This window comes from Tasmannia lanceolata, unplaced genomic scaffold (genome assembly GCF_043159265.1).
Source record: "Tasmannia lanceolata isolate RefF3 unplaced genomic scaffold, GAP_Taslan_0.1 ptg000003l, whole genome shotgun sequence".
Lineage (NCBI taxonomy): Eukaryota > Viridiplantae > Streptophyta > Magnoliopsida > Canellales > Winteraceae > Tasmannia > Tasmannia lanceolata.
This window is the reverse complement of record NW_027518680.1, coordinates 57,993,951-58,066,039: the sequence shown is the minus strand read 5'-3', so window position 1 is coordinate 58,066,039 and position 72,089 is coordinate 57,993,951. Positions and strand designations below refer to the sequence as shown.

At 39.6% G+C, this 72,089-nt stretch overlaps 1 protein-coding gene across 2 annotated transcripts; it reads left to right on the top strand.

Annotated features, from left to right (window-relative positions):
* Positions 1 to 21,754: 21,754 nt before the first annotated feature.
* On the top strand, positions 21,755 to 67,458 carry LOC143856726 (uncharacterized). 2 transcript variants are annotated; one of them, XM_077367012.1, is made up of 10 exons: positions 21,755 to 21,996; positions 24,216 to 24,282; positions 30,427 to 30,805; positions 31,317 to 34,036; positions 34,148 to 34,293; positions 34,639 to 36,843; positions 36,997 to 37,045; positions 37,158 to 37,408; positions 37,580 to 37,687; positions 66,638 to 67,458. In XM_077367012.1, the coding sequence occupies exons 3-10, from the start codon at positions 30,616 to 30,618 to the stop codon at positions 66,849 to 66,851; spliced, it is 5,883 nt and encodes a 1,960-aa protein (XP_077223127.1). In that variant the 5' UTR covers positions 21,755 to 21,996; positions 24,216 to 24,282; positions 30,427 to 30,615; the 3' UTR covers positions 66,852 to 67,458. The 2 variants fall into 2 exon arrangements, with proteins under 2 accessions (XP_077223127.1, XP_077223123.1); XM_077367008.1 differs by having other exon boundaries at positions 30,375 to 30,805.
* The last annotated feature ends 4,631 nt before the right edge of the window (positions 67,459 to 72,089 follow it).

Here is a 72,089-nt window from a genome sequence, read left to right as displayed (position 1 = left end):
GTTCGTTTGTGACGATTCAGGGAGTAGATCAAGCAGACGATTTTCTTCGTGGTAACTTCTCTAAAGGTATGATTTTATCTATTTATTTTATCACCAAAATATAATCGAGTTCCTAGAAATCCTGGGCTAAGGGCAAAATTGAAGAATTATGTTAAACTATGCGATTTTATTCCGCTGCACATAGCGATTTTGCCCGGGAGTTATACGACTCATCTAACAAGTGGTATCAGAGCGAACTAGGTAATAGATTAGGAGGCTAATGAACCAAAGATAGATCATGCGGTTACTCGCTATGAGCCCGGACGTTTATCCTTGTTATCCGAGGTTCCTAGTCTTTGTATGATTTTAATAGACATAGGACTGTTTTTAGAAAACAACGGATCTGATCTACTTGCTAGATTTTTTCGAAAGATCGCTTTACATGGTTGGATAGAAGAATGTCAGCACCAGTGGCAGCTGTTTTCAAGATTGAGAAGTCATTGTTATTGTGGAACTGAGCTTCACAGAGCGTTCAGTGTCGACGAGGGCGTCGACGTTATCAGGTGGGGGAGTGTCACGGGGAAACAGTTCAGGACACAACCGGTATTAAAATCCATCTCGTCTCATCTCGTTGCGTCTTGGAAATGCGTTGTTTATAGCACCTTTGGTCGTCACTCGCCGCTAAGCTGGTTGGTTGGCCAAACTCTATAGGAGGAGTTGACCCCGTGACTTGCTGACTCCTCCCCCGTTAGGCCCAGCAGGTGTGGGCAGGAGCCTTGGTGGCTTGCTCATGAGTTGCAAGAGGACTTACTTGTGCATCTGTTGCACACAGTAGGAAATCATACTTCAACTCGTAGGCGTGCCCTAAGGGAGCATTGGGTGCGGACTGCGAGCTATCCATAGGGATGCTCCAGTTTCTTTGGTTGAGGATGGGGGCCAAAGACAGTGCATGTGGGTTGGGTTCCCACATGCATTGCGCGGCGGACCGGTGCAGGGGGCTACTTATACTGTTTGCCCTTCTGCACCGCGGTACGTCTCGTGGGTAGGCCATTCTCTAGGCCTTCCATGGGTTCGTGCCGGGGCGACTTCGGTTGCCCTCGCGAGGTGTACACCTTGCGGATCAGTCCATGGGGTATCTTGCTCCTTGGATGACCAAGCCCTAGTGCTTGGCGGGTGGTGCGTGGCATCGTCATGCCTCGTACTCAATGGACTTTGCATTAGGCCCCAAGGCCTTATGTTCGATGTACTCGTGATGCATGCTGATCATGAGTGTGGGTATCTAGAAGCGCATGTCAAGATCTGAGCCAAGTAGCCTGTTGAACAGCTTAGAGTTTGTGTGCACATTTGAAGCATCAAGGGGTGTTGGCGTGTAGGGCCTTTAAAGGCTTGAACGATTGAAGGCTGGCCCTAGCATTCGTGCATGTTGGGGCGCCGCACGGGTTATTCCGTTGCTCAAATTTTTTGAAGTTGTATGAATTTGCTGGAATTGCTGAAATTTTGGTGCAAAAATTGAAACGGGTTTTTTATTTTCATCGCAAACAAGTTTTAAAAACCTGCATGGATTTTTCAAACAATGTCTTGGGGAGTTTGTAGCATGATCAGAACCATGATAGGTCTTTCGGATAATCGATTCCCACTCAGAAATATCCGAAAGGTCAAGCTATCCGGATTATGTCCCCGCCACAGGACGAATTTTTGTTTTTCCTATCAAACAATCTTGTTTTCGCGCAAAATTTTTTATGGTGATTTCTTAGATCATATAAAATTGTTTTATGATGATTCTAATGAAAATCAGATTCGTTGTATATTAATTAAAAGTTAATCAACCTATTAAAAATGCGAAATAATCGCTTAAGGTGAATATTGGGCAGAAAGGGAGTTTGTACCTCAACTTGTGCGCTACAAGCATAAGTTATTTTATGGTTTTATGTGTTGATGTGCAAGTGATTTATCTTCTCATTCGTGGTTTGTTCCACATATTATCCGCAGTGTATTAATTTTAATTTTATTTAATTGTTATACTCCCTCTGGGTAGTTGTGCGGACAACTGGTTTCACATGGAGATTTGATCATGATGTATAGATTACCTAGGCTTGTGTGGGACACTAGGGTAGTTTATTTCATCTTCAAATAAGCTCAGTTGATGATCGGATCGTTGACAAAGAGGCCGGCGGACGGATCAAATCAACTGTGGCATGGAGATGCTTCAGATGGTCTGACAGATGATGGCGGCTCTTGATTCGACCAAGGATGAAATTATACATCAATGTTGCTGATGCACATGGCCTTATATGGTAAGGCATACATATGAGTTTTGCCCCTTTGGATGATTCGCCTTGAGGTCGGCGAATATTCCTAGTGCGAAAGCACTAAGTTGCCCAAAATTCACCCTGAGTTTGGTACCGTTGAGTTGCGGGGATACCCTTATTTAAATAAGGTTAGGGGAGTTCCCTACAACCCAAATACCAAATTGAGTTTATGGTTTGATGGTTGTATTCATGTGATGAATGGTTTGTGGATGGTTTGTTTTTCTGATGTATGTTATTGTTTCCATTGGATGGTTACTTATGTTGAAACATGCATGACATGTTGTTATCACTCTCCCACTATAAGAATTCCTTCTTAAATATATTAAGTTGATGATGGAATCCAAATTGAAAGAATTAGATTCCATGGCCTTCCATAGCCATCTGATGGTTGGCTAGTTAAGAGGATAGAATGCTCACATGCCAAAGCAGAAGCCGATTCTATTCCCTTAGCTAGAGTAACCATTAGATTCTCATGGGGATAAAGGGAATGTGTGAAGATACAAAGGTCACATGCCAAACCAGAAGCATTTGTAGATTTGCATGGTTTTCTGAGGCAGTGGGTCTAACTTAACTAAGCAAAGGGTATTGATGCCCAAAGGATAAACATACCGCGATGCTTGGAGGCCAAAACGTAAATCAGATGTTATGTGAGACATAATGGATTAGAAGAATCCACTTATTCAAAGATTTGGATAAGTTTCCGATACCCATTGGAGATATCACCGATTTCTCTTGATTCACGGTGTTGAGGGACCCGTGAATGAGACGTACAATGAGTGGTACCATCGTAGATCGAAAACCCAAATCCGATGGAAATATGTCATGAAATTAATGAACTTAAATTTGGTAGTCTTGCTAATGTGTTCTCTCTTTTTCATTGAATGTAGATCAATGGCTTCCTTCAACCCACTAGCTAGAATCCTAGAAGATAATAAGTTAACCACCCATAATTACATTGACTGGAAAAAAATTGATGCTGGTTTTAACAACTGCGAAAGTTTACTGGGTTCCTACCACTGCTGAACCTGAAGAGCCTACTGTCGTTGCCCCACAGGCTGAAAGGGACAGGAGGCAGAAATGGACTGATGATAATGAAATGGCTAAGTATTATATCATTGGCTCCATGTCCAATGTGCTGCAACAACAACATGTTGGAATGGCTACAACCATAGAAATAATGCTTAATCTAAAAGAATTATTTGGAGAGCATAATTGCACAGCCATGCTGATTGCGATAAAGGGCCTTGTAACCACTAAGATGGTAGAGGGAACCCTGGTCAGGGACCATATGTTAAAGATGATGGGTTTTCTTAATGAACTGACATCTTGGGGGCCATCATGGATGCAGAAATGCAGATAGACATTGTTCTTGCTTCCCTACCAGGGTCATTCAACGAGTTTGTGATGACCTATCATATGAACAAGTTAACAATGACATTGACTGAGCAGTTAAACCAAACATTGACTGAGCTGTTAGACCAACTTCAGTTAACTGAAGATCTGAAGAAGGTAAATAAGAAGAGTGTCTTCTTAGCTGAAGATAATGTACCTTCAGTCTCCAAACCGAAAGGTAAGGGAAAAAGAAGGGGAAAAGGTCAAGCCTCCAAGAAAAAGGCTCAAGTGGTTAAGAATAAGAAAGCTTTCAAGAAAAAGTCAACCAAAAGCAACAATGCATGCTTCCATTGTGGCAAGCCTGGACATTGGAAGCGTAACTGCAGGAGATATTTAGCTAGCAAGTAGGGCGACAAGCCTTCTCAAGGTAAGTAAGGTATGTTGTAAGTTTTTGTTGCTGAAACCAATATGATTGGTCCTGCTTTTTCCTAGTGTGTAGATACTTGTGCGACCTCACACATCTGCAATGTTTTGTAGAGGCTAAGGATAAGCAGAAGGCTGACTGATGGCGAACTCAACCTACATGTTGGAATTGATGCAATTGTTGCAGTTCAAGTTGTGGGTGATTACTATTTGGCGTTTTCTAGGTGATACTTACTATTAAAAGATTGTCTTTATGTGCCCTCTATAAGAAGGAATTTGATTTATGTTTCTGAACTTATTTCAAATGGAGATTTAGTAGATTTTAATAAAAGTTCAGTTTTTATTAAAAAGGAAAACTCTATTATAGTTGAAAGTACATGTTCAAATGGTTTATATCTAATTAACGCCAAAGAGGTTGTGAGTAACATTGAGAGTGTTCCAAGAGTTGATGTTCCAAACCTCAAAAGGGCAAGGAACACAGTAATTCCTACTCAACTTTGGCATCTTCGATTAGGTCATATTGGCGTAGAGCGGATCACAAAGTTAGTGAAAGATGATCCATTGGATTCTATTCAAGTGGAACCCTTTCCAACTTGTGAATCGTGTCTACAGGACAAAATGACTAAAATTCCAATTAAAGGCAAGAGTGGAAGAAGCGAAAGTGTGTTGGAGTTAATACATACTGATGTTTGTGGATCTCTTTCTCATCCTGCGAGATGAGAGTTTGTCTACTTTGTGACTTTCATGGATGACCATTCAAGATACGGATATATGTACCTAATGCGACGTAAGTCTGAGACCCTTGAAAAGTTTAAGGAGTTCAAGAATGAAGTAGAAAACCAGTTAAATAACAAAATCAAGACTCTTCGCTCTGATAGGGGAGGAGAGTATCTCTCGGATGAGTTTAAGGACTACTTAAACGAACATGGAATAACATCTCAATGAACTCCACCTGCCACACCCGAGTTGAACGGTGTGTCAGAAAGAAGGAATCGAACTTTGTTAGACATGGTTCGATCCATGATGAGTTTTGCCAAGGCACCACTGTTTCTTTGGGGGTATGCCTTAGAAACAACCCTCTATATCCTTAATCGAGTCCCAACTAAGTCAGTACCAATGACTCCATATGAATTGTGGACGGTAGAAAATCCTCATTGAATCACATGAGGTTATGGGGTTGTCCTGCCCATGTTAAAAAGATAAGTTCTGACAAGTTAGAGACTCGAACGAAAGGTGTCTCTTTATTGGATATCCTAAGGAAAGAAAGGGTTATTGGTTTTATAACCCTGGCGAACAAACTTGTGTTGTAAGCCGGAATGCCGCATTCTTGGAAGAAGAGTTCATCCAAGATGCAAGTGAGATGGAGAGCATTGCTTTGGAAGAGCAATATGATAATCCAATAGAGAGATATGAGGAAATTGAGCAAGAATCTAATGAGCCTACTCCGACACTTCGATATAATATTAGAGAGATTAGAAGACCCCGTAGATATCTCTATCTGGGTGAGGAAATTAATCCAAACATGGAAGAAACGGATCCCCTTAGCTATAGAGAAGTGATGTTAGACATCGATGCGAGCAAATGGTTAGATGTTATGAGATACGAAATGGACTCCATGTATTCCAACAAGGTCTGGACTCTAGTTGATCCACTAGAGGGTATTAAGCCCATTGGATGCAAATGGATCTTCAAGATGAAGAAAGACCCTGACGGAAAGGTGGAGACTTACAAGGCACGGCTTGTGGCAAAGGGTTATACTCAAAATGCTATTGATTATGAGGAAACCTTTTCGCCTGTAGCTATGGTAAAGTCCATTAGGATTTTGTTGGCTATCACTGCACATTATGATTATGAGATCTATCAAATGGACGTCAAAACCGCCTTTTTGAATGGAAACATTTAGGAAGATATTTATATGGTCCATCCATAGAGTTTTGAGGCTGCTGGAGAGGATAATCAGAAAGTGTGCAAGTTGCAGAGATCCATTTATGGATTAGCAAGCATCTCGCAGTTGGAATCATCGTTTTGATCAAGCGGTCAAAGAGTTTGGCTTCTCTCAAATATTGATGAGGCTTGTGTATATAAGAAGGTCAATGTGACTGCAGTAACCTTTTTGGTTCTATACGTGGATGACATTCTACTCATTTGGAATGATGTAGGAATATTATCTAACACAAAGTTATGGCTTTCCAGTACATTTGCAATGAAAGATCTGGGTGAAGCTTCTTATATATTAGGACTTAAATTGTTTACGAACTGAAAAATGTAGGAAGCTTAGGCTATCACAGGAGGCTTACGTTGACAAGAATTTGCAAGGTTTAATATGACAGATTCCAAGAAGGGATTAATCCCTTTCAGGCATGGAATCAGGCTATCCAAGAAGATGTCTCCAAAGACATCTAAGGACAAGCAAATGATGAATAAAGTTCCCTATGCTTTGGCTGTGGGAAGTCTTATGTATGCTATGTTATGTACAAGGCCAGATATCTCTCATTCTGTAAGTGTGGTTAGCAAATATCAGTTAGACCCAGGTCCTGAGCATTGGACGACAGTTAAACATATTTTTAAATATCTTAGGAGAACCAAACATTATTGTTTGGTTTATGGGGCAGACGAGTTAGTCGTTTCTGGCTTTACCGACGCGGACTTTCAGTCTGATGTTGATGACATGAAGTCTTCTTTAGGCTTTGTTTTTACTTTGGCTAGTGGAGCTATATCTTGGAGGAGTTGTAAATAAGACACCACAACATATTCTACCACTGAAGCAGAATATATCGCTGCTAGTGAAGCGGCAAAAGATGCAGTATGGCTATGGAAGTTTTTGGATGACCTTGGCATCGTTCCCTCTGTTGAGAGACCAATTACGATGTATTGTGATAACAACGGGGCTATTGCTCAAGCAAAGGAACCAAGGTCTCATCAGAAATCTAAGTACGTCCTTCGAAAGTATCATGTGATATGGGAGATCATAGACAGAGGAGATGTTGCCATAGTGGCTTCAACGGATACCGTGGCAGACCCTTTCACAAAGTCCCTTAGTCAAAAAGTGTTTGACAAGAATGTAGAGGGAATGGATCTTAGGTATATGCACGACTGGATCTAAAGTCAGTGGGAGATTACTTTAAATTCCAGTGTACCTTGCATTTATCATTAATAAAGGATTATTTCATGACAACTTTGGGTGCTATTTTGTTAATATGTAAGATGTGCTTGTTTTTACACATATTAGTCCTTATGGAGCAAAGTAAGAATACCATGCTCAAGATTCAAAGATCCTAGGGAGCAGGGAGATATGAAATTCTGGTTCTTTGCAAACCTTAAAAGTTCCTGGTTGGGGTGGAGATTAGGCATCTCCTCCTGTACACAACTAGCAACAGTCTTGTTGACATGCACTTGTCGTGGAGTGACTTATCTCAGTTACTTGGGTAGTGGACCCTAAGCAAGAAGAGTGGGTACGACGATTGGGATCACGCTTTGAACTGGATCTCATTGGAATAGCCTGTGGACAGGAGATAGTAAGGCTATTCCACCAGACAGGATCCTTTACATGTCCTTTGACCCGAGGGATCTTATTGGTCTGTAGGCCCGTCCCATTATCATGGTCCATCTTGTAATGGTTCTCTTAGGAATCATTTGAGGGTGGTACTGAAATCGTTGACAAACCTATGAGACTAATAGTGATACCTGACAAGGAATTCTCCGCCTCATATACATGAGGGTACCATCTACAATTTTGGTCAAAGTAGTAAGCCTATAAAATACCTGGCCAGGTGTAGACACCCCATTTTGACTGTGGTCTAGCAGTTTAAAGACCTACCTCCGATTGATTGACTATAACTCACTCAATTAAATTTGAAATGGATTCAAATTCATGCCATTTCGAAGATGTCGAAGTGTAGTTGAAAACAGAAGAAACGGAGATGAAAAACTAAGTATTTTAAGAGTTATGATGGAAATAGTTAGACTCGCGCTTTCGCCTAGCAGTTTACAGACCTACCTCGAGTGAATCGGTGCAATTTTCATCCGAATGGGACATGATTCCGCGGTGCACTCATCAAAATTCGCGCAACCCCGCGCCCATCCAATAGTAGTGCCAATATCCGCACCCTATTTTTTATATAAATATTTTGTTTAAGCTCATTTTCTGAAGAAAAAAAAGAAGAAAAATTCATTTTCTAGAGAGAGAAGCTCTCGGTTTTCTAGTGAGAGAAAACAGATCTTGCTCAAGCCCTATTCCGATCATCTTCTTCTCCGATTACCTCCGGCCAACCTTCCTCTTCTCTCATCAACAACCTGTCTTTGTTGTTACTTTGTTTCTTCACACAAGATCTTAGATCTACCTTATTAGAAACCCTAGATTTGAGGAAGAAAACCTAGATCTAAGAACCAAACCCTAACTATCGTCTTCATCTTCTCCGACGGAAATCATCGGAATTTCAGCCGGAGTTCTTGCAAGATTATTTTTATCTGAAGCTTTTAGTTTGATCCTTCTCATTTTTACACATAAAAACTTTGATCTCGGTCTTATTTCGTTTGATCTGTCCTTAACCCCTAAAATTCTAGATCTAAACCTTTGCTCTGTTATCTTTTGTTTTAAATCCGAGTATTCTATGCTCTAATTCAAGCAATCATCATTTTGATTTGCTGCATTTCTTACTATTCTCTGTTTTCTGAATATTTTTTGTGAGACTTGTACAATTATTATGCACGATCTTCGATTCAAAGAATACTACATTTGAAGGTGGATGGAACAAGGTAAGGAGGAACATAAATCTTGGAAGAGTGATTTTACGATGAAATTAAGGTATTTAATTCTCTGATCTTCTCTTTTGTTGTTGATGGTATGATTATTCATGTTCTTATTCTTTTAATTTTAAGACATAAAAATGAATTAGTTTTGAATCAAGTAGCAGTTATGGTTGTGTTATAAAAAAAAATATGATGAGATGAAATTCCTTTTTGTATATTGTTTGTATTTGATCTGTTATGATTTGGAGTCCAGTTAATGCTCTGGTTTAGATAAGTGCAAGAACATTGTTTTAAATGTGATTTTTTTAGGAGTTGTGATTTTTAAGCATTAGTAGGGGCGTGAATCAATCGATTTTAATTAGGTTATATACTTTATAATTGTGTAATTTTTTCCACTGCGAAGATTTGTCTCTCTGTTATTATTTTTTATATTATTATTATGAGGATTCATACTTGCTTCTTTTGAAATTAATAGATTTCTATAGAGGCTCAAAATCTGTTTTGTTCCCTTTTTGGTTCATATATTTTATGCGCTTGTGTTCAAAAGACATGCAGGTTTGGGAATATATACCATTTGTAGTATAGATTTTTAAAAAAAAATGTGTGTAGATAAGCAAATAAATGTTAAGTGCGTGGGGTTCAAGTTGGAAATGTGTTAACATAATTATGCTTGCATATGTAATTTCTTCGTAGTGGAATTGCATTTTGAAAATTGAATATTATTACTCTGTATGTTTCCTGGATAAGTTGATACTATCCAAGTGATGTTCAAATAGGGAGAAATGATTTCTGAACATGTCTATAAAGTGTAGAAAGGGGTTCCTGTACACCTTTTCCTTTGATTCTTGATCTTATCAATATTTGTCTCAATTAGGATAAGGCCATGTGTATTTTAGCTCATTGAGTGGTGAGATGCTCAGTATATTTGTTGCTGCTGTGAGGACAAATTAGATATAAGCAAGGCCTGTTCATTGTTTGTATTTTGCATATTGAGTGCCCAAACATGACATGGAATACCACATTCTCATATTTGTATCCCTTGCTTTAATTGTTAAGAAAGTTTTTCCCTTCACTCCAGTCTTTACATGTATGTGTGGGTAAATTATCCCTTCTATTCATATTGATGTTTGAATTTTCCTTTTAATAATTTTTGGTACTTGTTAATAGTGAGGGAATATAATGAAGTCAGTGAATATGTTAGAGAAAAGAGAAAATGCATTTTGTCTTCATGTGAAAAATCAATTTGTTTGAGTTACTAACCTGGACTATACCTCACTTTAGTGAACCTTTTCAACGTCATTCTAATATTACCTGGGTCCCTTCCTCATGGATGTTACCACGAGTTTGCTTCTTCCAAGGTGTTCTTTTTAAGTAAGATATGAGGTTTTTAGTGAGCCGAATGGATTATGTAATATCCTTATTGCAAATGCAAGTTTATCTTCTACTCATTGCCCTTGTCTGGTCCTCTGTTCCCTTTTCAAAGAGTATTGTTTGAAACGTATTAATCTTGTGGGAATATATATATATATATATATATATATATAATACGTATCTAAAATTCTATTAGTCCCGAATGGAAATTTGTTTCTCAAGCAATTACAGAGTCATGTTTTGTTTTTTAGTACTTACAAAGGTAAGTTGGGTTGGGTGAATGTATATTTTTTCTAAAACCCTGTTCATTGCAAGGGCGATGAAGGTGTTAGCCCAAGCCCATCTTTAGAGGGACATACCAGATTATGGTAGTACCCTCTGTCTTCTTTCTTCTTCTTTAGAAGAAAGTATTTAGCCTTCTAGATACCCCTTTAAAAGATTCTCTTATTCATTGCAAGGGCAATGAAAGAGCTATCTGGAGCCCTTCTTAGGAGAAGGGCTGTGTCTCATTTATCCTACTGGTCATCCTTTTTAAGACAGGCTTTGTCTCATTGGTCATAATGTTCTTTGTGTTTAGGAGACTTGCCTAGTCTCGATGGCACCCTTATTTGTTCTCCCAGAGTTTATGAGACAGGTCGTGTCTCATAAGCATCAGCTGTCAGTTTTTCTTTTAGGAGACTAACCTATTTTCATTAGTACTCCCCTCTTAGGGTTATGCACTAGGAGTCAGTCCTTTCGTATTTGAGTCTGTCCTTAGCTCAAGAGTCCATTTTTAGTTAGAGAGTCAGTTTTTCAGGAGTCAGTCCTATCATCATAGGGATTAGGATTCTTTCCAACCTCTCTCGTCAAGTCATGCGATTTTATCCAGTCTTGCAAGGTATAGGATGCTGTCCAACCCTTGCAGAGTCGTGATTCTGTCATTTTCTCCCGCAAAGCATAGGATGTTGTCCAACCTTTGCGGGATATCAGGAGTCTGTCCTACCCTTATAATGATAGGATGCTGTCCTCTTGTGTCAAAAACTCAAAAATATTCAAAAATTTCAAAAAATCAAAACATCTGAAAAATCCAAATATTCTAAATGTCATAAGTCTTTGTAAGTGTAGTTAGGAAATTCTATTCCGAACTACGTTGGCTTGATCCCTCTCCGCAGGGTACGTAGTGGAGGTTGGGATCCATATCCCAAGTCCAGCCAAAGCTTTAAAAATAAATATTTCAAACCTTTCAAAATTATAAAAATCTTCAAAACCTTTTCAAAAGATCTTCCCCTAGAGTTAGGAGTCTGTCCTAGTTGTTTGGGGTGTTTTAGAGTTAGGAGACTGTCCTGATTTGTATTGATATGGTGTGTCATGTCGTGTGAGTGTCCCTAGAGTTAGAGGCATCGAGTCGATCGGTTAGACATTTTGTCGAACCGATGGATAGACTAGGAAGCATATAGTCAGCCTGTGATTTTCTTTAGAATGCACAACCTAGATACACATAGGATGTAGGGCCTACCTGCATTAGCTTAAGGCTAATCAACTTGCATTAGTTAGGGCATATAGAGAGTCCTAAAAATTACAATTCACATGAACTTAAGCAATTGTACAAAAAGCTTTAAAAACCAGTCAAGTCTAGTGGATCGAGTCTAGGATAGCGGTTCTAGATGGTTAGGCATCGTAGTTTAGAATAGGTCATCGAACTACGTTGACTCCGATTCTTCTCGAGGCCGGGATACGTAGAGCAGCTGGGATGGACGGCCATCTTGGTCTGAGTCAAGTCTTGCATTAGAGTTTTAGGATTCGTCTTGTCCAGTCATGTATAGAATTGATTTGTGTTGTGTGTTTTGCTGTGTTTTCTTACTTTCATGTACAGATCCTATACCTTTAGCTGTAGCATGCATGTGTTTGCACACCAGAACTTAGACACCAATCAGGTATGACACTCATAACCTAGATATTCTCAGGCGACACTTCTTTCATTTATTTTGTGTGTGTTTATTATTCATCTCTGAGACATGCATGATTAGGTAGACGTCTTCTCGGAGATATATGTTCTCATTTCACATGACTTTCGCTCAAAACTCTTCAAAATCAATAATAAATGGCATAAGAGACCAGGTGCTTGCACTTGGGCGGACGAGGTGCTCTTCGGACCTTCCAAATTCGTAACCAGGCACGAACCTTCTTTTTATATCTCTGGTTATCCGTTGCAACAGAGCATAGTATGAGATCCAGGGCCCACTTCCTTGGATGGCGACTCTTCTTTGTTTAAGGTACGCCTCGAATCTGGGCTAGTCCCCGAATCGAGAGGTATCTCCCTTTGTATCGCCACTCATGCTGTGAGAGGTACATTCTTTCTAGAGTTCCTTAGTAGAGCTCTCCATTCACGTGGATGATCCAGAGAGACTTCGTGTGGGGCTCGTCCCTCGCCTCTCTCGGATCGGAGTCCACACCAGGTGGATTTGATAGATGTTTTATCAAATGTTTTTATGAAAATATTTTGAATGGTTTTAACAAATGCATTTGCGGGCCTAAGCTGCTTGGCTGAAAGGTATACCAAGAGTGGGCCCAAGGGATAATGTATGTCCACCCCCATAGGACTTAACTCAGTAGATGGAGAATGGAGAAAGGACTTGCACATATTGGATGTGATTAGGGGTAAGATGATTTGACGGTCATCTTCAGGGTTACGTCTCGATGGAGGCCACTGAGTCAATACGATTGTGGTTTTCGAACTACAGAAAAGGATCGCAGTGTGACTCTTCATTGGGTTCTGCAGGATCGACCATTAAATCCCTGCAACGATCCCACTCACAATTCGAATGACCAAGTGTATCTATTAGATATGGTCCCGCATTTATTTGATTGCACAAACGAACTTGTTTCGTTGCATTTGATGCAAAGGGAAACGATATCATAGTGTATATACACTATGTGATAGATTAGGAATACCAAATTGGTTAAGTGTTAACTAAAAAGGTATTAAAGATGTTATATAATGTCTAGATGGAGCTTTATCCCCATTGGATGGGAATCATTTATTTAATTAGAAGAATTAAATAAGTATTTGAATTTAACCCTATTGGACAAAATTCCATGTTGAAGGCAAGTGGAAGATTGTTAGTCAAAGTGTCCTAAAAATTTAGAATTTCGTCCAACTATTAAGGGTTAGATAGAAAAGATATTATTATAAAAAACAAAATAAAAAGGAATACTAGTTGTATGAGGAAACTTCTTTCCTTGGAGATAAAGATGGGAGATCTTATAGGAGATATTTTAGGAGTTTTATTTGTAAACGAATTTTATGGGAAAAAGCTACACGCCTATATTGGGCATGCCAAAATCGTTAAAAACGTTGGGGGTTTTAAGTTCTTACAAGTTTTAAAAACTTGCTACTTTTGTTGAATAATATCTAAGTAAGATATTATAGGTTTTAAAAAAGGCAAAACAAACAAAAATTCTAAATTTATTTAAAGAGTTGGACGTTTGTTTTTGGAGAGAAGTATTATTTTTGGAAACTTTCCCATAAGTGAAAAACCTCTCTCTTTCTCCCTCTCCATTACTTCTAGTTAATCACCTTTAAAGCTCCATCCTCTACTATTGGATTTCCCATCCAAAGAACTGATTTGGATTAGTTTACAAAAAGTAGAACAAAGGTTGTTCTATTTCTTGTGCAAAATCAACGGATCAAGTTGCGGCGTTCGCGAAGAAGAGTTCGTTCGTGACGATTCGGGGAGTAGATCAAGCAGACGATTTTCTTCGTGGTAACTTCTCTAAAGGTATGATTTTATCTATTTATTTTATCACCAAAATATAATCTAGTTCCTAGAAATCCTGGGCTAAGGGCAAAATTGAAGAATAATGTTAAACTTTACGATTTTATTCCGCTGCGCATAACGATTTTGCCCTGGGGGTTATACGACCCCTCTAATAGAGAAGGTGTTCATTAGGTGGGCTAGGCTGTGGTAGGCTTGGCCTCTTTCTTGATCTCGCATTGATTCGTGATGGGCCTAAGCCCTTTCTTCTTTGGAGACAAGTTTTCGAGTTGATGGGCCTCCATTCTTGCGGGGCTTTGCTTCTTTTGGTTTCTCTTTTTTTGGGCAAGCATTTGAGGAGTGGCTAATGTTTTTGCCTATATTACAGGATTTGGGTCACCATTCGTATTCAAATTATTGGTAGTGGATGCCATTAGGGGCGTGGATGTTTATTTCTTCAGAGTATTTCCTTTCCTGCTTCTATTTCCACACAATGGATAGTGAAATTCAGCCCTGACACCTCCTAGGTTGGTGAGTCCATGTATCGGCTGTTTGCATTTTTCTGATGCCTTTCACACTCCAAAAGTGGAGAGGGATACCTGAGAAACTGATCCACTATCCATTGTGGATCACTTTATTATATCTATTTATTTTATCACTAAAATATAATCTAGTTCCTAGAAATCCTGGGCTAAGGGCAAAATTGGAGAATAATGTTAAACTATGCGATTTTATTCCGCTGCGCATAACGAGTTTACCCGGGGGTTATACGACCCATCTAATAGAGAAGATGTTCGTTAGGTGGGCTGGGCTGTGGTAGGCTTGGCCTCTTTCTTGATCTCGCATTGATTCGTGATGGGCATAAGCCTTTTCTTCTTTGGAGACATGTTTTCGAGTTGATGGGCCTCCATTCTTGCGGGGGCTTTGCTTCTTTTGGTTTCTCATTTTTTTTGGGCAAGCATTTGAGGAGTGGCTAATGTTTTTGCATGTATTACAGGATTTGGGTCGCCATTCGTATTCAAATTTTTGGTAGTGGATGCCATTTGGGGTGTGGATGTTTATTTCTTCAGAGTATTTCCTTTCCAGCTTCTATTTCTACACAATGGATAGTGAAATTCAGCCTTGACACCTCCTAGGTTGGTGAGTCCATGTATCGGCTGTTTGCATTTTTGATGATGCCTTTCACACTCCAAAAGTGGAGAGGGAGACCTGGGAAACTGATCCATACGGGAACCGTTGAGAGATCCAGTTTCTACATGGGAGTTCTCGGCGTCCATTTTCATAATATAAGTGGCCAGACACTATATGAATGATCTGTTGCTTCGAGGATGTTGAGAAAATTCGCCGGGCAATCCAATCCGATCATGCACAAATTAAACGGAAAGATAAAATAAACAAACAAGCAAGCCACAAGATGAACACCAAGATTTTACGTGGTTCAGCCAAGCCTACTCCACGGGCGAGAAACACGATCTTCCACTATGAGAAAACAATATACAAAGATTACAATGGATTAATCTCAAACCCACAAACCTGCAACCATTTCCTTGCTTCTTAAACCCAAGATCGTACCCAAGAGAACCCCGAGAAATAACCCAAGAGAATACCCGAGAAAAAACCCACGTGAGATAACCCAAGAAACCCATGAGAAAAACCCTCTTCTTCTTCTTCTTCTTCTTCTTCTTCTCCTCTCTCTCTCTCTCTCTCTCTCTCTCTCTCTCTCTCTCTCACCGAGAGGCAGCCGACACACCTCTATCTCCTCTTGCCGTTCTCCCACTCAAGTGAAAACCCACTCTCGTTATCTTTATTTTAAGGGTTTTCCAAAACCCACAAAGGCTATTTCTATTTTGCCTTTCATTTTTGCCTTCCCACATGCCGTGGAAATAAGGCAACTTTCCCAACAATCTCCACCTTGGCTTATTTCCCAGCCACCCAAAGATTTTTTTCTTTGATGTCGCCACAGGTTCGCCGTCGCCGCGAACCCACCATTGGCCTTCTAAAGTACCAGCTACACATCCTCGAATCACCTTGGTTCTGACTCCTCCCGATTCGATCAACACGACCAATGCACATGTGTAGCTGCCAACTCGTTGGCTCACCTAGTCAACCTTGGAGAGTGATCTCAATCCATCCTCCCTAATGCAGGTACTGTCATCATCTCACCATCTTCTGCAACCTAAAAACCCGTCTCTGCACCAACTGCGAAAGAGACCTTACGTGTGCGCACACAATTACCCTGTTTCCAACAACCCATTGAGATCTTAGGAACACTAGTCACCGTGTCTCCGACCAGACGATACACTCTACCACACTTCTCGCCTTTCATCAGAACCATACATGCACATGTGATTTTCATGGCTCCACCTGCAGCTGAAAACCTGCAGCCCCTGGAGTCCAACTGGCCAAGAGATATTAGATTCCTCCTTATCTTTGGGACAAACGCCACACCACCTAAAGTACGAACTACTCCATCAAACATTTTGATCTTCATTGTTCCAACTCCCGTGATGTCTCAAGTGGACCCATCACCCAAGGACACTATACCCGCCCTTGTCTCCTGGAACGTATCAAAATATTCCCTCCTGGAGCATACATGAATAGAGCAATATGAATTTAGAATCCAGAACCCACTCATCATGAGAAGTGTGATTACGTCTCCAAACACTTCACTATATTCACTCGTTACCGCCACCACAGCATTCGTAGTACCATTGTCCAACCGGTCAGCTCGCTTTGGACAATCCCGCTTGATGTGGCCATATTCCTTGCAACGGTAACATTGCACACCCTTTCTGCCGGCCCTGGATCTTGACCTGCCATTACTAGATCCCCTGTCAGACGACCTTCCTCTTTGATTCCCACCATGAACAACCAACCCATGCTCTTCACTTGCGCCAAGAACATGTTTCTTCCGCATCTCATTCGATAAGAGCGACACCGTGACTTCCTCAAGCTTTTATCGTATCCTTGCCATACAATAAAGTCGTCACCAGGTTGTTATACGAATCAGTAAGCGAAGTAAGAAGAAAAAGGGCATTGTCTTCTTCCTTCAACTTTTCGTCAACCTTGTGGAGTTGAACCACAAGCCCGTTGAACACCGTAACGTGTTCTAGAAGATCCCCGCCTTCCTACATCTTCAGCCCGTACAATTGCCGCTTCAGATACAACCGGTTGGCCAAGCTTTTTGACATATAAAGCTTTTCCAACTTATCCCACAGCTTAGGCACATATCTTCCATAACTTTAAACATAACGCTATCAGCTAGACATAGTCGAATCGTGCTGACCACCTTCGACTCTATGTCTTCCCACTCGGCATCCATCATCTTCTCCGACTTCCCATCCTTTCCCTTCAACGCCTTAGCCAAGCCCTGTTGAACTAGGATGTCCTTCACCCTCATCTGCTATAGGGTGAAACTTCCCTTTCCGTCAAATTTGTCGATGTTGAACTGGGTAGAACTCGATTTTACAACCATCTCAGATTACTCCGCACTTCATGGTGTAGCGCTCCACCTCAAACAAGAATCTTTCTTGGACAATCTTTCTACTCCCAAAAATCGCACTAACCGCGATCCAACCACAACCGCGATCCAACCACAACACCCATGATCACTCCACCTGGCCTCGACAATCGCTCCAACCACAACTCTGATACCACTTGTTGAGAAAATCCGTTAGGCAATCCGATCCGATCGTGCACAAATTAAACGGAAAGATAAAATAAATAAACAAGCAAGCCACAAGATGAACATCAAGATTTTACGTGGTTCGGCCAAGCCTACTCCACGGGCGAGAAACACGATCTTCCATTATGAGAAAACAATATACAAGGATTACAATGGATTAATCGCAAACCCACAAACCCGCAACCCTTTCCTTTCTGCTCAAACCCAAGACCGTACCCAAGAGAACCCCGAGAAATAACCCAAGAGAATACCAGAGAAAAAACCCACGAGAGATAACCCAAGAGAAAAACCCTCTTCTCTCTCTCTCTCACCAAGAGGCAGCAGACACACCTCTATCTCCTCTTGCCGTTCTCCCACCCAAGAGAAAACCCACCCTCGTTATCTTTATTTTAGGGGTTTTCCAAAACCCACAAAGGTTATTTCCATTTTGCCTTTAGTTTTTGCCTTCCCACATGCCGTGGAAATAAGGCAACTTTCCCAACAAAGGACTTGTGTGCAATCTTCTGAGCAGGTAAATTTGAATAAGAAGAAGTCATTGCTAAGAGGGGATAGTTGGAATTCTCCATGCAATTTCCACTTCTTGGAGAGATTCTCTTTGAGGACCTAAGGCCGTTTGCAAGGAAGTACCCTATATTATATCTCATCGTCATATGTTTGTTTCTAGATTTTTTCATTTTTTTTTTTACATTTAACCTGATCGAGTGCATAGTAAATAGTTTAGTATAGTGTTTATTTCACACAAAATACAATTTATACTGCCATTAAAAAAACAATATTATACCCCCATGGGAAATTATCGTGTTGTGCATCTTTGAGGTGATAAAATATCTCACGAATTGCCGAACATTGTACTTAGATGGATTTATCATTTACTAGAAAATTTCGCAGAAAGCCATCTCAGGGCTCTCTTTTACAAGAGAGAAGAACCACCTCAAATGAATTCAAATAAATAAGACAAAGTCTTCTAAAAAGTGACCCTCTATGGCTACATTTCTACCCTCTAAAAGAGATCCGTATCTACTACCGTATAGCGGGAGGAAAAAGAAATTTCTTTTCTTTTTATCTGGGATTTACACTGCAGCATTACTCTTTTACCATTAACCCCTTTGTTGATATCTAACATCTATCTCTAAGAGAAATTCTTTGAGGGTAAAATTGTAATCTACATACGAAAAATACCGACACGGGTACTGTCTATGACAATTACGGGAAAAAACTACTAAGAAGAGGTAAAGACATATGACAATGACGAAAGAACTACTTTATATTACTCATACATGACACTTGCAAAATATTGACGGATTCCGAGCACCTGAGGAGGAACAACAATGATGGAAACCTCTATCGATTGGAGGGCTATGATCAGCCTATATCTATCGATTGAAGGGCTAGGATCAACCTATGGAAATGATTTTACGGGCACAACTGATTGATGTTGTGTTCTATCACATGGACGGTTTGGATCAACCTATAACCCTATATAGATTGGAGAGTTCGGATCAACCTATGAAAATTATTTTTGGGGCACAACTTATGGTACGGGCCATACCGTACATTTTAATAAAGTGAGGAGTACGATCGTCAAAATACGGTGAGTAGTGCCATTATAAAATATGGTAGTGAGGATATTAACACTATATATAATTTCAAACCATCGTTGTTACTTGGATGTTCTCACGTGGGTCGGGTTCAACCCGAATTCAGGTTGGGTTGGGTTGGGAAAAATCAACCCGAAATGGAAATCGGGTTGGGCTGTCGGGCAACCCGACCCGACCCGAAACCTGAAATTGGGTTCCATCTGAAGAAGTTTTGTATATGTGTTTTTATTTTTCAACATTGAAATAGTCTCCACAGTCCACAATGGACGGTTTGGATAATCCTATGGTGCGGGCCATACCTTACTTTAATAAAGTGACGAGTGTGATCATCAAAATATAGTAGTGCGGATAACATTTCCCTTTGTTAATTGTTAGTCCCTATTTGGTTTGGATTTTGAGAACCGATTGTGAGTCAAAAACTGATTATTGGTCACTCACTATTGGTTCTCAAAATTCAAAACAACCCGGCTTGAGTTAAGGTGGTCAACAATTGGTACCATATCAAATCGGGTCAACCCGACCCAACCCAACCCGAATTGGAAATCGGGTTGGGTCGCTTTGAGGAAATTGCAAATCGGGTTCGGTCGAGTTGAACCCAATCGGGTTAGAAATCGGGAACTACTTTTCCTTATTCACTATGTGCGGGTCAAATTACGGACAGTTTAACATTACGAATGCAGGACACCTGTAAAAATATTGACGAATTCTTTGCACCTTAAGAGGAACAACAATTATCCAAACGTCTATAGATTGGAGGGCTAGGATCAGCCTATGGAAATTATTTTACGGGCACAACCTATTTATGTTGTGTTGACGGTTTGGATCAACTTATAATGTAGTTTGTACAATTCTTTGTCGGTCCGTGCATCGCACGGGGTTTTTTTGCTAGTGTGCATAATAACAAATGAAAAGGTACATATATTTAAAATGAGAAGTCTAGACTGAAGGGAGCCCTTGCAAAAAAGAGGTGAAAGGGCTCCCCCATTGGCTGCACATCACCATCATATTTAACTTTTCAGCGGTTATTAATGCATGATGGTGATGTGTAGCCAATAGGAGAGCCTTTTCATCTCTTTTTTGCAAGGGCTCCCTTAAGTCTAGAATTCCTCATTTAAAATTAGGCATTTGCCAAACCTCTGAGTTTTCGTATCTGATTTACTTTGTTTTATTTGACACAAAGGGCAAAATTGAGAGTGACAAAACAATTCTTTTTTAGGGAAATTTTATTTCTAACCCTCTCCACTCCTTTTGTTCGTCTTTTTCTTTAAAAAATGACTACATTTCTACGCCTTTTGCTCCACTTTTCGTAGAAAAGACAAACAAAAGGGAGTGTAAAATGCTTGAAGAGGGGGTGGAAATATCATTTCCGTTCTTTTAATCATTTATTTTGTAATTCATCTGAGGCCATCTACAAGATGCCAAAAATGATCTAAACCCTTCATCTCAAAGATCCCAATGCATAGATGTCCAATCCTAACCGTTGAGTTATCATACTTGAATATGAATTGATGCTAAATTTGTTCTTAAGTTTCTGTTGGTAGGCCGGTGATCGAATGGTTGTGATCGTCCGATCAAGCAATCTTATATTTTTAAGGCCATAGATGCTTCCTCTCCTCAGATAAAACGTTTAAATCATGCCAATTACACGTAGATGGGCCCACATAAAGTTTTTGCCATGCTTCTCACATGAGGAACTTACCTTTACTTTATGGGCCCACATATCAATCCAGATCACCGGATGTGGACCCACCTTACTTTGTGGGCCCACTTAATTGGGCAAGGAGAATAGCCCACATAAAATTGCTTACGTGGTTATCACCTGATACACTTACCCTTATTTTATGGACCCATATAAAAGTCCAGATCACAAGATGTGGGCCTACAAAACAATCCAGATCACCAGATGTGGACCCACTTACTTTGTGGGCCCACATAACAATCCAGATCACGGTATGTGAGCCCACTTACTTTGTGGGTCCACATAACGATCCAGATCACCGAATGTGAGCCCACTTACTTTGTGGGGCCACTTTAGTGCCAAAGAGAATGGCCCACAAAGTTGCTGATATCCTTCTCACATTAGGAATTGCCCATAGTTTGTGGGCCCACATAAGATCCAGATCACCTGATGTGGGCCCACCTTACTCTGTGGGCTCACTTAAATGGGCAAAACGAGGTAGAGAGAGTCCAATCTATAAATCTAACGGCGTTTCATAAACCACTAACGGCCGTTATAAAAATCACCCAAAAATAGAAAAAAGAAATAAAAGATAAGAGATCCCCAAATAGGAAAAAAGAAAAGCCTTGCTGTATAGCCCGGCCCTTTTTAATTCTCTTTTACTAAGCTTTACTTTATGCAATGGTAAATGCGCATGCCCTTTACGATGATCCGCTCTCCTTTAACGCTATTGACGTGTACAAGGGTGCGAATCATCCTACAGTGGGAGCGAATTTGTCAGCTCCCACTTTTAACTACGCCTTTTAGGCTCGAATCCGAACCGCCCTGCTTCGTTATTCCGAACCTCAGGTTCGGTATGAACCGAGCCTTTTGTCTTTGAGTTTGTTGAAATTTTCGCACTATTTCGATCACTTTATCTCTTGCTCTGGTCTGAAAAACATCACCCCCTTCATTACACAGCTCAAAAAAAAAAAAAAAAACACAACAGAAGAAAAACAAGGAAAAAAAGAGAGAGAAAGGAAGGGCATTTTTTCTCTCTTCTTCCTTAAAAACCCTAACCCTAACTAGGGCATAAAAAATCGAGACGAAAATAAGGAAAATCAGTTTCGATCTCCATTACACGACCTTCGGCATCCAAGTAAGTTCTTCTCTCTCCTTTTGAAAACCCTAATTTTCGTAATCACATGTCTAATTTTGCCCTAGGGTTTTGTTTCGTGTTTATTTCTTCTCTTGTTTGGATTTTGCCCTGTTTTCTTGACCTAATTTGGATGTTTCAGTCGAAATTAGGTTGTTTGTGATCTTAGAGGGATTTTTATGGTAATGGAGGGTTTTGATTGTCTGTGATCTGTTGTGGTAGAGCTAGGGTTTGGGTTTGGGTTTTTTTTTTTTTTTTTTTTTCATATTTAACAGAATCTTTTTGTCTTTTCTTTGTAGTTTTAGTCTCTCCTTTTTGCTTGCTTTGGCATGCATTTCAAAATTCACACAATTTCTTTAACTGTTCTGCTGATACTGAAGTGTTGGTTCTTTTTTCAAACAGTTCATTAGTTCTCCCCTTTATATTTGATGAGAAACTGCTGAATAAATTCACTAGTTTTACTTGAATTTCTATTTCATGTTGATTTTCTTCTGTTTCCTTTGTAGTTTTACTCCCTTTTTGTTCATCGTGTCATGCATTTCAAAATTCAAACAATTATTTCAACTGTTCTGTTGATTTTGAACTGTTGATGCTTTTTTAAAACATTTCACTAGTCCTCCCCTTTATATTTGATGAGAAAATGCTTGCTAAATTCACTACTTTTTCTTGAATTTCTGTTTCATGTTGATTTTCGTCTGTTTCCTCTGTAGTTTTACTCCCTTTTTGTTCATCTTGTCATGCATTTCGAAATTCACACAATCATTTCAACTGTTCTGTTGATGCTGAACTGTTGATGTGTTGATACTGAACTGTTGATGCTCTTTTTTAAAAACATTTCACTAGTCCTCCTCCCCTATATATTTGATGAGAAAATGCTTGCTAAATTCACTACTTTTTCTTGAATTTCTATTTCATGTTGAATTTCTTCCTCGCTTACAGAATCATCTTTTTGTGTTGCCTTCCTAGTTTTAGTCCCGCCTTGACATGCATTTCAAAATTCACACAATTTCTTCAACTTTTCTGTTGATATTGAACTGCTGATGCTTTTTTAAAACATTTCACTAATGGTCCCCTTTATATCTGATGACAAAATGCTTAACAAGTTCATTAGTGTCTGTTTGGTTGCACAATTTATGGGGTTTACTAGGTGTTATCACCAGTTTTGGAGTGTCACTGTGTTTGGTTGGATGTTTTGATTCCAACTACTAGAAGACTACTTGTTGTGTCTCTCCCTTGTCTCCCCATGTGGCATGACTTTGGTCCCCTACCAATGTACTTGAAAAAAGGTGTTTTTTACTAGTAGAGTCTTGGGATTTAGCACTCTTATCTCTTTCTCTCCTTGCCCTCTATAGTGGTAATGACACCCATACTGCCCCTTTATTTTGGTAATGGCACCTCTACACGAGAAAACTACTTCAGTTGACAACCAACCACTAATCACCACTACTCAACGAGGAGACTACTTCACGGTTATTACATCTATTGACTACTTAAGTTCTAATTCACCACACTCTACTAGGCAACTACGTGCAACCAAGCTGACCCTTAGTGAAAACGAGATAATTCAGTAGAAAGCAAGGGAAAGTTCAAAAGTTAAGATCAGCATAAGAATGAGGTGCTCAACTGATAAATTTGGCTTGCAAACTTGTAGCGGCGTCTCTTTGTTCTTTGGGATGGAATATGCTTCCTGATGTTGTTGTTTTTTCTTTCTAGCGTTGCATTTTCTTTCTTCTGACAAGCCTGTCCAGGATCCAAATCATATTCAGATATTGTTATTCAAGCATTTTATCTTGCTTGGAAGCATGTAAATGATAAATAATTGTATTCTACAAAATTTACTCGCTAAATCCCTATCTTTGCATGCGTGTGAGTCTATCACTTTGTTACTTCAATCATATCTTTAGATTGCATAGACACGGCTATGTAGATATAGATAATGATTCATGAGAGAGGGAAAGAAGGAGAGCGAGTTCTACAAAAACCATTCATTCTGCATTTTTTTTTTCTTTTTTATCTTCTTTGCTTTTTTCCGCTACAAATTATTGTTGTTTAGTTTTTATAAGTACTCTTAAGATTCTCTTATCTGCACTCTTTTCATTTTCCTTGCCAACCTATTGCTACCCCACAAACTATTGTTTGTTTATATTTTCTAATTACTCTTAAGGTTTTCTTGTCTGCATGCTTTTCATTTTCCCTTGCTAATGTATTGCCACTCCACGCAGGATTATTGTGGGAGCTTTTGAAGGGACACCGTCTCATGCGTAAGAAACATGCGGACAACTTCTAAAGGTCACACTCTACCTTATCCCTTTACCTGTCATCTATATTCTGGGCAGGTAGTTGCATCATATATTTTATAGATAGTACTTTGTATACATAATTGCAATGCTACATCATACATATATACCAATGTGGCATGGGCACACACAGATCTGTTGTGTCAGATTGTGTCTAGAGTACGACATGGATCCATTATTTTTGTGTGATGCTTTGACATTCAAGAATATTCTGCTACAAAAATTAGTTCTCCAATAAACATAAATAAGCACACATGTGTAAACTAATAAGCACACACATATTATTCGATAAACTAATAACCTTCAATATTAAATATAATTTTTATGCACCAACTTGGGCATTGTTATGACTAATAAACTCTAATATCTTCTAACTAATAGTTTTTCCCTTTTTTGCGTGGTATAGTTTTTCCCTTTTGTGTATTTGATTATATTATTGCATATTATAATGCATTTTTGCCTATGTGAATATGTATAAATATATCATGATTTGAGAGTCTGAGCCTATGTAGGTTAAAGGCTGGGCCAGAAAATGCTTGAAATGCAACTTAAGAAAACCTCACCCTGGCCAATCGAAAAAAGAAAGAACGAAAAAGAAACCCCACCGCACCACCCTCTTTGCCAGTCTTCATCTTCCTTTTCCCATCCATTATTAGTTTAGGAGGATAACACGAACTCATCTTTATGCTTACCTATATTGTGCACACATTATACATATTTCTTTGGTTGTTGGTGCATACACATAAATATACTTGAAAAGAAATATTATATATTTGGAATTATCATCACCATCCTCTAGTTTTGTTCCTTTCTATCAGCTTTCTTGGACTTCGTTCATTGCCTTATACAACTCATTGTGATTTGTATGAAAGTAAATTGATAAATGGAAAGGACCATAGTTATGAATTTAGTTTCGTTCGCCGTTTCGTTTTGGATTCTGGAACAGAACGTTTCGGTATTTCGGTCGTTTCGTCCCACTCTTTCTACCTCTTTCCCATCACTCAGGGCCTCAGGCAAACTTATATTCCCCGAAAAAAAATTTCATGGTAGTCAAACATGACCATAGTGTAAAGATCCAGCATGTACTTAAATGAAAATCACTATCAGCTAAAATGCCTGTGTTGAATGGTGCTTGACTAGATGAAAAAAATTTTAGAGACCAATTATGAGATTTTTTAACTAGACTTTTGAGATTTAATAATGTTTGTACATGATAGAATATATGAATTTTTAAAATTGGCAAAACACCTCATGGTTGGAAGTTAAGTTTTTGACCCGGCCAGCAAAAACCGAAAAATGTTAGATTTTGTACTAGAACTGGAAAGTTGACTTTTTATCCTTTTATTTGGTCTTGAAACTATTTTTTTATTAGTCCAAATGGGGGTATTTCTGTATTTACATGTAAGTCTTAAGTAAATGGATCTTAAATGCTTTGCATGTATATACCATGTTCCCTGTATTTCTGTAAATGATACAGAGCAAATATTGGGGAATCATGCTTCACAAATTGGGGAAGCATGCTTCCCGGATTTCGGCAATGTGCTTCCCCAAATTTGGGAAGCGCGACGTTTCCCGCTTCCGAATTGCGCTTCTCTAACTTTCCGGGGTCGTTTCCAGTAACTATGGTATAGACTCCCCCATGTTATTTGTGTATGGTCCTACGTCTTATTAGGCTTGGATTCCTATCTGGATTACTTGCCACGTGTTAGTGCATTTGCGACCCTATGAATAGATGGCCTCCCACCATGGAAGGCTCACAATCGAAACTTATCAATGCAATCTTAGTCATTCGAGTAATGGCTTACAATGTTAATCTTTGATATGCATGCCCTTGATCGAACTTGTTGCATCTCACCTGTTGATGAGATTTTTGGGGTCAGAGACTATCCTTGGGGAGCCCCCATCTAGTGATGAGGGCTCACCTGCTAACCATGTGTTATGGTGGAGGCAATTCCAATTGGATTTGAAGCGAGTCTCTTCACCCATGAATTGAGTGTGTTCAGGATTTTTTTTTGAATAGACATTGTTTTTTTGTTTTTTGTTTTGAAATGTTTTGAATGGACATTGTTTTCTTATAACAAAAGCAATATTGCATGAATGCGCAATTACATGTACGGTGATCGATGATATTTAACAGAATTAGGCATTTTTTAGAATGGTAAAGTCTTTTTTACTAAAAAATGCACAAAAAAAGCTACAACTCATGGTTTAGAGCGCAGTATACGAAAGGCAGGAAAAAGAACTACACGACCAGCTTCATTGGAAAGACCATTGAAGAAACCATGGAACTATGATTGATACCATCTTTTGCCAATGATTTTGTCTTCCTTTTGCTAATCTATGAACATGTCAGAAAGAAACATCGAAACTTGAAACCAATCAAATGGTTAATGATACTCTTCAAGCTAGTTTGCAAACCGCCATGACTTAGGGCTTCATTTGGACGAGACAATGACAGTATTTAGGGCCCTCTACGACAGGATGGGCTTTGGCAAGAGCGTTGGTGCCTCCATCACACTGATTGAGAAGAAGGATGGTGCCAATTAGGGATTTTCATCCTATTAGCCTTGTGGGGAGTATCTACATGATTGTAGTTAATGTTTTGTCATCTTGGCTATGAAAGGTACTTGATAGGCTTATCTCACCTTTATAGCCAATTTCCCGATCCTAGATGGGCCTTGACCAATGTTACCTGGAATGTGGTTCATCCCCGTACGCGTTATGGGAATGAGTACGGGGTAAGATGGTAGCTCGATATGCGGTACTATGAGGGCAGACTAAGTAGGTTCGCTATTTGGGGTCGCAAACCGGTTTGGAGTTCTAATTCGGGTCGCTCTGGTACACTCTCTCTCTCTCTCTCTCTAAACAAGGGTGTAAATATCAACTCTCTTGATATCAATGGCAATTGGCGAGCAAGAAAAGGGGCCTAGTAAGTGTGAGTATAAATGTAACTTTCTCTTATGATTTTTAAATTTTATAGTATTAAGATTTGGGTAGGCTATTCTTGTCATCTTAGAAAATCTATTGAATAGGGGGACCTAATGACTAGAAGTATCTTTAGTGCCAGGCGTTCTTCTTCAACTGGTCTTTGTACTTGAGTCATTTCACGTTTTGTGCCTTCCTTCCATGTTCTATGCCTTCCCCATTACAAATTGAACTATTTTCCAAAAAAAAAAAAGAAAAAAGAAAAAAGAAATAAAAGATGGTGTACCATTCAGAGAGAGAGAGAGAGAGAGAGAGAGAGAAGAAAGGGAAGTTGCCATTAAAAAAACTCATACCCAGTGAAAATCAACTCTGTCTTCCACGTTTGAGCCTTACCTCCATTCTTTTCAATAAAAGTAAAGAAAAGAAAGGGAAGCTGTCTGAAAAAAAGCCTAGGTTATTTTTATGCCTATAGAAACCTCCATATATGTAGTAAAAAATTCATATGACTAAATGAGGAAGAGAAAGTTGCCAATAAAAAACACGTACAAAAATGAGGATGAGAAGATTAAGAAAACCTACTAGTATCAAAAAGTGCAGCAAGCAATGAAATCAACAATGCAAAGAACATTAAGAGAAGGGAAAATCTGTCCTCACCGGTGACATTTTGGCCATCGTAAACCACCTTTCCCTCCAAGAACAATACTGAAGTTATGTCCATACAAACTGATGCTCTCTCTCTCTCTCTCTCTCTGTTTTGGACCTTTTGGTTTCACTCGGTTCTCACAACAACAACAAATTAACAAAAGCATTTGTTTTGGCTCCAGAAAATCAGAAAGGGTTTTGGTTTGGTTCCCTTCCTGCCTTCTTCCCTCTCCCTCTCTCAACATATGCGTATCTCTCTCTTTCTCTCCTGCAGGTCGCCATTTTTTGGCGATCCGATTCCGGGTCGCAACGGTGTTTGGGGTTGTGCTTCCGTGGGACGGAAGGCAGGATAGTGACCCCGGTAACAGTGGCCTTGACTCCTCATGAGTGTATCGACTACTATTGGAAGAGTGGGGACCAAAGTTCAATTTAAGAAAGCCAGGAGGAGGTGGTGACCATCTGGGGGTCATCTTGTTCTGCGGAATTTTGCTTAACCGTACGTCAAAGCCAGGAGGAGATGGTGACAATCCGGTCATCTTGCTCTGCAGAATTTTGCTTAACGGTACCTCATCCCACGATCTTCTTAAAGTGTTTTCTGAAACACCCCTGAAATCCAATAACACACATGCCCATGCCCACCACACTATCAGCGAGAATATATGTTGTTGGTGGCTGCAAACTCCTTTGAAAACTCCTTTAAACAGACGAGTATTCATCTCTTTCCATAAGCACCAAATCACGGCCAATAGTACCAAGCTCCAAAGCACTCGACCCCTTCTAGGCCACGGGGCAAATGACCGGCGCCCGAAATGCTCCTCAGTGTATGCTGATAGAGTCCAAGCAACATCAAACAAATAGAACACAAATGACCAATTGCCCATGAAAACTTGCAATGTTTAAACATATGATCAACTGTCTCAACCGCCTCAGGGCAGAGAGCACAATGGTCGACGATGATCATCCGTCAGCTTCTCAAATAATCCACTGTAAGAATTTTATCGAGGCGCGTAGTCCAGGCGAATGCACATACTCTAGGGGAGCATGGGATCTCCAAGCTCAGCATGCTAGCGAGGCAGAAGCTAGCGTTAGACACTGATAGAGCGAGCGAACCAAGAAGAACTTATTACTTGGGTTACTAGGGTAGGGGGAATGCACCATCAATTTCCACTATTTTTTTCTCTCCTAACTCCTAAGCCAGTCTGAATTTTATGAAGAATTTTAGCCAGAATTGAAATTTCCTGGGCTTAGTGGTAGCAAGTGGTTGGACTACGCGAATGCACATACTCTAGGGGAGCATGGGATCTCCAAGCTCAGCATGCTAGAGAGGCAGAAGCTAGCATTAGACACTGATAGAACGAGTGAACCGAGAAGAACGTAGTCACTTATTGCTTGCGAGACATGTTCTTTTTTTTTACTTGATCAATTTCCACTATTTTTTCTCTCCTAACTCCTAAGCCAGTCTGAATTTTATGAAGAATTTTAGCCAGAATTGCAATTTCCGGGCTTAGTGGTAGCAAGTAGTTTCTATTTGTAGTTACTGCTTTCATCAATGTAAAGTGGTATTTAAATAAAGAGGGATTTAGGGCTTGTTGGTAATGGATTTTGACACCATGGAGATCAAGCTTGATTAGAATTTTGGGGGGATACATAATAATTTGAGTTAATATATGCTATGATCTGGGGTTGGAAATCTGTTTTAGGATGGTTGAATTCTGATCTAGTATGATTATATTAGATTATAGGTGAGATTAGGGTATGGTTTTAGTCTACAATAATGGCTATGGGCAGCCCGTAAAGGACAGATTTTATTATTGTAGTTTGCTGCTGCCTTCTGCACAAATTTCGGAGGTTTCTTTGGGAGATGATAAATGAGGCACTTATTTTACACAGGACACCCCATAATTAGGACTGAAATGTTGGAAACCACTAAAAGGGAGACCTACTGGTGAATATAGGGGCAGATTTATCATGACCGTATTTATTTTTAATCTTTGGGGGTGAGTTTTGATCTCTAGTTTGCTGAGATTTTTTCTCCTCTCTTACTCGATCAGCGTCCTCTATTTTATTCAAACTCGAGAATTGAAATTTCTTATTCTTAGGGTATGTTGGCAATCATGAAAAACTTTTCCTGAAACTCTTTCCATGAAAAATGATTTTTCCGTGGTTGGGTAATGCCTTTTTATGTAAAAATTATTTCAGGTCAAACTTTTCCAGTAAAAGTCCTCATAAAGTTTTACCTGAAATACTTTTTACTTAAAAAGGGGGCTATTAAACCTTGGAAAAATAATTTTCCAACAAAAAAGTTAAGGAAATTTTTTTTCATGGTCAATAGAAATATGAGATGGAACTCCCAGACGCAAAGGACCACATGTAACACATAAGACTATAAACACACCTTGGTGATTAACTTGGCATGGTACGACTTCACACCCACGATGCAATTATACATGGATGTTCTTTATATTTATCATCCGTTCAAGATGATTTATTTTTGTTTAATGGGCATATCTTCTGCAGGATTCTGAATGAGAAGAACATAGCATTCACATGATTTTGTTGATATATACAGAACAGGAGTAAGCTGAGGAGTACTTTTGTAGAGTGAACCTGAGTTATACAATATGTACAGGGTGGAGCATCGCTCTCCCTTTTCACTAGGAACGATATTTTGATCTTTAGGTACCCCCTTACTTTTAAGGTAGGCTTCTTTTCCTACAAAAGGCATCTAGTCTGGAAAAATTTACCGGCAGGCTTATCTATGCCTGGCAACGAAGTTGCAGACAAGGTCCACAATTTCTTTGAGCAAGACGAGTCCCAGGGTCATCATCAACTCCAAGTTGCTAGAGGAAATTGGCCAGTTTTAAATAACAACCCGTGGGTCGGCAACCAGAGACAGAATGGAGCACCCCTGAACTCCAATCTAAAGAACTACAATCTACAGTCATCCGGTATGTATGTATGTATGTTGATTACTTTGTAGCTGTTTTCTTGAGCTTCATTAGAATCATTTGCACATGCTATCTCTTCTTTCTAACCATGAGTTTGAGAGGCTTGGTAGTCAGGGTGCATCTTATGATGGTTAAGGATTGCCTGTGTACCAAACTGTAAATCTCTTTTTTCATTGTGTATACTTTCCATGGAACTTTTGTATATCTGATAGAAACTTGTTTGATTTTTTATCTTCAAAATATGCACATACCTCATTGGATTTGAAGCTCATCTGTCTTGTTTTCTTGCAGTAACATCGTCGTCTTTTATCTGATAATGGTTTTAAGAATTGCTTGTCTTTATCTAACTCTCCAATTGTGTACTCCTTGTACCAATTTTTAATATTTTCCTTTATCTGATACAAAATAATTCGAGGTTTACCTTTAATATATGCATGTACCTCATTGATTTTAAGGCCCACCTGTTTCATGTTCTCGCAAGAATTTTTATGTTTTGTGTTGGCATTATTAGAGTCTGAGAGAGGAAATGGCTGGCAGTCTTCACGAATGCCATATGGCACAGACCTTTCACACTTAACTCTGAGACCCGAGTTCTCAAAAAGCCAACCGAGAACCCAGCAACTGAGTTTCAATGGCTTTATGCACAGTCCTCAGGGTTCCCAAACAAGGCCAAACCAGATGGAGCTTCTGGGGGAAGATCCAGTACCTGAAAGACATAATTTGACGTCTAGAGGTTTAGCTGTTATTGAATCACAGCAAGGGAATGCTCCTGAATGTAGCCCTGTCTTGACGAGAAATTCTGAAGGATTTGAAGCTGCCGAGTCTCCGGTCAATTTTGACTTTCTTGGTGGCCAGCAGCCGCTCATGCGGAACCAACAACAGGGTGGGCCACCACCTCGTCCGAGGCAGCAATCGGGGCTTAATGTTAGTGATATGCAACTATGGCAACAGCATTTCGTGTACAAGCAACTGCAAGAGCTTCAGAGACAGCAGCAACTACAGCAACAAAGTTCTCTAGGTCAGCTGTCTGCCATTACAAAGCAACCATCTGGTGATCAGTTACCTGCTTTGGTCAATGGGGCGCCTATTCATGATTCGTCTAACTATATATGGCCAGGTGATTTTATGGGAGGAGACAATAAGATACCAAGTAGCTCCCAAATGTTCACGGTTGGTAACATGAACCGGGTACATCGGGTTGGGTCTCCTGCCATGCAAGGATATCCGAATGGGCTTATGTTGTCACAGGATCAAAGTCAGGCGTTTCGTTCAATGGGGTTTGTTCCTCAACAGCCCGATCAGACTTTATATGGTGCTCCTGTTGCTAGTACAAGAGGTACTTTGAATCTGTATTCTCAGTTTCAAGGAATTCCTCAAGATGGTAGTGATATGTTGACCAAGGCAGGTGGGAACGAAGCAGAGAAACTAATAATGCAATCAACTGCCTTTAATTCTTTTCAAAATGATCAATCTGCTGTGTTTCCCAATCAAGGGAAAAATTTGTTCGGTCATGTTCCCATTCAAACTTTAAATAATGGTGCATTATCGGGCAATTTTCAACAATTGAATCCCCTACCAAGGAATGTGCCGCCGACACAAGAATTTCATGGGGGGCAAGAGGAGGCTGGTTGGGGTGGATCCTTACAGGAAAAAGCAGCGACACAGGTTGGCTCTTCCCATGGCATGGTTAACCTAGATCCAACTGAAGAGAAGATCTTGTTCAATGATGACGGCATGTGGGATTCTTCTTTTGGTCGGAGTGGTGGCATGAGTACAATGGAAGGTACCGATTATTTAAATGTCTTTCCATCTGTTCAGAGTGGGAGCTGGAGCGCTCTTATGCAATCAGCTGTTGCAGAAGCTTCTAGCAGCGACAACGGGTTACAGGATGAGTGGAGTGGGTTGAGTTTTCAGAAACCTACTGCCGATGATGGCAAGCAGACAACTTGTGTTGATAACAGTTTGCAGATCACCTCTTCTTTAACTTCAAGACCCTTTCCTTTGTTTGATGATGCCAACATGAGTCCGAGTGGTCATAGTATCCCTGGTTTTCAGCAGCCAACTAAATTTTCATATGAACAGAGTGAGAGAGAAAGCCTTGGTCCCTCCCATGATGCACTCCATCAATCACCTAAAGAAACTTGCAAGTGGTTAGATCAGAATTCCCAGCAAAACCCAGTTCTTGAGGGGACCCTTCAAGTTCAAGCACCTTTCCATTTGGGAAATGCTTCTGCGGGCCCTTGGGGAAATCAGATGTATGAGCAGTCACGTAGTGCCACACATTCAGACATTGAGTTAAATCTGCAGAACATGCAGGGGTCTTGGGCTCCTCAGCAAAGCTTGCCTTCGTATAATATTAGTGACCAATCTTGCAATAAACTGAATGGTTGGAATATGAATGAGTCACTTCCGCCAATTGGAGATGCTACTTTAAAAATCTCTGATAATGAAACCACTGTTCAACATGCTCAGAGCATGCACATGGAAAGGGATCGTGATGGTGGCATTACAGGTATGTGGAAGGCTACTGATAATCGGGTGTCTGTTTCCTTCCCGAATTCAACTGGAGGAATAGAAAGAGTAAAATCTGGTGTGGGTAGCCCACAGGTGAATACAGAAGAGTCATATATGAGTAACTTTGCTGCGCTACAAAATTCAAGCAATTCAAAGAATAACCAGGAAATTAATCAACAGTTCCTAAATAATCATCAGATTGATTATGGGAAGCGTGCTATTATCGATTCTTCTATGAAATATAGTGGAAGTGAGAATGTGGGAAATTATCAGAATCATCTGGGCAAGGGCCAAGCTCAGGAGTCATCCATGAATAACTATGACAGGGTATCAGGTGAAACATATGATAAAAAATGGGAGAGTTCCTTTCGGAAAGAGATATCTAATGACAGTAACATTTCTGGTCAGCGTACTGGAGGTAGCACGAGAGAGAATGCCTGGTCTGGTGCAAATGATTCTCATACTTCGATCAGTGGCAACCAAAAGTCTGCTGGTCAGGCTGGTCGAAAATCTTCTGGAGCTCGCAGATTTCAGTATCATCCAATGGGAAATTTGGTGGTTAATGCGGAAGCCTCTGATACCACAAAACACTTTACACATTCACAGGGCTTATCTCAACCAGTCACTCGAGTTCCAAAAGGTCAAGAACAAGGATATTTCGGTCAATCAAAGTTATTTGGTCATTCTGTTTCGAACAATGCTATGGATATGGAAAAGGTGAATGCTGCCTTTTTTTTGTTTATTGCGAAAAATATTGGTGGTTTTTGTTTTTTTCTGGAGTGTCTTTAGTTACCTAGCAAATGTTTATGGTGGATCCTCCCTTTACAGGGTTGCTTACCTGATTCAAAAAGAAATGGAAAAGGAGCCGAGGATGCTCCTTCTAGAAGCATTCATTCGGGCCATGAGCCCACTGTATCTGCTTCCTTTGATGGATCAGCTGCCTTTTATGCACCGAAAAGGACTGGTCAGGCAAGGTTGGTAATAACTTGAGAGTTTGATATTTTACTTTATTGAGTTTTGTTGTTTCACAACCATTTGCTGTAGGAACCAGAGTATCGTTATAGGTTTTTAAGTAAGGATTTTACTAACGAGTGCCCTAAGAGCACCCGTTAAGTTGCATTGGGAAAGAAATTTTACACATGTTTTGATAAATAAATCTCAAAATCAGTGTAAAAGTCTGAAAGTATGTGTAAAATGATTGTAAAATTTATTTTCCAATGCACCTTAGCGGGCGCCCTTAGGGCTCATTAGCAAAACCCTATAAGTAACCCTTCATTTATTCTTTTCTTTTGGATTTTTAACTAAATTGACATTTGCAGTCAAAATATGCTTGAGCTTCTTCACAAGGTGGACCAGTCAAGGGAGAACAACACCGTGGCCCACATTGGCTCATCTGAGCAGACTTTGTCAGAGATTCCCATAGGAGCAACATCTGATGCATCTGTTGCTCATGTACATCGCAGTTATTCTTCGGCCTCCCAAGGCTTTGGTTTACGGTTGGCCCCACCTTCTGAACGGCTTTCAATTTCAAACCACGCTCTGTCCTCTCAGACCACATCACAGACAGTTGACGATCTTAATTCAAGGCATATTGATCCAGAAGTAGGAGATAGGGGCCAAGCATGGTTGACTACGGCTTCTCTGCAGTCTCTACCTCCTGATCGTGAAGTTTCTCAAAGTGAATACTGGGACAATAAATCCAGTATTTCAGGGCAAATAGGCAATGAAAACCCACCCTTGAATGTGGCGGGAAACTTCTTGGCATCAGTTACTTCCCGAGTGCCTCACCAAAGAGATCAACGGCCTGAGCATCTATCCAGTGCAAGTGGACAAGTAGCAAATGATCACTCTACCAATCTTTCCTTTGCAAATCGGGCTGATTTAAATACACATAGTAAATTTGCTTCCCATTTTATACAGTCACATGAATCTCATGATGGAGCGCCAGCAGATCAATCTTCCCATGCATCATTGTCTAGTAGGATTATGCCTTTCAACCTTCGTCCTCATGCAGAGAGTTGTGTGGGTATTGCATCTCCACATTCTTACTCGAGTGAACCTGCCCGCTCCCAGCCGATAAATGTGACCTCTTCCTATCAAAGGGTTTCAGGTCAACAACAGTCTTCCATGGAACCTGTTCCAGTCCCACAATCTCCCATTACTTCAGGTGTGTCTCAACAGGGTGCCTTCTCAACAATGTTGCATAATGTGTGGACCAACATATCAGCTAAGCAACGTGTTTCTGGTGGCCCACCTCATCAAGTTCCTCCCAATATGTTTCCGTCCATGGGGCCATCAAATAGTACCTTGGAAGCAACCTCGTGGGCCCCTCAAAGGGTAGATGGTCAAGGTATGAAGAATGGAGGAAACAGTGCATCTGAGTTTGGTACATGTACCATTAATTCACAACATCTCACCTATGGGGAAGAGCAACAAGGGAAAGACAGCTCTATACAAAAAATACCATCTGAGAGGGTTGACTTGGCACCACAGATGGATGTTGCATCTCAAGGGAAAGAAACTGAGGCACAACGTCTTTCAGATAGAAATTCAGCTTCTTCTAACTCATTAGCGGTCCATCCACATCAACAAGACCTTGGTAGAGGAAAGCATGGGCAAGAACCGTCCCTAGTTTCCCAAACGGAACATGTCTCAGTTCAGAGTGCTGCCACTTCCAATCAGGATATTGAAGCCTTTGGCCGTTCTTTAAAGCCATCAAATGTTTTAAATCAAAATTATGCCTTACTGAACCAAATACAGGTCATGAAGGATGCAGAGACCGATCCTAGTAGGAAAAGTGGGAAGAGACTCAAAGGAGCAGAGTCTGGTGTTGATGCTCAGCAGACTGTTGGTAAGACAGGTCAACGGTTTGGATATGGTTACAGTTCAATGACCAGAGACCCTGTAGATAATGAACCGAGTGCCGCAGCCCGACACTTTCCATCAACAGATGCGAAAATGTTATGCTTTTCTTTGGAGGGAAAAGATGATAAAAATGCAAATAAATTGTCCGTTCACATTGAAGATGTACCGTCTCAGGATATGGTCACATTTGGACGAAAAGATTCTAGTCATCGTACTACAGAATCTACACCCTCTTCAAGAGGAACTGAACGTGCCGACATTAATCCACAGATGGCACCGTCCTGGTTTGAGCAGTATGGGACCTATAAAAATGGGCAGATTCTGGCGATGTATGATGGATTGGACAGTTCACGACGTACAGCAAAAGTGGCTGCTCAGCAGTTCTTTTTTGGAAAGGCTTCTTCTGAGACCTTGCATACACATTCTCCAGTGGAACAAACAAATGCTGGTGATGCCAGTCAGGTTGGTAGCGCTTGGCAAACTCTGACCAACACTGTGGTTGCGAGTGAGTACTTCTCTTCCCCCCAATCTTTGCCCCCAGATGTCATTGACCAAAATTTGGCTGTTGTAAGACCAAAGAAGCGTAAAAATGTGGCACCAGAACTTGTACCATGGCACAAGGAAGTCACACAAGGTTCCCAGATGCTTCAGAATATCAGGTGGTGGCAAGCTTTTATTTAGGAGCACTACTTACCTTGCCTTTGCGTATATTATATCTATTTTTTGAACTTGATAGACGAATTTCCTTGAAAAGTGGTTGATTGTCTTGATGTTGATGTGTTAACAATTAAAATGTTTCTTTTTGTTTACAGCATGGCAGAGCTGGATTGGGCACAAGCTGCCAATCGGCGGATTGAAAAGGTTTGCTTGCAGTTGATTGTTGTATGCTATTTAATTATAGTTTTCTTCCTTATTTTTCTCCTCCTACTGATGAATCTGGAAAGAAGTTTAATGTCCCCTTTTCTGATTGCAGGTGGAAGATGAAGCTGACGTGATTGAAGATGGACCACCAATGCCTCGACCACTGAGAAGGCTTATTTTGACAACACAGCTAATGCAGCAACTTTTTCGTTCCGTCCCAGCATCAATTTTGTCCGCAGAGGCCACCTCAGAATACGAAAGCGTGGTTTATTTTGGTGCTAAATTGGCATTAGGAGATGCGTGCGGTACCCTGGTTTCTTTCCCAGAAAGTGATTCTCGTGTGCACCCTAACAACAGAAACATGTAAGAATTGCCCTTTAAGCCACATATTTTAATACGAGCAATATAATTTGTGATAGGACATTTATGTCTTTGAGATGTAGAGCCCTCTTATGGATGCTCATTTTGTCATAGTTTATAGGCATTAGTGAGGACTTTGGACATCGAAAGATAAGCATTTTAATTTTTTTCCAGGACATCTGAAAAGCTTAAAGATTCTGAAAGGTTAGGAGATCAATTTATTGCAAAAGTCGTGGAAGACTTTAGTGGTAGAGCAAGGAAGCTGGAAAATGATTTGTCGAGGTATGTGCATAAGTTCAGTAGATGCCATTCATAGAAATTCCACCTTTTTGTTCTTACAGGTTACTGAAAGCATGTTCTGATGTGCACTAACTGATCTTACCATCGCTATTTCTGTTTACAGTGGAGTTTATGTTATTCTCTTTCTTGTGATTTCTTCCTTGGTTTGTTGTGGTAAGATGCAACTGCTACCCAGAGCTGCCAATGGTTCTGAGACAAGTCCACTTCGTATTTGACAATGTTCTTCCATTTCCCCCCCTCTTTGCTGGCAAAACTACCCTCTCTAGCAGGGGGCTATGGCTGATTCAATGAAGCTGGGAACCTGGAATATCCGTGGTTTTGGAGTGGAGAGAAGGGAAGAGGAATGAAGGAAATGGTGAGATCATGAAAGTTTGAGAATGACTCAGGAATCGAAATTAGAATCTGTGCCCGACTCATATTATTTGGGTGAGCAGTTGTGGCTTTTTTTTGGGTGGTGGTGGTTGCGCAGGGCGGGGGGGGGGGGGGGGGGGGGGATTGCAGTTTGGATATATAAATGGGTTGCAAAGAGAAAGACACGTAGGCGGTGATGGGGACCATCCTTCATTAGAATCAAGGATTTAAATAGGGGGGTGATTGTGCCTTTCCCTGGACGATGGGCCTCAACAAAATCCTGACAATAGATCACTTACACAGTCGTTGGAGAATCATCATCAATCATCGTGCCTTTGTCTAAAGGCAATTGTGTCATTCATTCATATCTACATTCACTGCTTTGCGGTCATGTATATCACATATCTTCATTCACTGCTTGGTGGTCAGGGAGATCTGGTCCTATATTCTCTCATTTTTTTGAGGTGCACTGGGTCTTTCCAGAGCACATTGCCAATCTCTTTGAGGGATGATCCTTCAGGCCATGGACTGAAAGGGGTTGGATCATGCGACCCCTGTTCCTCTTGACAGTTATTTGGGTGCTTTGGAAAAAGAGGAACATGCACATTTTTTATAGTGCGACTCTATCATCTTTTGCATCAAATATTTTCTCTCATATTCAGTGGGCTGGCGTTCTCTCTGAATTTAATGGGATCTCAGAATTCACTCCGCGTAGATCATGAGCAGAGATCAGAAAGGGTTTTTCCACAAGACCAAGATCACACCTAGATAGATTCCTCCTCCCCCTTGGCCTAATTAAGATTAATTTTGACGGATCTAGCCTTCGCAATCCAGGGCTAGCAGGATTGGGCCTCTTCCGTACATCATACATCACCGCAAAAAAACTTTTTAAGATCCTCTAGGAGCTATTGATGCACCGGATGTAAAGGTACAAGTGCTCTTGATTGAGATTCGCCTAGTTGAGACAGCGACTTAGATTGGCTTATCATGGAAGAAGACTCCCTAAATGTGATCATTTTTTTTTTTTGGTTTTGGTCACCACAAAAACGGAAACATTTCGATTCGGTTGGAAAAATTCCAGTGAAAATCAAGTAATATCACCGAAACATATGGAAACACATACAAATGATAGAATTTAAAGATGAAACTTCAGGAGATGCTAGAATAAGCACATATACACACTTACAAGTTAGAAACCACGACATAAGCAAGACAACCATCCATAATGGTTTAAAAATATTGAACACCTAGTGACATGCACTGTCACACATGTTTGATAATTTAGTACGTACCAAATTTCAGATATAATTCATATAAATATTTATACATAATACATCCACCACTTTTCCTATGCAATTCATATAAATATAATTATGTATCACATAATGATATAGTATACCACTATTACACTTATGATTTTGGTTTATGCATTACGATTATTTCGGTTTCAATTTTGGTGGGGATGGAAATGGAAACATTTTGGTTGTTTCATGCCAGTTTTGGTAAAAATTTAAAACCATGAACATGATTAAGTGGATTACCTCGAGGACACCGTATCCTTGGAGGTTCAACAACGCTATAGAGGAAGTCTTGGACCGGGTTAAAGGTCATCTCGTCTGTTTCCAACATGTCAAGAGAGCAACAAAATTCAAGGTTGATAAAGTGGCTTGTCTTGAAGTGAATTGTCTAGGGCTGACTCTTGGACGAATGCCCCTTGTCATTTTGTTGTCTTTCTTTTGTTTGGCTTGTATTGGACCATCTCAATCCTCTTTTTCTAATAAATTGCTGTCATTAAAAAAAAGAGTCTTTTATTTAGTGTTAGAGTATATTTTGAGTTCTATGGTCTTTTTTTTTGTTATAAAATAACTCAAGTCACTTAGCAAATTTATCATAAAAGTGGGCCCCATCAAGTTTAACAAAAACCTCAAGTGTTCTTTTTCTTCTTAGAATTCTCATTTGAAGTCCATGTTAAAGTTTCCCGGCGCTAGTTTATATGAAGATTTGTTTTAAGAGTCTTTGTTATTAAAAAGTCCATGTTTTAGTTAGTTTAGATTCTATCAGTCCTTGATGCGATCCAACCAAGATGACTAGACAATTTCCATTTTGTTTAGATTAGTTTATATTTTCTACACCTGGGATAGTTTCTATTTCAGTACACTTTCTATTTTAGATTGTTACTGTTTTAGGAGCCTAGATGTCGGGGTTGTCTAAATCAACTAGGGCTCACACTACCTCACTACTATCTCTCACTTTTACGTTGATCATAAACCTCGTATTAGCCTTGACTGATTGTCCCTACTTGATCATTAAGTAGGGGCATTTAAGTCAGTAACAAATAACTTAAGTGATTATATCCTAGTGGCTAATAGGGAGGATCCACCAGTCCATCACTTAATATATTATAAAAGGAGGCCTAATGGGGGGGGGGGGGAGGGGGGAGGGAGTGGGGAAACGTTAATTTGGAAGTGATTTTCGTGCAACCCCAAGGGGCAGCTGCAAGTGGAGTTTCTCCACCTACCCTCTCATCTTGCGCGAGGTATCATTTCCCCCCCTCCCTTTTCTCCTCTTTCCTCTATTCTTTTCTCTCCTCCGTTCTTTCATCCTTCCAAATTCTCTCCTTGGTTCTTTCCCTCTACTCCTATTTCTCTTCTCTTCTCGCGTTCTCCTCTCTTCTCTCTTTTCCTGTTATTTCTCCCGTCTTTCTTTCTTCCTCCTTCCTTCCTTCTTTTCCCTGCCAATCTTCATTGTTTTCCATCCAAAACCAGTCGTATAACTGTTGTGCAGTCCTTACTGCAACAGTGCCATTTTTTTTTAATTGCTCCTCTTCCTTTCATCTCCTACATCTTTTCTCCCCTCTTTTCTCCACTTTCCTGCCTGCCCCCTTTGCTGCCTTTTCTTTCCCATTCTGTCCATGTAGTCTCTAAGACTATTGGGCATTGATCTAGGAATTGCTCATCACTAACAATCCCCTCTTCTCTTTTCTTGGCCTACTTTGATCACTCATTACACTTGTTGTGTATTTTGCTGTCCGGGACAATATCATGCTGATTTCCCCTTCGTTCACATTACTGCACTGCAGATTCATATTCCTTATGGATTAATTTATTGATTTCCTTGCATGCATCCATATTCCATACATATTTTCACCTTCAGATCAGTATATTTGTTGGCTGCTGGTATCTTTGACCGACCGGAGCTTCCCGTCTTCTCCACCACTTTCTTGGTCCTTTTTCAGGTGGGATCTAAAGGTGATGTGCTTCCTTACTGGGTGAGATCTTACCTTTGTTGTTTACAGCCTTACTATCCTTGATTTTGATCCATTGATACCCTTTGGCTATTTACTTTTCGCTCATGCTTTATCCTTGAAATTGATTACCTTAGATAGGTAGTTATTTGGGACCTGGAGCTTGCATTTACATTGCTTTCAGTTTGTAGACAAACCATTCAGATTTGATACCTATATCTGTATATTGTTTTCTTTTGGTGTGAGCTGTTATTGCAAGTGCATGTTTGGGATATATTTTAAGCCTATTGCTGAATTATCTCAACAGCTAACTTAAAGTAAATACCTTAACACGATTTAACTAACTTCTTGAATGCCTCATCTGAAATTGGGACCAGTTTGTACTACTTTAACTTGAAGGTCAACCCATCATGCTCCTAAGGTTCTCCGAAATAACCCTCAAACCCCCAGGTTTCCATCAGTCCTTGTCCAAGTGGGAACATAAGATAGGTTTTATGTTCTATAGTTGTAGTAGAATCGGACATCTACTAGGCCACACCCACCTGGTTGTGGGGTTTGATTTGCCTATGTATGTAAGGTCTTTTCCCCTTTTGAGATATAGAATTTGACTGAGATTTCAACTTCCTATAGCTCTTGCGGTACTTTGGAAGGTGATTCTTCAAGCCTGGGTGTTACTCCTAGAAACCTAGAATAATTCTAGGTCTTCTTCTTTCCCTCTTTTCTTTTGTTTATTTATTTTATTTCAGTTCTTGTTTTTCCACCGTATTCTATGTTTGTTGATTAAGTAACCAATCGACCATCACCTTGAACCCAGTTGATCACCATCCTTGCTCTCACCTTTCTTTTCAATGTATTTCCCTAGCTATACCTAAGCGATAGCAAACCTAGATGCCTTTCTTTATCCATCCATAGACAAGAACTGTCTTGAAATCTTTACCTACAACAAACTCCAATGGAACAAAGGGGTAAACTTGTATGAGAACGTCATGATAGCATGCGAAGAGAAGGTGCCTGCTTGAGGATACAGAAAGCTTCACAAATTTCTCTTGCGTGGAAAGCATACAAAGAGTTGTTTTCTTTGGCAATTTTTATTCATTTTGGTTTGCGTGGGATGATGCTCATAATAGCGGTGCAACTCGGGTCGGGTTCCACCCGAACCCGACAGGTTTAACCCGAAAAAAGGTCGGGTCGGGTTGAGTTCGGGTTCGGGTTCGGGTTCAGGTTGAGGGTTTGGCAACCCGTCCCGAGTGAAACCTGACATTTTTATAATTTTTTATTTTTTTAAGCTTAAAAACTCGGGTCGGGTCGGGTCGGGTCGGGTCGTGTTCAGGTTAGAAAAATGGGTTCCTCGGGTCGGGTCGGGTTGGCCTCAACCCGACCCGAGTTGCATCCCTAGCTCGTAAAGTGTTTAATTTCAAGCGATAGACAAAAGCGGTAATTATTATCTAGAGTCAATTCTGCCAATACTTGGCTCACATATATTATTGACGGATAAGGAAGGCGACAATTACTATTCAATTTTCTTGGAAAGGGCAATTGCTAGAAGGAAGCTTGCGGAACTTAATATGGTAGGAAAGGTAGCCGATAAGGCTACAAAGAAACATGATACAACTTTTTTCTACCACAAGCTTCGAACAAGATTATATCTACTAGAAGAATTAGTTGCCAAAAGGATCTCGTTTGATGAAAATACCTTGTTTGGTGGAAAGGACAACCATTCTCTACTTGCACATGGATCAATACTAATGACTTCTTAGCACGTCCACCCTGATCCTTTTTCTCAATGGAGTCAAGTCTTTGTCAAGCAGGGGATAATGATGGGGAATTGGGGACTCTCCTTCACAAGAATCAAGTAGTTAAATAGGAAAATATGTCCCATCATTAATGTTAAAAGGGTCTTTAAATTATAGTCTTAGATTGTTATTTGAGTCCTTTTAAGTGATAGTTGGTACTAGAGTCTTTTTGTTATAAAATTGCTTCAATCACTTGAGTGAATTCATCATAAAAGTGGGGCCCATAAAGTGTTACAAAAACTTCAAATGTTCTTTTTCTATTAGATTTCTTGACTTATTTGAAGCCCATGTTAAAGTTGTCCAGAGTCCTAGTTTATATGGAGATATGTTTTAAGAGTCATTCATATTAATGAGATAATGTTTTAGTCAGTTTAGAGTCCTTGTTTTAGTCTATGTTTGTCTTTGTCCAAATGGCTACATAAGATATGTTCTATGTTCTATGGTTCATACTAGAAGTGGACTTCTACTAGCCCACACCCACCTTGCAACGACCCAATTTCCACAACATGTCGCTATGGAAACAAAAGACAAGCAAAACCACAAGAATTTTTTTTTCTTCAAAAAAATACATGAAACAATCTAATAAGAAGTAAATGAATGGGCAATCTTATTCCATTGATTTAAATGTCACTACATCAATTAATAAATCCTAATACTAATCATGTCCATGAACGAAAGTAATAACTGTGGGTATAACTCAAACTAAAACTTTAAGCCTAATAGACTCAATAACTCCTGGGTCATTCTGAAGCCTGATTGCTCATCCCCGTTCTAAGTGATGTTCACGTCTTGTTCATTTGTGAATTACCCCATCATCGTCATTTTCAAAATCTGTGGAGTAATATCAGGGTTAGTATGCATTGAGTAAAATTATATTGACGACTCGTTTGATAAAGGTGCATTAATGAAATTGCATTATAAAGATGATCCATAAATCAATATCAACAGGAAATCGAAACAGAATGGGTATATGAATATCTCAACAAGAAGGTATGAAAAGTGGTAAAAAGGCATGAGCATAGGTAATAAAGGACGTGAATAGCTCATGGTATAGGAATCTAATGGCTATGGTCAAACTATTCCAAATATCACATCGTATCCAAAAGATACGGTTCAAATTCATGCATCCTATGTACATACTCAGGTCAAACATCACAAGTCGTTCCAAGTAGATCAAAGTCATCATATATATATATATATATATATATATATATAGAGGAAAGTGAAGCTACACCGCCGGTGTAGCTAACTTAGCTACACCGCCGGCTTAAAATATAATGGGCCCACATTGTTTTGGTGATCCAAACCATTCATTTGATTGGCCCTCACATAGATAGGGTGTCCACCAAAAATCAGCTCCATAGGATCATCCCAACCCTTCAAACTGTGGAGGCAAAAATGGACAAATTTTTGAAGGTTTTTACACGTTCATTTTTGCCTCCACAAATCGTAGGGTTGGGATGATCCTATGGAGCTGATTTTTGGTGGACACCCTATCTATGTGAGGACCAATCAAATGAATTCTTTGGATCACCAAAACAATGTGGGCCCATTGTATTTTAAGCCGGCGGTGTAGCTAAGTTAGCTACACCGGCGGTGTAGCTTCACTTTCCTCATATATATATATATATATATATATGTAACAAGAAAAGGCCATCAAGTATATACATATGGACCTAAAAAAACCTAATAATAGTCCTCATAGTTATTTTGCATGTCCAGGGCATAGGAATAAAATGTGTGAGTATGATATGATAGAGGAACGAGAAATTATTTTCTACAATGAATTTATAGTGTGATCAGAGAAGAACTTGCTAAATGGAATTCCCTTCAACTGGGGAGGAGCTCCCGAACGGAAACTCCTTTTGGCTCCCCCTAGGGCGACGGAAACCCTAGCGCGGGAAGCCAACCTCCCTTTCTCTCTACATATCTCTCTCTTTCTACAGATCTCTCTCCCCCCTCTCTCTCAGATTTATCTCCTCTCTCCCTCTCTCTCTTTCCCCCTATTTCTCTTAGATTTGTCTCTCCCCCTCTCTCTCTGACACACAACTGTGATGTTTGGCTGGAGCTGGAGCTGTAGGGCCGGATTTGGAGCTGTGGAAACCGGATCTGGAGAATGAGTCTCCCGCGGAGGCCTGATCTGGAAAGCCCGTGGGTTTCCGGATATGGAATCATGGAAGGTCGTGGGAGGCCGTGGGTTGCCGGATCTGGAGGCTGTGGGTTGCAGGATTTAGCAATGGGGTTGCCGGATCTGTGTTAGGAGGCTGTGGGTTGTAGGATTTAGCAATGGGGTTGCCGGATCTGTGTTAGGAGGCCGTGGGTTCCGGACTCAAGATCATAGGAGGTGGCCTGTGGTTGGGCTTGGAGACCAGCGGTAATGGAGGTCGCTGGATTCTGACTTTTTTGGGGTTAGTGGAAGTAGGAAATGGATGGGATGGTGGCATATGCAGCTATGTTGCCAGATTTAATGGGGGTTTGCCGGAGCTTGGTGGTGGTGCGAGGTGGAGGCCGCTGGAGATCGGGTGGTGAAGATGGGTTGTTGGCTATCGTGCACGGTTAGGGGCGTACAATAGCTCTAGGCCTTCGAGTGGGATTTTTGAAAATCAAATTTGCCAGCTGGAATGTGGTGGATAAGTTATGTGCTATGGCGGACACGGATCTTGTCTTGGTGGGCCCCACAATTTTGGCACTTTTTGAATTCGATACAAGTTAGGTTTTTGGGTAATGTAATGGGGAATGGGGATGGGTAGCATATAACGGATATGTAAGCTAATCCTACTGTTTGTACGGGGCTATACTGTTGTAGCCTGTTAGGGGACATCTTGTCCCCTTTTTTTGGCACTCTTTGGAATAATAAATGTTAATTTAAAAAAAAAATGATATGATAGAGGAACAAGTCATAATATCAATAACATTAATAACATCGTTATTATAGAGTCAACCATCACTTGCATTGAGTTTTCATGAGTGTAAGGAACGATGTCAATACGTCTTTATGAATCAATCAGGAAGGTACCCTCTACCAATTACATACTAATGGTATCAAAATTTTCTTGCAACTAACCTTGTGTCGCCATTAAGTTAATTTGTTAAATTCCGTATTATCATGACGATGGTGTTGGGTAGCGTGTGTAATAAGCATGGTTGAGTGAATATCACTTTTCCAAAAACACCATAATGCGGTGGAATCCACAAACGATGCCATGTGCCATAATGAGATGAAAAATTACATAGCATTATAAGACAAAAATTTACCCAAATAATATTAATAACTCATAAATCCTTTCAAATAACACAAAATCTATCCAAATAACATAATCGGACAAAATTTACGTATACCAAAGAAAACGGAAAATCTCCATCGTCATGATAAGACGGAATTTAAAAAATTAACTTAATGACAACACAAGGTTAGTTGCAAGAAAATTTTGACATATGTAATTGGTACATGACACCTTCCTGATTGATTCATAGAGACGTATTGACATCGTTCCTTACATTCACGAAAACTCAAGGGAAGTGATTGTTGACTCTATAATAACGGTGTTATTAATGTTATTGATATTATGACTTGTTCCTCTATCATATCATACTCACACCTTTTATTCTTATGCCCTGGACATGCAAAATAACTTTGAGGACTATTGTTAGGTTTTTTTTAGGTCCATATGTATATACTTGATGACCTTTTTATGTTATTAATCTATATATAATATATATATATATATATATATATATATATGATGTCTTTGATCTGCTTGCGACGGCTTGTGATGTTTGACCCGATTATATACATAGGATGCATGAATTTGAACCGTATCTTTTGGATACGATGTGATATTATGAGTAGTTTGACCATAGCAATTAGATTTCTATACCATAAGCTATTCATGTTCTTTATTACCTGTGTTGCATGGATTCTTTGCCCCCCTATGCCGATTCTGTGTCGACACGTCTCCACATGCGAATCGGACATGAATTCATGTGGGACACACCCGAATTCTTGTCGTAGCCGTGTCCTGAACGAATCCTGTTTTTTCGAGCGAATCTGACTCATCATTTTCTCTTTTAAAATGTGAATCCTATATAGTTTTCCTTTAAACGTGTTTCCTTAACTTTTTTTTATATGAAAGCATAACCCGAAATCTTTTAATAAAAACCTTAGCTCCTCGACCGTAGAACATCAACCCCCTCCCTTCTTCTTCGATTCTCTTACTAAAAACTTTAAGGCCTCAACCCTCCATCCTCAAAATTTTCATATATATATATATATCTGTGTGTGTGTGTGTGTGTGTAGATAAGTTATCTACACACTAGCTTAAAATACAGTGGGGGCCACATTATTTGGGTGATCCAAACCATTCATTTTTAAGGCCCTCACATAGGTAGGGTGTCCACAAAAAATCAGATCCATAGGATCATCCTAACATTCGAACTGTGGAGGCAAAAAATGGACTAATTTGTAAAGGTTTAAAGACATCCATTTTACCTCCACAAATCGTAGGGTTGGGATGATCCTATGGATCTGATTTTTGTTAGACACCCTATCTATGTGAGGGCCTTTAAAATGGATGGCTTGGATCACCATATGAGAAAACGGTTCCTACACATGTGTAGAGAGTTCTCTACACACTAGCTTAAAATACAGTGGGGGCCCACATTGTTTGGGTGATCCAAGCATATGAGAAAACGGTTCCTACACATATGTGTAGAGAGTTCTCTACACACTAGCTTAAAATACAGTGGGGGCCCACATTGTTTGGGTGATCCAAGCCATCCATTTTAAAGGCCCTCACATAGATAGGGTGTCTACAAAAAATCAAATCCATAGGATCATCCCAACCCTACGATTTGTGGAGGTAAAATGGATGTCTTTAAACCTTTACAGATTAGTCCATTTTTTGCCTCCACAGTTCGAATGGTTAGGATGATCCTATGGATCTGATTTTTGGTGGACACCCTACCTATGTGAGGGCCTTAAAAATGAATGGTTTGGATCACCCAAATAATGTGGCCCCCACTGTATTTTAAGCTAGTGTGTAGATAACTTATCTACACATGTGTAGGAACCGTTCTCTCTCTCTCTCTCTCTCTCTCTCTCTCTCTCTCTCTCTATATATATATATATATATATATATATATATATATATATATATATATATATATATATACGGAAAAGTGTTGCTACTCGGTCTTGTAGCTAAGCTTATCTACTCGGTCGGGTTAAATACAATGATGGCCCACATTGTTTGGGTGATTCAAATCATTCATTTGAAAGTCCCTTACCTAGATAGGGTGTCCACAAAAAATCAGACCCATAGGATGATCCTAACCCATCCAACAGTGGAGGGCAAATTGTGAAACCCATAGGATGATCCTAACCCATCCAACAGTGGAGGGCAAAATGTGAAAAAATGGACAGACACAGTTTGTCCACAAATCTGCCCATTTTTCCCTCCATTATTGGATGGGTTAGGATCATCCTATAGGTCTGATTTTTTGTGGACACCCTATAGGTAAGGGACTTTCAAATGAATGGTTCGGATTTCGGTGGGGACCGAAACCGAAATTTCGATTAAATGCCATTTTTTATTTTTAAAAAAATGTTACAAAATTTCGGCCGAAATTTCAAGCCAAAATACCACATTTCGGCCCGAAATTCCGGATTTCTCCAAAATTTCGGATTTCGGTGGGGTCCGAAATCGGTACTGAAATCGAAATTTAAAACCTTTGCTTGAATCACCCAAACAATGTTGGCCCCCACTGTATTTAACCCGACCGAGTAGATAAGCTTAGCTAAGGTTGCAACTCAGGTCGGGCGGGTCGGGTTTCCTAAAACCCTACCCTACCCGAGAAACTATCTCAGGTCGGGTCGGGCCGGTTTTTTCCCACCATCGCCTTTTTTTTCCCATGGCAATGCAAATATCAGTAGCCTATATAAATTTGGAAATAAAACCAAGAGATTTTACATGCTACATGGTGGTGTATTTAAGCACAACAAAATAGAATCGGCCCACCTATGTGAATGATCTAAACCATTGATTTGCTGCCCTGGCCCACCTATGTGAATGATCTAAACCATTGATTTGCTGCCCTGGCCCACCTATGTGAATGATCTAAACCTTTGATTTGCTGCCCTGGCCCACCTTATATAGACCATCATTCAAAAAATCTTCCCCTTTGACTGGACCCACCTTATTGGAGGACTCTACCCCTTTGATATATTATAGGTAAAATGAGTGGTAAAGATAAAAAAATGACAACCCTCCACAAACCAAAGCCTAAGATTAATTGTCATATAATAAAGATGGTTTTGGAGGGCATGACCTATAAAGGACAGGGGCCAACAAATGAATGAGTGAAAGGTCATGCCATTGTAGGACATAAATCTATTTCCGTAAACGGAACTCTTTTTCGACGACAAAAAATACCCCTATTTAAAGGTTGAATTTTCAAATTAATACCACCGTCGCTAAACCTATGACAGGTGACTTGACTACTTGAGCCGTCCTCGTAGGGGGGTATGTTGGTAATTTTAGTGGAACAAGAAACTATTTGGCCGAATTGGTCCTCTTTATCGGCTTTTTGTCCACGCGTCCCACCAATCGTCATTTTTTAAGGAAAACATGTCCGTTTTCCTAGCTCTCATTAAGATACTTACATGTGTACGGAAGATTTTGCTCCACGTGTCGCGTGGTATCATAAAGTTAGCGGTTTCTTCGTAAGAAAGGAAGATATTTTCACTACTCCACTTAGTTACATTAGCACGGGGCTTAACTGCATGACATCCCTTAACACACGCCCCCACGCCCCCCCATTGTAACAGACTAAAATACCCTTAATTTAAACGAAGAATTTAAGTATATGCACTTCGGGTAAGAATTCGGGTCGGGCTTTTCACATGTAAAACCGGCCCGACCCGAGAATCAACCGGGTTTCGGAATGTGAAACCCGGCCCTACCCTTTACCCGAGATCTATAAACCCTGCCCTGCCCTTTTTCGGGTCGGGTTGACGTGGGCCGGGTAAAACCCGGCCCAAGTTGCAACCCTAAGCTTAGCTACAAGATCGAGTAGCAACACTTTTCTGATATATATATGAGAAAAGAGTTGCTGCGCTCGAGCGCAGCTAGGCTTAGCTGCACTCGAGCACAGAAACAGGGGGGTGGGGCCATTGGGGGGGTGATCCTAAGCATTCATTTGGAAGGCCCCATCATGGATGGGGGGCCTTCCAAAAATCAGCTCCATTGGATCACCAATGGGTGTCAATTTGTGGGGCAAAAAATGGACAGATACTGTTTGTCCACAAATCTGTCCATTTTTGGCCCCACAAATGGACACCCTAAGGTGATCCAATGGAGCTGATTTTTGGTGGACACCCTACCCATGAAAGGGCCCATCAAGTGAATGCTTTGGATCCCACCCAAAATGTGGCCCCACCCTGTTTTTGTGCTCGAGCGCAGCAAATGCATGCTCTCTCTCTCTCTCTCTCTCTCTCTCTCTCTCTCTCTCTCTATATATATATATATATATATATATATATATATATATATATATATATATATGAGGAAATGGTTTGTGTGCAGCTGCACAGATACGCTATCTGTGCATGGCTGCACAAACCAATGAGGGGCCACATTTTTGGGGGGATCCAAAGCATTCATTTGGAAGGCCCTTCCATGGATAGGGTGTGTACCAAAAATCAGCCCTTTAGGATCATCCAAACCCTACCATTTGTGGAGGGGAAAAATGGGCTGAAACAGTGTCTGTCCGTTTTCCCCTCCAACTTTGTTTGGGTTAGGATGATCCTATAGGGCTGATTTTTGGTACACATCCTATCCATGGAAGGGCCTTCCAAATGAATGCTTTGGATCCCCAAAAAAGTGTGGTCCCACTATGGTTTGTGCAGCCATGCACAGATAGCTTATCTGTGCAGCTGCACACAAACCATTTTCTCTCTCTCTCTCTCTCTCTCTCTCTCTCTATATATATATATATATATATATATATATATATACATATATATATATATATATATACATATATATATATAGAGAGAGAGAGAGAGAGGAAGTCTAAACTGAAGGGAGCCATTGCAAAAAAGAGGTGAAAGGGCTCCCCCATTGGCTGCACATCACCATCATGTATGACTTTTCAGCTGATATTAATGCATGATGGTGATGTGTAGCCAATAGGAGAGCCCTTTCACCTCTTTTTTGCAAGGGCTCCCTTCAGTCTAGAATTCCTCATATATATATATATATATATATATATATATATATATATATATATATATATATATATATATAATTTAAAATTTTATTTTATTTAAAAATTATCGAATCCTACTTTTTGGGGTTTGCCGAATCCGACACCTCGAATCCGTGTCAGATCCCGACACGCGAATCCGAATCCATACAACACAATTTATTACCTATGCTTTTGCCTTTTTGCCACTTTTCACACATTCTTGTTAAGATATTCATATACCTATTCTGTTTCGATTTCCTGTTGATATTGATTTTTGGATCATCTTTATAATGCAATTTCATTAATGCACTTTTATCATACGAGTCATCTATATGATTTTGCTCAGTTCATACTGACCCTAATATTACTCCACGGGTTTTGAAAATGACAATGATGGGGCATTCACAAATGAAGACATGAACATCACTTAGGACGGGGATGAGCAATCAGGTTTCAGAATGACAATATTGTCATATCCAAGAGTTATTGAGTCTATTAGGCTTAGAGTTATAGTTCGAGTTATATCCACAGTTATTACTCTCGTTCATGGACATGATTAGTAGTAGGATTTATTAATTGATGTAGTAGACATTTTAATCAATGAAATAAGATTGCTCATTTATTTACTTCTTATTAGATTGTTTCATGTATTGTTTTCAAAAAAAAAATTCATGTGGTTTTTGTTTGTCTTTCCTTCCATAGCAACCTATTGCGGGAATTGGGTCGTTACACACCTGGTTGCAGGGTTTGTTTTGCCTATATAGTAAGGCCTTTGAATCCTTTGAGATGTAGATTTTGAATGACATTTCAGCCTTCTACAACTCTTGCATACTTTGGAGTGTGATGCTTCAAACTTGGGTGACTCCTCGGAACCTGAGTGATGCTAGAACTTATTCTTCCCCTATCTTCTTAGTTTTATTTACTTTATTTTAGTTCTTTATTTCTTTTACATTAGCGTGTGTTTCTTATTAAGAAAGTAGTCAGCCCTCACCTCGAACGCAATCAATTACAATCCTCGCTCCCACCTTTCTTTCCAACCTATTTTCCTACCGTTACCTAACTGGTAGCCCACCTTCATTCCTTTCTCGATCATGTTTTAGTGGAAATCCTGTAAAATCAGGGAAACATATGGAAACATATGCAATTTATAGAATTTTATGACGGAACTTCAGGAAATACTAGAATAAGCACAAATACATAATTAGAAACTATCACATAGCCATCCATAATGGTTTAACAACATCGAACACCTAGTGACATGTGTTATTGCGTATATATGATAATTGTGAAATTCGGATCCTGATCCCAAGTTAGGAACGGGCCGCCACGAGTACTTATCTCATTTCGCATGTAATTCTTATAAGTATTTATACATAATACATACACCATATTTCACTTGTTGTTCTTATAAATGTAATTATATACCACACTTCTATGTTATATCACTGATACACTTGCGGTTTTGGTTTCGGTATCGATTTCAGTGGACATTTTGGTCGCTTTGTGTTGGCTTCGATGAAGATTTAAAACACATGGTGTTTTAGGTGAGATTTCAACACTATATCCATTCATTGATGAGGGGAAGAAGTACGGTGGCCACTAGTAGGTGGACCTATAGTGAATTTTTTAAGACCTATATCTGATGGATTGTCTTTGATGGAAACATGATATACATGTTCTAATAATTAAGATATTTTGTCATGTCCAGGTTAGAGGGCGAGCCATGGCGCAATGGTAAGGTTGCTCCATTGTGACGTTGTGGTCACGGGTTCGAGTCACGGAAACAGCCTCTTTGCAAAGCAAGGGTAAGGCTGTGTACATCTAGCCCTCCCCAGACCCCGCAATGGCGGGAGCCTCGTGCACTGGGCCGCCCTTTTTTTTGTCATGTCCAGGTTAGATAGATTCCTTATTTTTGTTGATTGGGAGTTGCACTTTGCTGATCTTTACCGGAGGGGATTACCATGTCTGATTTTAGATCACTTGTTAGTTGGGCTTTAGGTTGGAAAGGAGGACAAAAAGACCATTCGGTTCCTAAACTTTTTGGTTAAAGGTTTTTCACTCCAAGAAGAAGAAGCTAGGCTCTGTTTCTTTCAACGTGAAATGGTTGTAAAACAAATTCTATGACTATTTTTAAGTGGAGAATTGGGCGTAAATTTTGTTTTATGCCCATTTTACGTTGAAATAAATAGAGCCTAGAGGATTGTTGGAAAGTAAGTAAAATGGAAGGGTGGGAAGGGTGTAGATTTTGGAGAAAGTTGAGTGAAGTGAAGAGGATTAAGGAGTGAAAATTCATTGAATTAGAAGGATTGGGACAAAAAAGAAGAGCATATTAAAGGGATTGAAAATCTCGATAAGGAGAAGAGAGTCCTAAAGGATGAGAACCAGAAAAGAATAGATGTCAAAAGTGATTATGGGAAATGTTTTTAGAATGGAGGGGATTAGTTGGAGGCAAAAATGGAAGGATCTAGGGTTGAAGGAGGGAGACCAAAACTACCTCTTTCTTCTTAGGACGCCCAATATGAGAAGGAGGAAGAATGAAATTAGTAGTTCGATTGTGGATGGGATCAAGATGGAGGATAGGAAAGGGATTGAAGAGGCAGTAGTGGATTTCTATCCTTTCTTTTAGGGTTTTTTCAGTTGCCTTCTTCGGGTCGGAAACCCCGAGGAAATGACGTGGCAAAAAGAAAAGAAAAAGAAACCAATTAAAAAACCTGCAAAGACAGAAAAATAGAACAAATTCATTAATAACTAACACATCCCTGCCCCCTTTAAACAAATTATAAAATGGCCTTTTCATCGTTTCTTCATTCGAATGAATTGGGAGAGGGAGTGGCGATTGAGAGGGGTGTGACAAACCCGTGTGAGAGAGAGATAGAGATAGAGAGAGTTGGACGATTTCAACAGCCACCAATTTCAGATTGTTGTTTCATTGACAGTTTATGCGCTTCTGCATCAACATTACTCGGGCTTCCAACTGATTTCAGCAGCCACCGGCTTCTCTCGCAAAGATTTTAGAACCTTCGTGGACCATTGGATGCATTTCTCCGACGACATTGCCATTGGAGAACGTTGTCTTTAGCCTTGCGCCATAGGGTTCCGTGATAATAAAAGAAGGCCCATGCATACTTAGCATGTCGTTCAGATTTACATAGCTTGCCACTCAAATATACCCAGATTGCTTGTCCGTGTCACACGTCCGAAATTCCATAAATTAGAAGGTTTTCGTAGAAACCTACAAAATGCCCATGCAACCATTTTGACCAAAAAGCGTGGGTTGCCACTATCTTTCTACGAAAACGAAATCAAATGAATAGACCCTTACTCGAAAGGTGGATTGGTAGCTAGTAATTTCTAGTATCTCAAAGGAAGAGTTAATTAGATAAGGAATGCGGAGAGGAGGTTAAGGAGGTGGTTTTCACTATTTATATGGATACCTCTCAAAGTTCGGATGATTTCTCTCTGGAGTTTTTTTAAGAGATGTGATATCTCGTCAAAGATTATGTAGTGAAGGTGGACAAGGGAATTCTTTGAGAGGGATCGACAAATTAAGGATGGCAAGGCTACGTGTTTCACTCTGGGCAATTGAGATAGACCTATTAGTCTGCTAGGAAGTGTACATAAGGTTGCTGTGAAGATTCCCCTTTCCAAGGTGCATTTGTGGAAGCCTTTAAATTTTAGATGGGATGTTGATATAGAATGCTTTGAGATGCTGAATGGTAGCTCGTTGGTTTTCCTTCCATATTTATCGAGGTCTTCCATGACGGAACCCTACCTCTGTTACTCTTTAGTCTAGTGGGTTAAGATAAGAGGGAGGAAGGCATTCACTTGGAAGGCCCTTCCATGGATAGGGTGTGGCCCAAAAATCAGCCCCATTGGATCTTCCTAACCCTGCCATTTGTGGAGGGGAAAAGTGGGCAGAAACATAGACACAATGTCTGTCCATTCCCCCCCCGCCCCCAAAAAAAAAAAAAAAAACCACCTTTGATTGGGTTAGGATGATCAAATGGGGCTGCTTTTTGGGCCACAGCCTATCCATGGAAGGGCCTTCCAAGTGAATGGTTTTGATCCCCACAAAAATGTGGCCCCCACCCTGTCTCTGCACTCGTGTGCAGGTAACTTACCTGCACACGTTTGCAGGTAAATTACCTGCACACGTTTGCAGGAACCCTTCTCTCTCTCTCTCTCTCTCTCTCTCTCTCTCTCTCTCTCTCTGTGTGTGTATATATATATATGAGGGAAACTGTTGGTGAGCTTAAGTGCACCAAACCTATGGTGCGCTTAAGCTCCCCAATCACATGGCTCCCCAATCACATGTGGTGATCCAAACCATTCATTTGCAAGGTCTTATGATAGTGTCTGTCCATTTTTGTCCTCCACAAATGGAGGGGTTAGGATGATCCTATGGAGCTGATTTTTGGTACACCCCCTATCTATGTAAGGGACTTTAAAATGAATGCTTTGGATCATCCTAACAAAGTGGGCCCCCATGTGATTGGGTGCTTAAGCTCACCATAAGTTTGATGAGCTTAAGCGCACCAACAGTTTCCTCTATATTATACACACACACACACACACACACACACAGAGGAAAGTGTTCCTGAGCTATAGCTCAAAAACACATGTGGCACCACATTTTTATGGGGATCCAAAGCATTCATTTGGAAGGCCCTTCCACGGATAGGGTGTGTACCAAAAATCAGCCCTGTATGATCATCCTAACCCAATCAAAGGTGAAGGGGAAAATGGACAGACAATGTGTGTCTAATGTTTCTGCCCATTTTTTCCCTCCACAAATGGCAGGTTTAGGATGATCCTATAGGGCTGATTTTTGGTACACATCCTATCCATGGAAGGGCTTTCCAAATGAATGCTTTTGATCCTCCAAAAAATGTAGGGCCACATGTATTTTCTCAAATAGGCTTATCTCCCATAGAAGAGGGGGGGGGGGGGGGGGGGGGGCACATTATTTGGATGATCCACACATTCATTCGATAGGCCCTCATATAGATAGGGTGTGCCCAAAAAATCAGCTCCATAGGATCATCCCAACCATACGATTTGTGGAGTTAAAAATGGACGTGTATAAACCTTCACAAATTTGTCCAGATTTTGGCTCCACAGTTTGAAGGGTTAGGATGATCACATGGAGCTAAATTTTTGGGCACACCCTATCTATATGAGGGCATATCAACTGAATGCTTTGAATCATCCAAATAATGTGGCCCCCCATGGTTTGTGAGCTCTGCTCAGATAAGCTTATCTGAGCAGCTGCTCACAAACCATTTCCTCTCTCTCTCTCTGTATATATATATATATATATATATATATATATATATATATATATATATGAGAAAACTGTTTGTGCGCTTAAGCGCATGAGAAATATGGTGCGCTGAAGGGTATTTTAGTTATTTTCGTTTCAAGTGGGTCCCACTAGCTAACGTAGATGAAAAACCCAAACGCCATTACCCTCGTTTTTTAAAAAGGTTGAAGAAGTTGCAGATGAAAAACCCAAACGCATTACCCTCGTTTTTTAAAAAGGTTGAAGAAGTTGCAGATGAAAAACCCAAACGCCATTTCCCTCGTTTTTTAAAACGGTTGAAGAAGTTGCAGATGAAAAACCCAAACGCCATTACCCTCGTTTTTTAAAAAGGTTGAAGAAGTTGCAGATGAAAAACCCAAATGCCATTACCCTCGTTTTTTAAAAAGGTTGAAGAAGTTGCAGATGAAAAACCCTCTAAATTAACCATAATCTTATCATTTACCTTTAACAAGAAAAAATTCTGCCAGAAATGTTTTTTCCTTGAAATCCAAGCAGATCCTTAGGGAATTAAACAAATATGATGCTCCAAAGAAACAAGCAAAAATGTTGGTACAAAAAAAATTCGATAATGTTATAACTCAGGAAACATTAAAATCCATTAAAGAGAGAGATCACTGAGTTATAACTCAGTGGTATCAACAGATTTAAACAAGGTAGGTGTTGAACAATAAAGTGATTTTCAGGGCCTCTGTTTAAATCTGGACAGTCAAAAGTTTGTAATAATTCTCCGGATTTGACCTCATCTGTTTTCCGGTAATTGTCATAACTTTCGATATTTTATTGGTATTTTTTTCGTAATTTTACAAATTTATAAACATTTCTATGTAATATTTCATTTAAAACTTTATACTTTAGCTATTTTACTTTTGTGGTGTAATGATTGCTTCTTTTTTTTTTTTTTGCTAGCAACATTTGCCAAATATTTGCCATGTTCGCATCTTTGCACCCGATGGCCACATGCCGAGAAGTTGCCATAGGAGAAGTTTGGTAGCAAATTGTTATAAAATAAAAAACAAAAGGAATGTTACCAACACTACTGTTTTCATATGAGCGCACTCTCACTTTATTAAAAGTACTGTATGGCCCACACCATAGGATGATCCAAACCGTCCATTAGATGGGCCATACCCTAAATAGGTTATGTTCCAAAAATCATTTCCATAGGATGATCCTAACCCTCCAATCTGAATGTTAGAGGGTTGATCCTAACCCTCTATAGATCGGAGGGTTAGAATCAACCAATGGAAATAATTTTGGGGCATAACCTATTTAGGCTATTTTGCAACTTCTGATCTTCTTCAAGCTTTTTAAAAAACGACGCATCTGCAACTTTTGCTCTCTTCTTCAAGCTTTTTCCCAAACGAGGGCATCTGCAACTTCTGATCTTCTTCAAGCTTTTTCCCAAACGAGGGTATGTATGTATGTATGTTGCGTTTGGGTTTTTCATCTGCAACTTCTTCAACCTTTTTAAAAAACGAGGGTAATGGCGTTTGGGTTTTTCATCTGCAACTTCTACAACCTTTTTAAAAAACGAGGGTAATGGCGTTTGGGTTTTTCATCTGCGTTAACTAGTGGGACCCACTTGAAACGAAAATAACGAAAATATCAACCTTTTAAAAAAACGAGGGTAATGGCGTTTGGGTTTTTCATCTGCGTTAGCTAGTGGGACCCACTTGAAACGAAAATAACGAAAATACCCTTCAGCGCACCATATTTCTCATGCGCTTAAGCGCACAAACACTTTCCTCTATATATATATATATATATATATGAAACTGTTGGTGAGCTTAAGCGCACCAAACTTATGGTGCGCTTAAGCTCCCCAATCACATGGGTCCCACATTTTCTGTGGTGATCCAAACCATTCATTTGCAAGGCCTTATGATAGATAGGGGGTGTACCAAAAATCAGCTCCATAGGATCATCCTAACCCCTCCATTTGTGGAGGACAAAAAATGGGCAGATTTGTGTCTGTCCATTTTTGTCCTTCACAAATGGAGGGGTTAGGATGATCCTGTGGAGCTGATTTTTGGTACACCCCCCATCTATGTAAGGGACTTTCAAATGAAATCTTTGGATCATCCTAACAAAGTGGGCCCCCATGTGATTGGGCGCTTAAGCTCACCAACAGTTTCCTCATATATATATATATATATATATATAGAGAGAGAGAGAGAGAGAGAGAGAGAGAGAGAGTTTCTACACCCTGGTGTAGATAACTTGTCTACACACTAGCTTAAAATCCAGTGGGGGGCACATTGTTTGGGTAATCCAAAGCATTCATTTGATGGGCCCTCACATAGATAGTCTGTGCCCAAAAAATCAGCTCCATAGGATCATCCTAACCCTTTAATCTGTGGAGGCAAAAATGGACAGATTTGTAAAGGTTTATGCGCGTCCATTTTTACCTCCACAAATCATAGGGTTGGGATGATCCTATGAGCTTTCTCGAGAAGAAGATCATGATGGGCGAAGATCCATGAGCTTTGATGGGTCTTTGCCCATCATGATCTTCTCGAGAAAGCTCATGGTTGCAGGTTCCAAAACATGACAACCCTGATCAATATTTTGAAAAGCAACTAATAAAGCACTTTGATTCCAAGATAAATGAGGTCTACATAATAGAGAGTTGTTTTGCATGTTGAAAAGCAACAAAAAAACAGAACTTATGTCTAATGGGGTTCCCCAAAAATAAATAAAAAAGTACAACTAGTTGGAAATAGTAAGAACTAATCACACTCAATCCCCAAACCAACAGAAAGCAAGATGGAAATAACAACATCCAAATTACAACTAAGACAAATTATAAGCATCCAGGCATAAACAACTTTCGCCCAGCATTTTGACATACACTGTGACAAAATCTATACCAGTCTCAACCTATACAATGTAAAATGTTTGCTTTAATAGTATTTATAGACAATCATTTATGAAACAAGACAAACTTATTAATAGCGTGAACTTCACATCGACTTTGTTCTCAGCAGTCTTCCTCCTGCAGGCTCCGTCGTCTCCCTCCTAATGGAGTCTAGATATGTGAAAAGAGAAGGCAGACCAGATGATACGCATCGGGAGGCGATAATTTGATTTTTCAATTCTACCAAGCGAGAGGCAGGAAATGTAGGGGTTTGAGAGGGCTACTCCAAGGGAAAATATACAAAAACAAGCCCAATTAGAAAACCTGGGAGCAATCTAAACTATAGATGAAACAGAGATAATGTAGAAAGATATGAAAAAAACTTACCCGTCATCTTTAATGACAATACACACGCTATTGTGGTCAGGCTCGCAGTGAGTGTTAATGTCAATAGACACCCTGTTCTGGTCAGGCTCACAGTGAGTATTAATTGTCTCTCTTCTTCTTCTTGTCTAGAAAATAGCATATAAGTCCGAGGCCAAACACAATAGCAGGTGAAGACAGAGAATGAAAACGAGCAATCCCCAACGTGCCCCAATTGAGATTAAGAAATTGTAGAAGAGGGAACTGAGGGTGATCAGAGCCATTAAGAAACCAAACTTGCTAGTAAGTCTAGCACAGGTTCCTTTGGTCAGAATCGAAGCACTCACAGCATATAAGGAAAGTACTATCTCGAAAATGAGGATCCGTTGGAGAAGGGGATTGGTCGCCTCAGGGAGTCCGAAAACGATACTAATCAAGGACGTTGTGAACGAGAAGATCATTTCGATTTTCTTTCGCCACACATCTCCCTTTGAGGTAGGGAGGGTAGGGTTCATGATCTTCTTCTAGAGAAAGCTCATGGGTTACTACAGTCTGGGTTACCACTGTCTGGGATATTTCTTAAACAACACACCCAAGCTAGTGTGTAGTTTATCGATTTTTTTTTTGAAATATCTTAAAGGAATCTCATTGTTCTTTTTTGTGAGTGGAGTTGATTTTTTCAAGGTTTCTGTCAAAATGGCGACATTTCGACTGAAACTTCTCTTTTTTTAATATGAAAAGTTGCATGTTTCGCATATTTTGACCAAACATTAACGAAATCCCCAAAATTCGAGCGGAATGTCGAAATTTCGGGCGAAATCTAGTATTTTTTCGAATCCAAGTGGATTTCATTTCGGTAGCAGCTGAAATTGAAATATTTCGACCTGAAAGAAATATTTCAGCCGAATTTTATTAATTTTTAATTTCGGCCCAATTTTTTTAATTGTTTATAGGAGGGGTAATGCGGTCGTTTTCCACCAAGATCACTTGTTTTCTTTGAGTTATGAGGGTTTTAAATAGGGCCCATACATTTATTAGGGAAGGTTTAATTGGGGTTGGAGTTTTGAGTCATTAGAGCGTATTTTAGTCCAAAAGTATTGTGTTTTTATTTAGGGTTTTAGAACCATTTAGTTCTCTTCTTTTTCTTATGTATTGTAAGCCTCATGGCACTTTTCTTTTTAATACTGATGATTATGATTATGATGATGGAATGAATAAATAAAAGAGAAAACGGTTTCTACACATATGTGTAGATAAGTTATCTACACACTAGCTTAAAATACAGTGGGGGCTACATTATTTGGGTGATCCAAACCATTCATTTTTAAGGCCCTCACATAGATAGGGTGTCCACAAAAAATCAGATCCATAAGATCATCCTAACCATTTGAACTGTGGAGGCAAAAAATGGACTAATTTGTGAAGGTTTAAAGACATACATTTTACCTCCACAAATCGTAGGGTTGGGATGATCCTATGAATCTGATTTTTTGTAGACACCCTATCTATGTGAGGGTCTTTAAAATGGATGGCTTGGATCACCCAAACAATGTGGGCCCCCACTGTATTTTAAGCTAGTGTGTAGAGAACTCTCTACACATATGTGTAGCAACCGTTTTCTCTAAATAAAAAGGACTTGCTTTGCAAAATTGTGGGTGTGAAGCCTTCATCCTCAAGGTGTGATGCCTTGATCTTTTCTGAGGTGCGAAGCCTCAGGATTGCTATTGTTATTCTAGTATAATCTTCATCATCTTTTTGGTGAGATGCAAAGGAAAACTCTTGGTGGGATGCCTTAAGATAAGTATTTTTTTCCCCTTACTTTCAATCTATATATATCTTCTTCTTTTTTTCTTGTTTTCTTGGCTTCTTCCTCACGAACAATCTGTCCGGGAACCAAAAATATTCCTTTTCCCTGTCTAAAACATTAAAACCCAATTTTTTTTTTCTTGTTTTACCCATCTCAACTCAACCTAAATCATGTGTCCCTTAATCCTTTTTCAAAACCCTTTCTTGTACCTTCGCGGCATATGTCTGCAGCTTCTTGGCATACATCTGCACTTTTCAGACATATGTTTGTTCTCCTCCGAACCTACGCGAAACCTAGTAGAAATATTTTTCCAATTTAATCACTAGTTTTTGGACTTGAAACCCTAATTTTTACCCATCATTTTCATCCTTATTCTCAAATATACTTTCCCATATTCCTAAGTCATCGAGATTTTTTTTTTTTTTTTTTGAAAGTCGAATGCTTTCAAGAACCTGCCCTAAAACTCCTCATTCTATGATTAAAATTAGCAGACATATTCCCTTCCATAGATTCATCGTACATCAGTTTGGTATAAGTGCGAAATATTCGAACTTCCTTCAATCCTCCTGCATCAACTCCCCACTGATATACTTTTGAAGCATTTTTCAAGAGAGATTATCGATCGAAAAGCTCCACGTCTGGATTCTCAAATTTTAATTTTCTGAAATATCTCGATGTTCCTAAACTCCCCAAAATCAATCAAAACTTGATTAAAAATCATGACAAATACATCTAAGACAAGATCTATCCAAATCCAAGAATCTCTTCTAGATCAAGAGAGAGATTCACCTTACGTTTGATGATGTCGGCGGTATGGCGTTGTGATGTCATGACTTATGGAAGAAATTTTATCACTTCACGAATGGAAGGAGATTTGGAAACCAAAAGATGAAAAGTGGTCTTCTAGTTCCAATATAAGAATGAGTAATACGACTTTATTAGAGAAATGCCTTTAGAGGGTGAGGGAAGAGAAAATAACGCACCAGTGCAAAATGAGACAAATATGCATGTTTGGGGAAGGCTTTGTGTGCGTGCGTGCGTGTTGTGTTGTGTTGTGTTGTGTTGGGGGAGGTGATGCAGGATAAGGTGCGCGCAAGTGTGAAATACAAGTGAAAGCACAATCCGTAGGCATAGAATTGCCAAAAGAATGGACTATTTCCCACAAACAGCTAAGGAGTTAGTGATGTACAATGAGGTCCCTGCCCTTTTGGCTTATCCAAAAATGATGCTGAAAATAACTATGGCAGAATCAATTAGTAAGTGCCTTTGCGTTGGATCCTCTACTAAATGTCTTATTTTTTTTCTTAATGATTTGATGGTGGAGTTCAAGTATCCGGCTGAATTCTGTAAACAACACTAAAAGGAAAATATCATATGTCTGAGATCAAAGATTCGTAGTGCATTTCAAAGACAGATGTACAGGTGGCACATAAAAAATAAGAAAGCCCATCCCAGTGTCAACAATTCATCATGAAATGACCTTAAGCGACTACAAAGATTGTATGTTAAGAAAAGAGATACAGATCTATGCTGTATCCTTGTTGGATGCTTCATCTCAAGCATATGTACAGAGCATTTATAACATGCATTCAACTATTGGTCAAATCTCACCTTCAGTTTTCTCAAATGAAAGGTATATCTCATGAAAGGTATATCTCATAAGAGGTATCCTAGTTATTTTCCCATTATTCTATGTCCTTTTTGGTCTTTTTCTTACACTAGGGATAGTTCGGTTATTTCTAGCATTTATCTTGGGTATTTTTTGTCATTTTGAGAAAATAAGGGTAGATAGCTCATTTTACCATTGTAGTGGGCTATAAATAGCCACTTCCACATCCATTTGTAGTAGACGGTGATTTTGTAATAAAAATTGAGGGTTTGTTTTTTAGCTAATCTCATTTGAGTGGGAAACCTCTTACAAATAGGGTTTCATTGTGGATTTTCTTTCAAAGAAGGTTTTAAGCTTGATTACAAGCAGATCTTTCTTGTTTCTTTTCTCCTGGATTTGCAAGGAATTTGAGCTGATCTGAGTCTTGGTTTGTCTACGCCAAGCTACAACAAAAGCTTGGTTTGAAGACATTTAGGAAGAATTAAGAAGATTCGAATGGTGTAAAGCTGTCCAGATCTACACACACAGCTTGAGATTTGGACAAATCCGTGAGTCCTCGTGACAATTTTCTATTGAAATTTCCTCTCTGTTAGTGATTTTCACAACTTTCCCTAATCGGTGCAAAAACTCCACGAGAAACAATCGGATCTTGTAAATTCCCAGAGTTACTTGAAGCATTTATTTGAAAAGATCCGTAGAGGTGATTTCTGCATTTATTTGAAAAGATCCTTAGAGCTGTGATGGCAAGGATGATTCCTACCTTCAGATCTAAGGTTTTCTTGCATAAAAATTAGATTCCAGACCTCTGAAACTTGTTCGTAAAGAAAGCTCAAAGTTCCATGGAGAATTCCTCAGAGAGTCAATGGAATTTACACATATCTAAAGGCTTATAGGTCATGGTTTTTTCCAATATTGATGGTTCTGCTGCTTTGCGCAAGAAACAATTGTTTAGCTTTTAAACAAGGTTGATTCATCTAAGTGTTGGTTAAATTTCTTCTCGTAACATCATCACAAGCAAGGTGATAGATTAAGATCTCATGAGATATACCTTTCATTTGAGTAAACTGAATGGGAGATCTAACCAATAGCCGAATGCATGCTATTAATGCTCTGCACATTTGTTTGAGATGAAACGTCCAACAAGGATACAACGTAGATCTATAGTTCTTTTCTGAACATACAATCTTTGTGGTTGCTTGAAGTCATTTCATGGAATTGTTGACATTGGAATGAGCTTTCTTTTTTTTCTATGCTACTTGTACATCTGCCTTTGAAATGCACCACTAGTGTTTGATCGCAGACATATGGCATTTCCCTTTTAGTACTGCTTAGATGTTCAACTGGATACTCACACTCCACCTTCATTTTTTTTTTGAATGGCAAAATCGTTACGTATGTTACGATCCAACTCAAGAAAAAATCGTAACGTATGTTACTTACACTTCTTCATTTTTTTTTTCTTGCACTCCACTTTCATATCAATAAGAAAAAATAAATAAGACATTTAATAGAGGATCCAACTCAATACATTTACTAATTGATTTAGCCATTGATTAATTTTTAGCATCATTTCTGGATGTCATGCCAAAAGGGTTGTAATCACTAACTCCTTAGTTGTTTGTGGGAAATCCATCAAATTCACCGGAGTAGAGATTCCCAGGGGATGCTTCTGCATCAGGAGGGACCTCAATGATGAATTTGTGTGCCTTTTGTGTTTTCTTTAGAGCATTAGAATCCCTTCACTATTTCCCTTTGACATTGATAGAAGCATATGGGTTTTGGATCTCAAAGGTCTTTTGGCACTCAAATGTTTTTCCCTACCCTGCGATGAGTGGTTGTCTACTTCTTATTTCTCAACATTTAATCAGGTGACCCAACCACGTGGTCTTGAGTATGCACCTTTTTGTTTTGAAAGAAAAAGAAATTTAAACTTGCCATTGAGTATTAAGTGTTTTGAAGTTTCTTTGGTGTGTATGGCATCGGGTTGGAGTTGGACCTCTTGATTAGTATTGCTAAAGGCCCATCCAATTATAATTTTGAACTTTTAGTTTTTTGTGATCTATTGGGACATTTGGAACTGAAGTATGAGACTTTTTTTTTATGGTAGTGGCACTCATTGAAAATATATCAAGGAACATCAGGTGATCCATGATCAATCGGGTTATATTTAGAAAGGAAAATTCGGTGAATTTTGATCTATAACTTTTCAAGGAGTGCAAAGGAAGTGTGTACTGCTCCTCTTAACTCGGACAAGATTGCTCTTAGATGGGTCCTGCCCCCTTTTAAAGGGGCGGCCCTGGTAACACTCATGCTATGATTTGTGGACACGGACACGAGTGTCGCGTGTCGACACGGTCACGGAGTGTCGGACACGACAAACCCCCACAATTTAGAATCAGGGACACGGCTAAAATAAAAAGTATATATATTCATGATTTGTGGATACGGATTCATGTGTGTAGTTTCGACATGGATACAAGCTGTCTAACATGGCAACATCTAAAAATCTAGAAATGGTGCCACGTACGTACATATTAAATTGCTGATTGCTATCATAATTTGTAACAATATAAATATGATATTCATTTAACAAACTAATAAATCTTAGAATTAATCAACTTTAATCTAAAACAAACATGAGATAATCAAATAGTAATGTATTCATCAATTTTATCTATCTTTGAGGAGTTCTTCAACCTCATATGGTTATCATGAGGTTGTTGTGCCAATTTCTCCCATTTGCTGTGTGTTGTGGATTGTCTATTTTGAACAATCTTAAGATTAAGTTTGAGAAATATGATAATACCTTTTAAAATCCGGCATTCATTTGTCTAATGTTACATCAAAATATCTGGAAGGTTGGAGGCTATGGGCTCAGATATCTTTCTGAGACTTCATTATGTAGTTTCTGATCCACCACTCTTTCCTTTTCTCAATTTCTAAGATAATTCCAAGCACCCTTTTCTTGTTCAAGATATTTGATGCTACCACCCATTTGATTGATTGAATTCTTCTGGTAGTTACATCGAAATATATTTTTTGATTTTGTCTTTACTTTTATTCTCTCTGATGCTCTCATGTATGTTCATGCAGACTGGACAAGATAGCTTCATTATCTTCCTAGGACTTCCATATATAGTTTCTAATCCAACTCTTTTTTTGACCTTTTTCCAAAACATAATTCCAAGCACCCCTACTTCATAGTTCAAAATATTTGATGTTTGCACCCATTTGATTGAATGCATTATTCTGGTAGTTACATCGAAACATATTTTTGTTTTTTGTTTTTTTTTTCCCTTCACTTTTCTTCTATCTGATGCTCACATATGATCTTGCAGACTGGACAAGAGAGCTTCAATTCTGGACATCAGAGTTGAATGCCAGGAATTGGAGAGGTATTCGATCATCAATCGTTTTGGCAGAATCCATGCCCGGGGCACTACAGATGGAGTCCAGGGCTCGTCCTCCTCGAAAACATTCCACAAGAAATATGTCAATGCACTTCCAATGCCTAGAAATCTTCCTGAGGGTGTGCTCTGTCTTTCACTTTAATCATTAATTAATTGATTTTCCTCCCCTTTTGCCATCGATTTCTCTTTGCATTTATGATCTCCCTCAAATCTTTTTGAGCACCACAACATACACATACACCCACATGCACAAACCCAAGAAAAAAAAACACGGAAAAAGGAAAAGAAAGAAGCAGAAAGAGATCAAGCGGTTTCACTTTGAGGAGAAAATGCAGAAAATACTGAAAATCAAAAGTGGGTTTTAGAGAATTCAAGGTGAATTGAGACTGGGTCAGAAGAGTTGAGGCCATTGATATAATTGCTGATAATTTCAGGCCTCTATATATTCATGAAAAAAAAAAATTAGGATCCTATGTATATTCATGAAAAAATTTGAGGATCCTATGGTTCCTGACATGTTTCAAGGAGGAAAAAGGATGGAGAATTGGTAGCTTCATTCAATTTCATAGAAGTTAAATGTTAATTAGTTCATTCGAAAATGTTTATGCATATTTCAATGCGCGAAATTTTCAGTCAAAATTTTCAGGTTCAGTGTCGCGTTATTGGATACGAATCCGGTGGTCTGTTTTTCTCTGTCAATTTTACTGCTTGTAAATTCAATAATTAATGGAAACTTCTTCTTTTTTCTCTTTTCGGAATATTAATTGCATTTTCTATTTATCTTATATGCATCACTTTCACTATCACTCATTTTCTATGAATTCTTGCTACATCCACTCCCGAAAGGAGTAATTTGGTCATAAAATTTTGTTTAAGCAATAAAAGGAAGTAGCATTGCAACCCAATCAATTGCTTCAAATTTTTTATTTGATTTGGTGTTCACTCATTGATGTGAGCATTCTGCACCATATCATTTTGTCTTATTTGTTTTTTGCACTGGTATATGCACTACCATATTTGGATAATGGCACTATTCTTTTTTTTTTTACGCTTTTTCTGATTGGATTTTGATAGCATATTGCTAAGTAAAAACAGCGAGGATGTGCGGCCACACAAGGGTAGATAGAATTAAAAATGAACATTCGTAAAAAAATGGGAGTGGCACCAATTAAGGAGAAGATGAGAGAGCACCGCTTAAGATGGTTTGGACATATCCAACGTAGGCCTTTGGATGCTCTGGCGAGAAGAGGCGAGTTGTGCCAAATTGATTGAGTAAAGAGAGAGAGAGAGGGGCAGACCGAAAATAACTTGGGTAGAAACAGTGAGGAAAGGCTTGATAGCTAGGAAAATAATAGAGAACATGACCTTGGGGATATGATAGAATGGAAGAAAATGACCCACGTGGAAGAACCTAACTAGAGCCCGGATTAGAGCAGGGTAGATTCCTCTCACCTTCTTCATGATTTTTTTTCTAAAGGATTCATTTAGCCGACCGAACTAGTTTGGAACAAAGGCTTTGTTGAGTTTAGTTGAGTTGAGTATTGCTAAGTAAAAAAAGGTAAAACAAAGTGACTAGTGCCATTATCAAAATATGGTACTGCAGATATAAGTCTTTGTTTTTTCGTCTAATTATTTACACATTGGTGTGCTTGGATGGCTGGATTGAGTTTAGTTAAAAAAAGGAAATCAAACGCAGCAATAGGTAGGGCTGGCAATTTCACCCGAAAAAGAGGGGATCCGCCCCGCCCCGCCCCTTTTGGGGCAGGGATTCCCCGATTTGATAGGGGAAGGGGATGTAGTTGTCCCCTCCCCGCCCCGCCCCGCTCGCCCCGTTAATCAATGCCATTTTTTTTTATTTTTAAGTATTTTTTTTTTAGGAAAACTACTAGAAACTCTGTGGATCGGCTACAAGATTCCCCCAAACATAAACTTAGCTTCTCTTTTCCTTTTAATTAGCTTCTGAGAGCATTTTGGGAACTATAATAACCTTTTGACAGATGTTGAAATAATAAAGACAAGCTTAGTGTATGCCATTATCAAAAAATCGTAGTGCCAACATCGGTGGCGAAAATAAAATAATAAATTGCATTTTTATTTTGGTTAGGGACTTAGGGTTTCCTTAATTCCTTCCTACGAAAGAAACATTGCTCAGGTTAGGGACACAGTTCACTTTTTGCATTTTGGTGATTCCCAAGCCTCTGAACACTGCTCAGGCATCTATTTGGGTTTATAACGCCTGTTGATGCGACTGTTGCGAGAACACTCAAGAGTCAAGTCAGTACTTCAAGGGATTTTGCTATCTTCTGAAGAGTAAGAAATATATCTCCTTCGTCTACAAGTATGTTAGTTTATAACATTTTTATATATTGAAATTGCATCAAGTTGATTAAGGACACCCATCATCAGTGTATCAATGACTAAAGAGGGGATGATGTTGGAGCGGGGCGGGGCGGGGATTTTGTCCCCGAAGGATGCGGGGAGGGGAAGGGGATTCCCCACCATCCCCGCAGAGGGGAGGGGAAGGGGAGGGGGGAAATTCCCCGCAAAGGGGAAGGGGTAGGGGACCCCAACATCCGGCCCCGACCCGCCCCGTTGCCAGCCCTAGCAATAGGACAGAATGATAAGGGTGTCAGACCTAATTTTACGGGTGTCAATACCGGCCCTACAAAGGATGAAAAAGAGTACCAGGCAAGGAAGGATTGGTATTATTATGATAATATTCACTCCATATTTTTAGTATTTTGGGAAGTGATATATTTGCCCCCTTTTTCTTTCCCTGGCCACCCCCTTCAGTGTATTTTATGACTTCTCTTTTTACTCTAGAAGGGGTGGCGAAAAGAGAGCGAATACATCACGGGCGATATTTTTTCGCCCCCTGTATGAGGGATGCGCCCCCCATTTAACATGATTTGAAGTAAAAAAAGCGTTTAAGTTGCCCACAATTCACGTTAAAGGGGGGCGCATCCCTCATACAAGGGGGGTGAAAAAATCAACTCCCAATATATCATCGACCAGTATTTTGAGGGTAAGATACCAATAATGTGTCTCACTGTAAAATGGGCAAGGGTTATGAATGTAATTTCGTGGGGTGCCTGAAATAAATTTTGAGGGCATTATGGGCATATTAGGTGACTGTTATTTTGGCAATCTTTGCTGGCATTGAGCAGACTTTCTTCTGTATATGGACCATAAAAGCTTTCCTCATGGCAGGATCTGTCCTTTTTATTTGAATATTCAACTTAACCCCTAATCTTTAAAAAGTTACAAGTAGACCCTCCAGTGGTTTCACTTTGTGTAAGGTAGACCCCCTCAGTTGACGGTTCTTCCACAGATTGAAGGGTTAGGATGATCTAATGGAGCTAATTTTTTAGGCACACCCTATCTATGTAAGGGCCCATCAAATGAACGCCTTGGATCATCCAAACAATGTGGGCCCACTGTGTTTTTGGTAGTGTTTGGATTCGGGTATGGACCCACATTGTTTGGATGATCCAAAGCGATCATTTGATGGGCCCTTACATAGATGGGATGTGCCCAAAAAATATCGGATCATCCTAACCCTTCAATATGTGGACGAACCGTCAACTGAGGGGGCCTAACTTATACAAATTGAAACCACAGGGGGTCTACTTGTAACTTTTTAAACATTAGGGGTTAAGTTGAATGTGTCTGAAACCACAAGGGGTCTAAGTGTATTTTTCCATATATATAAAAAGTGGAATATGCTAAACTCACGGGCGCCCTTGTTGAAAGGCCTGAAAGGGATCCTCCATTGGCTACTCACCATCAAATGCTTTGACTTTGTGCACTTTGGTGACGTGCAGCCAATGGGGTGCCCTTTCATTTGATTTTTACAAGGGTGCTCTTGAGTTCAGCAAACCTCATACACAATAGAGATTTCTGCTAGGGCACCCTTGAGTTTAGCATTCCTCATTTAAAAATAGCATTACTCATATATGATTTCTGCGAGGCCTCTATATCTACTCCCTGTCAGCACTGCACTTTTACAACGACAATGATATATGTACTCTATTTTAGTAAGAATAATGATATGGCAACCTAGAGGGAAACGGAAAAAATTAGCCTTATTCCCATTTCCCACGTTTGCAATCTTTACCTTATTTTTTTTTGGCTTTTTTATTCCTTAAAATGTCAAAACTACCCATCCTATCATTCCTATGCCATGTCGCTTGGGATGATTTGTTCAGTTCCACTCTAAGTTTCCCTACCGTTTGGATGCCAGAATTATTTTGGTTCTTGGGACTTTTGTGGAACAAAAAACTCATGGGAGATTGGTGGGAAAAAAAAACTCCCTGTGAGTATCGCGGTAAAATAAAAATCCCATGTTTGGTTGACCGGATTATGGTGGGAAAAAAAATCCCGGTAAAATAAAAATCCCTGCTTTGTTTGGTTGCTTGAACTGTTGGGAAGAAAAAAGTTCTTCTTTTGGTTATTTTGGATCCTCGGATTTCGTGCGGGATTATTTTGGTTTCTGGGAATTTTTTTTCCAGCTTTGGGTTTCGTGCGGGGTTATTTTGGTTTGTGGGATTCTTTTTTGCCCACTATATAACTAGCAACCAAACGTGGGTTTCCTGTGGAAATTCCACAAAAGTCCCAAGAACCAAAAAAATTCTGGCAGTGAGTAAAAAAAAAGGACATACAAGTCCTATGAAACTTGTTAGAATGTTGGCCCAGATAAGGCAACCCAAGAGGGAATGAATTGGGTTTTAAAAACTTTTGTTCTTTTCAAGATAATTTAACAAATTAAAACAAGAACAAAACAAATTAACAAGGGAAAATGACCAAATAGAAGGGGTTTCTTCTGACTATGACATTTCAAGAGGGCTGTTTTCTAAATCACCAATCAAGAGTGCATATGACTAAAATGCCCTTGACTCTCTCTCTCTCTCTCTCTCTCTCTCTCTCTCTCTCTCTCTCTCTCTCTCTCTCCCCCTATCAAATCACCTATTTGAAATGATTACATTTAGGAAAAAACAAATCCCAAAACCCACCTTTTTTCCTCTTCTTCTTCTTCCTCCCACCTACCAAAAAAACGTACGTATGAAAAACCCAAAAACCTCCATTTTTGAAACCCAAAAACCTCCATTGTTAGATGCCAAAAGCTCCATTCTAATGCTAAAAACCTCATTTTTAGATGTGAAAGCCTTCCTAACCCTTCATTGCATTGCACAACGCCTCCATTTTCAACAAATATTGGAAAAAAACGTTATTGGATTTAGAAATCTTAAAAATCTTCACTAGAAACCACCATTCCATTGCAGAAAGCTTTCATTGAATGGAAAGGTGTGTATTTTTACCCCTCTCCCTTCTCTTTCCATTATAAGGCATGTTTATAAACTTGAATGAAAGTTTTTCATGT

Coding starts and splice junctions, on each gene's coding strand:
- LOC143856726 (XM_077367012.1), top strand. CDS start 30,616: ATGCCTGGCAACGAAGTTGCAGACAAGGTCCACAATTTCTTTGAGCAA. Junction 30,806..31,316: donor CTACAATCTACAGTCATCCG/GTATGTATGTAT, acceptor TGGCATTATTAG/AGTCTGAGAGAGGAAATGGC. Junction 34,294..34,638: donor AAAAGGACTGGTCAGGCAAG/GTTGGTAATAAC, acceptor TGACATTTGCAG/TCAAAATATGCTTGAGCTTC.